This window comes from Bactrocera tryoni, chromosome 5 (assembly GCF_016617805.1).
Source record: "Bactrocera tryoni isolate S06 chromosome 5, CSIRO_BtryS06_freeze2, whole genome shotgun sequence".
Classification (NCBI taxonomy): Eukaryota; Metazoa; Arthropoda; class Insecta; order Diptera; family Tephritidae; genus Bactrocera; species Bactrocera tryoni.
In genome coordinates, this window is record NC_052503.1 from 71,698,878 (window position 1) to 71,770,966 (window position 72,089).

Genomic DNA, 72,089 nt, shown 5'->3' on the forward strand with positions numbered 1-72,089 from the left:
GGCGCGTACACAAAGGAGCAAACACACACCCACACATATGTATGTACATACAGCAAACATGTGTGAGCGGCATAAGAAGCATAAACATAATAAGCATGCGAGAGTGGGTACGTGTGTGTGTTGGTGAAGATTGTTGCAAATGCATGCGCGAAAAAAAAGGCAAACGCATAAAAAGCGCCGCTGTGTGGGTGCATCGTAAAATTGTCAAACTCAGTCGCGGGCAATGTTGTTGTTTTCCAACGCTGTTTTTGCTTTGCTACCTCGCCTTAAAAATACGACATGTGCAAATGGCGCATGCATGTGTGTGTGTGTGTGTGCTAAAACGTATGACATAAAGTAGTGCTTACGCTTTTTACACACACACACAAACATGTTTTTTTCTCTCTTTTTTCTTATGCGTTCACATGTTTTTTTTTATATGTTCAGATGTGTGTGTGAGTGTGTGAAAAGCTGCTCATCGTACTTACTTGAAATTTACGCAAATAAAAATAATATATTTTAAGCAGCAAAACAAAAACAAATGCGCTGCTACTGCGCTGCGCTGTCAAAAAGCATAACTTGCCACGAAATTATGCAAAGTTACGCGCCACAAAGTGGCACAGACATGATAAGCACTTCAGCAGCTACTTCGCACACTTATGGGTCACATACAAACAAACGCGCGTACATAAAAGCAATTGCTACTCACATGCTCACAACTATTGCTTACTCCTTTAACTTGCACGTTGTCACTTATCGCTTGAGAGCTGCTCACTCACACATACAATGGCAAATCTTACAAATAGACAAATGCGTATAACACTCACACACACAAATTCATACCACACTCGTACACATAAGCATTCCACGCACACATATGCAAAAAAACACACTCACATACATATTTTTCTTGTTTACTTGTTTGCTTACATTTATTTGCTCTGCTTGCTGCATTAACAATTTATTGCCTTTCACTTTATTCTCACTTCTCTTTTGGCATACTTTTGACTCATTTATTTATAATTTTCCCCCCATTTTCACATGAAATATTTGCCTTTATTGACCGGCGCGCAAATATGCTTATTTATTTTGAATTTAAAAAATTATCGATTACATTTAGTTAGAAACCGAAGCAATTTTTTTGATTTTTTGATGCTTATAAACGCAATTTATGAAGTATGTGGCTTGAAATTGCTAAGGAAGTCACTCTAAAGAATTTTGAGATAAATATCAGAGTGCTGAAGAACTTTTAATTTCGTAGCATATTCATATAATTTATTTAAGGGGGTATTCTAGTCTAGAATTTTGAAAAAAAATCGATTTTTTGTTTGCATATTCTTAAAGACTGGACCTTTAAGAATATATTCCCCAAAGGAATTGTTAAAATTCCTATTATTTACCGACTTATAGGTATTTTAGTGACGCAGCGTATAGACTGCCTGCAGTTAGACTCAAATCTTTAATCGCGTTTTTCTCGAAACTACTATTTTCAACACTTCTGACATGATTTCTCAAGTTCTAATGAACCGATTAACTTGAAATTTGGTGTGGACTTTCTTTATATACATATCTCTCTATGGATGGAACTAGGATTATTAAAAAATTTTGGTCTTTGCCAAAAAACGGGCAAAAAATTCCAACAGTCGCCATTTACTGAAAAAATTGGATTTCCAAAAAAAAAAATTAAAAATAGTAATTTTTATAAAATAAAGAGTATTAGAGTAGAAAGGGTAGAGAAATAAGATCAACGCGCTTAATGTATGCTTCTTAGTCTTCAGTTTCCTCATCTTATTATTTAATGTAACATACCTTATGGCGCGTTGCGATTTATGATTCGAATTTTATAAATTTTTAATGTGAAACATATTGAAAATGCAGATTGGATACATTTCATTCAGTTATCATTTCATTTCGACGCAGTTTACTATGTGACAATCCTCAGCTAGCACTTAAAAATATAAAAAGAGACTTACCAAGCAGTTTTTATGCAGAAAACATTTATAAATTATAAAATCTCCTTAGGAAGTTCAGAAAATCAAACAAAATAGCAAATCAGATCATTACGCCTGAAGGTATGCTTCTTAGCCTTCAGCTTAGTATTTACTGTTGCCTACTTTGTAGCGCGTTTTGATTAATATTTAGATTTATATGCGTTTCTAATGCAGAAATATTTGATATACTTGGAAAATGCAACCGTTTGCTACATTTCATTCAGCTAACACTAAAACTATATCAATCCGCATTCTGGCTCATTTCGGTACTATGAGTTCATTTATCTGTGGCACTTAAAGCTTTTATTGAAAGTTGTTTATAATATTTGCTTCATTTATAAAACTTAAACAAATTATAAAATTTTGTTAGTGAATTTAAAAAATTATCAAAATTATAAAAACAAAGATATTTGCGCCGAAATGTAAGCTTTCTAGAATCAAACTTGTTCGCCCTATTGCTAGCAGTTGCATCCGCGCTATTTCTAATCATAATTGGACTTGGACATGTACTTACTGACAAAATATTAACTAATATTATTAAATATTAACGGTAAATTTTGAAAATATTAATTTCGAATTATTTACCAACTAATCAAATGTGAACCGGACTGCAAAAAAATTTATATTTTTACCTATTTGAATACAAATATTTATAATCGCCTCCAAAATGCGAGCAAGGCGAGTATCCTTAATTGAATTATATTTTTAAAAATTTTTTATTTAGGTGGCAGCCGTATTTGATCAAAAAGCTTTGCAATGGCTTAATTTCTGACATTTTTGTGAAAAATGATTTCTAATTTCATTCTAAAATATATTATTTCTCAAAAATATTTCAATTGGATTATTATAAAAAATTTAGTAATGCTTTTTGGTTTTTCATAAAATTACATTTATTAAATATTTTTTAAATTTTAAATTTCAGTGGCAACCGTATTTGATACATTTTCAATAAAATGCAAGTTTAATTGAAAAATTTAAATGGGAACCCTAAAATGACTCAATTTTTGCAAATTTGTTAAAAATTACTTTAACTTCACACGAAAACGAGAAATATATTTTTATGAGGAAAATTTTTAAAAATTTACTTTTCATTGGAAAATTAATAAAACTTGATTTATGCTCTTTGACATTTCATAAATGAAATTTATTATTTCTTTTAAGCTTGCAAGCTGTCAACAGCTGATAAACGTCATTTTGTGGTTCATAACGTACATTTTGACTATACTTTATACGTATGATTTATATATATACTACTTTATATGTATATACTATATATGTATGTTATAAATATATTGCAAATCAAATATATTTCCTCTCTCACACATCACCTTCATATCTCAAACAAAAAAAACTGAACACCTGCCTTTGTTTACTCCATATCAAGCTGCAAAAATTTTGCATTTTGCTTTTAAGCAAACTTTGTTGCTGTACATTAGCCACATTATTTCGCAATTCATAAACTAAACGCCAAGCCAAACTAAGATTGCCAATTATGCACAAACGAAATAAGCCACAACAAACAACTTAAGCGAAATTGAATGCATGAAAGCAAAGACAAATACACAAATAGTATATTTCCACTGAAATTTCTTAATCCCATAAGACATACAACTCCGTAAGCAGCCAAAAACACCAATACATGCGTGCGTAATGAAATTGACATTGAGTTGTCAGCTGCTATGCAAAACTTTGATTGAAACAATTTGTCACTTTAAAGTCCACGCCGACGAGAAACGACGCATGCAAAAGCAAATACAAAGGAACGCATGCAATTATAAGCAGATATACACCACATACATATGTGTATGTACACACATGTGTGTGTGTGTGTCTATTTTTTATGACTGTGTGTGTGCGCGCAAAAACTTATTTCATTTTATTTCAACGCACCGCTCAGCCCCGGCCAGTTAACCGCCGTTGGTTTGTGTTTGTGGGGGGGTCGCACGTGGCGTATGCGCAACCTTTTCTGCAACGCGTATTTACACTAGCGCGCGCTGCACACACGCGTATTGTACATATTTGCGTGTGGCAAGCAAAATTTAAATCACACGGTGAGTGTATTATTTTCGCATATTTTTAAAGCACTGCGTGAAGGCAGTGGCGTGGTGTTGTTGTTGTCGGTGTGGCAACTAAAGTGTTGTGACGTGTATAAAAGCATAGCGGAACGCTGGCTTTGAAGCAGTTTTCGCCGTTTTACGCGCAAATAATAATAAAACTGCAAAACCACTCAATTTCGTGCGTTTCAAGCTGAAAATGTCAACAACGCGGCGCATACATGCTGGCAAATAAAGCAATAAATACATATAAGTGGTTGATTGTGGCAAGTAAATGAGGCAACAAAATGTGGCATAAACTAATATAAATATTTAAAAAATAAAAAGTAGTAGAAAATCTCACTTTTTTATTATTATTTTGTTTTATTGCTTATATTTTTGATTTTCTAAGCAACTTCTAAAGTCTTTGTCTTTTGCTTTGTATGGAAAACTTTTTTAGTTGAGGAGATATTTTCATGAAACTTGGCTTGGATTACGAGTATCATCTAAGACTCTAATGTAATATTCGAAGAAATTATTCAGATCAGATCACTATAGCATATAGCAGCCACACAAACTCAGTGATCGCAATCAAACGATTGTATGGAAAACTTTTTAGTTGACGAGATATCTTTACGAAATTTGACATAAATTATTATCAAGCGCATTAATGAATTTTCCGAAGAAATTATTCAGATCAGATCAATATAGCATATAGCTGTCATACAAACATAACGATCATACTCAAGTCCTTTTATGGAAAACTTTTCTCTTGACCAAGTACCTTCAAGAAATTTTTGTAAAAATCATTATCAAAAGCACCGTTACAATGTCTAAGAAAAATGTTTCAGATCGAATCACTATAGCAAATACCTGCCATACAAACTGACATCAGAATAAAGCTCTTTTTATACCCTTTTATGCTATAAAAATGCAACTGTGTTGTTGTATTTCTTGTTTTTCATTTATTTATTTTTTTTATTTTCGATTATTTTAAACAACATTAAACTAGCATCTGCCAACTTGCGCTTTAAGAAAATCGATATAGTATATATGCTGCCACACAATTCCCCTTATTCAGCCAGCTGGCTTTCCATCAACATTTTCGTCTCCTTTTCACCTTATTTCAGTCAGCTTGCACACACAAAAAGCCTCAAATAAAGCTACTAAACTTTCAGCAAACACCAGTCAAGGCGGCCGGGCGCGCCGCCTGCCGTGCTGCACATGTTCTTGCGGCTTTTCACAACTACATTTGCGAGTAACGAGCACACTCGCCGCCGCGTCTCGCCCACACAACGACGCCTTTATGCTGCTCACTCCAAATCATGCTACGACAAGGCAGGCAACAGCCTAACTACTTGAATGTTGCCGAACCATAATTTTGTTGTCATCATTTGAATATTGACCTCACCCACTGCTGTGTTTTTGTTGGCGACCGGCATCCAGCTAAGCGGCCTGGCTGACGTTCGTTTTGCTGAAGATGCATACCAAGGCATAAGAGGTACATTCTTATATATGTTTTTATGTAATGTGCATGTACATATGTGTTTGTGTAGGTACAGCACAGCCTATATACCGAGTTGCTTTACTTTTAATTCAACCAGCTCTTTCAGGCACCGCTAGGCTCGCTATACCCCTAGCTATCTCTTACTATTACTTTGCGCCTTCTTTTCATGCAGTTTTAGTAAAATATTTGTTTTTGTTGTTGTTTTGGTTTTTGTTTTTATTTTGTAGCTATTTTTATTTTTGTTTTTGTTTTGTTTTTGTTTATTTTTTTCTGTCCTTTTATTTTTAGTCCCAACTTACTCACTTGTGAATACGTTGTTTCGCTCCTACATTTCATTTATTCATGTGGGCATGCCCTTATGCGCCCATTTAGTCATTCATTCGCTTGATAAATAAATACACAGACAACAGCAGCAACAAGCACAACAACATCAATGCTGCGAGAGTCATCGCTAAATTGTAGGCGGGTTGAAAAGTAAATATAAATAAATAAAATAAACGAGCGAGGTTTTTTCTCTGTGTCTTCTGTTTAGTTTTGAGAAAGTTGTGACCGTTCAACGGAGTGAACGCGGGTGAGCGCCACTTGTGTGCGCAAATTAATGAATTTCAGTACAAATAGCTTCTAAATAAGAGTAAATAACGGGAATAGTGATTTAAGAAAAGTAAAATACAGAATTTTGACCAATAAATATATTAAAAAAAGGTCAAAAGATCCGCAACGAAATATTCTAAAATGCAATTTTTTTAGTTCCTTAATTTTTGGTACTAATGTTGTAATTATTATTATTAACGAAAGCATTTGATGCTGCCATTTGTCTCTAATAAATCCTTGGATTTATACCAAACCAAACCGGCATCGTCTTTTATTTAAAAAAAAAATCTGTTGCGAAATGGTCTACAAAAAGGGTATTCAAAAATGATATTATTCAAAGCACATAAGTTAGACCTACATTCGTACCAGCGTTTTAAACTACAGAATCCCTTTGATATATTGCCGCATTTTCAGGTTCCTCACTGCCTCTAAAACGGTGATGCACAAACCAAACACTGTGTGGTCCAAATTCTCAAAAGAATATGAGACTAGTGCCGACAGTTTCTGAGACGAAATCCAGAGACAATCAACCATAACGCTATCGAATGGAGATTTAGCGACGAAAAGACGGACCCACTGTAACCTTCTTCTCTTTCTTTACTGGAACCGATCTAACCAGGAGTAGAAATTTGGGCATATAAATAGGCTAGCTCCAAAAAAGTTGGAGTCAAATCAAAGGAGAAAGAGAACGCAAGATTTAAAGAAATGGAAGAGCGCTTTGCTTCCCCATTGCCACTGCATACCATAAGTATATAAAAATAAACCACTGAAACATCAGTTTTGAATTATAGAAGTTGAAATTTGAAATATCGAAAAAATTTATAGTTATATAGCTAATAATGTTAAGGGCCTAGAGGTCATGATCATGACAGATAACAGTTATTCATTCCACCACACTTAATTAGATGAAGAAACAAAGTACCAGTAAAATAGTGATTCAAAATTCTTGCGATAAAGATACATTGTCTATTCACAGGTGACGGGATACTGTGGATCCTCTCAATATTGTTGGTAAAAGAGAATTAGTTACGAACTAAAATTTCTTGACAGCAAAAATTTGTTTTAGGAAACGGGTACCTGACATTACGAATACCCGTAAATAATAATCCAAAGCTGCAGAGCGTTTACGTGTTGGAAAGCTAAAGAGAAACATGTTTTGCGTCTCGTTCTAAAAAAATATACAAAAAGTTGTTTGAGGGTATCTACAAATTATGACATATTATTACAAGATTGAAATAAACTTATATATTTCATACATCTTTGGTGCCCTATTCATATATAACAGTGAGTTTTTATACCCAAACTGAATATAACCTCACTTTATTAGATCAAGAAATATAGAAACAGTAAGATAATGGTTTAGACGCCTTGTGATACCTGTAGACCGCCTTTTCAGTGGCTACTGGATAATGTGGATTCTTGCAATATGGTTCGTTACGAACGAAAATTTCTTAAGAGTGGAAAAGGGTTTCGCAAATCAATCTGATACTTGTAGATAAATAAAACGGGGCCTGATCCCGACTTTACAGACACCAGTAATTAAGTATTGAAAGAGAAATCTCGTTCCATACAAAAATAGTGGGCAACCCTTTACAAAAATTTGAAGAAAATACCGGTTCACTAAAGCATGTAGAAAGCATGTATACAAACAGAATAAGCGGATTCAGTTGCCTGAACGGAAACCTTTCTGATTTGACGAGATATCTTCAAGAAATTTGGCATGGTCCGCATAAATTGTTAAGATTGGATCACTATTGCATATAGCTACCATACAAACTTAAAGATCAAAATTAAGTTCTTGTATGGAAAACTTTTGTGTTTGAAAAAATATAAACGTAATTTGTCTCGAATTGTTAAACAAAGCAACAGAACATACTCCGCAGAAATTGTTCTGATCGAACCACTATAGCATATAGCTGGCATACAAACAAGAATGATCGAAATCAAGCGCTTGTAAGGAATATTTAGTATTTGTAAAGGATATTAAAGCTGTGTAACCACAGATAACAGGAAAAACGATTGTTCAGATCGGATCGGATTACTATAGCATATAGCTACCATACAAACTGAACACATAGTTACTAAAAGAAATGCATCTGTGAAGGATATATTAGCTTCGGTGCAGCCTAAGTTAACGTTTTTTCTTGTTTTTGCTTAAGAAAAGTACATGAATTATAGTTTTACATTAAACAGATTATTTTTGATGCCAGTACTGTTACTAGTATGTATATATATTGTAAGGCTTCTACACTCTACATAAATGATTTTCAAATGCTCCTATTAGATTTTATAAGCGAATTTTTATTTATACAAAAAAAAATTATAAAATTTTAAAACAAAACAAATTATAATGCGCCAACAACAATAATAGCAACGGCAATCAGCTGGGAAATATCAAGTCGCCAACTGAGAGCTGACATGCTCTCGACTAACCGTCTATAAAAGCAGCAGTGCGAGGAACAAAATAGGCACAGCAAATAAATAAATATATATGTAAAAATATACACAAATATATAAATATATGCAGCAGAAATATAAATAAGTAAAATAATAGAAAACGCTTGTAAATAAGCCACTTACACACACACCCACGGAACGCTATATAAAGCGTGGCATGGGGGGTAATGAACTGCCACACATGAAAACAACTGCTTGCGAGGCACTTACCAGTCAGACACACATACACAATAAAACTTTAAATATAATACAAATATATATGCATAAACACAGTACCGTTGCATACACACACAAGCGCTTGCCGACAAGCCTAGACACAGCGTTAGGCGTCTACATGCCGTCAACTAACCTACATATACTTCAGTATATAGGTACGAGCAGACAATTGCATTGCGCCGCACAACAATAGATAAGAGCGAAATTCTAATGGCAATAGCAAAAGGAACTCTGTGACAACGTAGGCAACAAGCGCACAACAGAACAGGCATTGTTGTTGTTAAATCGTGTGCGCGCATATAAAATGTCAACACGCGCTTTCGCAGTCTAAGTATTTTCCTGTCGTCTGGGCCGATGGCAAGCCACGCAAAGTAGGCGTGCAGGCTGACAGTCAGCCTGCCACATTGTCGCGTATACGCCGTGTTGGTTACTTTTTAAATTTCTACAAGTACGAATTTGCTGTAAATTCTGAACTTGACTCATGTCAGCGACGAAAGTGAGTCAATTTATAACAGCATTTTTTTTTTTTGTTTTTTTGCTTTGCTGCTTATATATTTAATTGTAAGAGAACATTTACTAAGGATGTGAAATCAAATTAGTTTGGAATATCTAGACGAGAGTATTTCAGTGAGATAACTTTACGTAATTTGGTATGGATTACTTCCCAAGGCAGCACTATGATATACTAAGAAATTGTAGTGATCGGGCTACTATAGCGTATAGCTGCCATACGAACTGAACGATTGGAATCAAGTCCGTGTATGGAAAACTTTTTCTTTGATGAGGTATCTTCACCAAATTCGGCTCAGACTATTGTCTAAGGCATTGCTATTATCTCCGTAGAAATTATTCTAATCGAGCAACTCTTTCATATAGCTGCCACACAAACTGAACGATTGAAATCAAGTCCTTGTATGACAAACTCTCTCAGTTGGCGAAGTATCTTCAAGAAATTTCGCTCAGACTATTATCTAAGACATTGCTATAATATCCGAAGAAATTGTGGAGGTCAGTCTAATATAACATATGGCTGCCCAACAGACTGAACGATCGGAATCAAGTTCTTGCATTAAAAAGTCTCTCATTTCACAAGCTATCTTTATCAAAGTTGACACAGATTATTATCCAAAGCATTGCTATAATTACTGAATATATTGGCGAAATCGGACAATAAATACTTATATATATTATGAATAAGTATAATACTTATAGCTGTCATGCAAATTGACCGATCAAAATCAGGTTCTTGTATGGAAAACTCTTTCATTTCAGGAGATATCTTCACGAATAATGACATGAATTATCAGCAAAGACATTGCTATAATTTTCCCACTAATTTTCGATATTGACCCATTATATCATATAGCCTTCATATGTATAAGCTGATAGTTCAAACTCATGTGCTTGTATGGAAAATTATTTCATTTTACTTCCTAAACCAACTCTATGACATCTGATGTCATCTGTTGTGAGTCCTGAAACTAAAGCTTTGTGCAATATATGATAGCAAGTCAAATTTAGTAAGGAATGCCCGCGATTTTAAGCAACGATTTCAAATATAAATAATCTTACAACCATATATCGTTGAGTTTAATTATGCTATATGATAATTTTCCCAAAGTTTATTTGAAAAATTTTCTAGGAATTTAATTAATGAAACCCAGCAACCCTTAAACCGCTGCTAACACCGGAAAAGTATGTCAACACATAAGGAAATTCATAAATTCAAACATTACCTATACATATTTATATATAATATGCATATATGTAAGTCAAATACTCATATGTAAGCGTTATGTGTGCGCCACACTTGGATGCCAACGACATCAAATTGCCTTTGCGTTGGCTAACTCCTTAACGCTACGCCTCCCCCAACCCTCTCTCATCACCGCCATGCTTCACACCCACTAAATGCAATTTTCGCATGCTACTCGCGGTGATTTTCGCACGTCTGTATGGCATCCGTTCCGCGCGTCGTCATCAACGTGGCAGCCAGCAGCGTCGTTGCCCTCGCTGCACACGCCAACAACAACAACAACACTGCCTGCTTCATTCACGTGTTTTTCAAAGATTTATTTTGCATTTGTTTTTTTTTCAGCTTCTTCTGCTGCTTGCTTTTATGTACTAAATTCACATACATACATATATATAAAATTATATAGAATTATATATGTATATGCTTCATATGTGTGCGTGTGCTTTTTATATGCATTTTTACATCACTTTAGTTCATTTCTCTATTTTGTTGCTAGTAAATCGATAATCATGACGCGTTGCAAGTCAGCTAAACTCAGTGCAACGGCGTTGCAACGCGCCGCTGGCAGGCGCGCATTGAAAAAGTTGCCGTAGCGTAGCGAAATTTTATGGATTTTCTTTTCGGGGACAACAGCTGTAAGTTTCAAATGCAGTTAACTCGCTTGGCATTTTTGCACTTGTTGTGACTGTAGTTTGTGCTATTATTGTTGTTGTTGTACTATCTTTTTGTCTAAGTTTTTTGTTTTTTTTTTGTTTTTTTTTTTTGCTGTCGCGTCAATGCCTTGCCAAAGGCTTAGTTCGCTTAGTGACAACAGGTTTTAGTTTCGGTCCAAAATTGATGCTGCAACGCGACGCGGCGGATTAGTTGCCTTAACTTTCGCCTAACACTGTGTTGGGAAATTGAGAACACGCTATTTTTAATATAATTTCGCCTTCTATTTTTAGTTTTGCCATTTATTTTGGAGGACTGAATGTAGACGTATCCGAATGTGGTGTTGTTGTAGGCCAACAGCGTTTGCTTTTGGTAGTTTAAGGTTTAGTTATTCGTTAACGGGTGATCCTGGAACCGAGGTACTTTTTTCAATAGCCTTTTCTTGACAGCTCGCAAGTGAGTCGTGTCAAGCTATAATGTTATATTGGTTCAGCAATGTTTGGCATTTTGTCAGGGAAAGACTTACGTCTGAACAACTCCTATAAATAGTTCGACTTTATTACGAAAATTCACGTTCTGTATAGAATGTGTTTCGCGCACTTTGTTCAACTTATGTTCAACATAATCGGCCAACTGAGCGTACTATTCACAACACCATTACCCATCTTGAGACCCAGCATACATTATAGGAATAATATTCGACCAAGTACACCACGTCCAGCATGCAGTGAAAAAATTATATCAGTCGTAGCTGAGCGTGTACACATAGACCGGGGAGAGTTAACTCGAACTTAAATTGAAAGCGTATAAAAGACAGCTCATGCAAGAACTAAAGCCTATCGACCCCCATCGCTTTGCTCTATGGGCTCTTGAAAAGTTCCAAGAAAATCCGACGTTTTAGAACCAAATTTTGTTCAGCGATGAGGCCTATTTCTGACTCAATAGGTATGTTAGCAAGCAAAATTTCCGCTTTTGGCACGAAGAACAACATGAAGAAATTCAAGAGTTGCAATTTCATACAGAAAAATAACGGTTTGTTGTGATTTGTGGGCCGGAGGAATCATTCATCCATATTTCTTCAAAAATGATGCCGGTGATAACGAAACTGTCAATGACGGCCGTTGGCACACCATGACAAACGACTGTTTGATGCCTGAAATTAAAGCTCGTGATCTCGGCGACATTTAGTTTCAACCAGACGGCGTTATTGAGAGAACACTTCGGTAAGCAGATAATTTCAGGTTTTTCGCCGATCGATTCGCCAACAACCCTGTGATATCACAACGTTCGACTTTTTTCTGTCAGGATGTATAAAGTCTTAAGTCTATGCGAATAATCTCGCTTCGATTCAGGCTTTGAAGCAAAACCAGTTACCAGTTGAAATGTTGGTACGATTCATCGAAAATTGTACTCAACGGATGAACCATCTGAGATGTAGCTGCGACCAACATTTAAAAGAGATAATCTTCAAAAAATAAATGCCAAAAAATGTTCTTTTGAAATAAGATAAAGATTTCCCATTTGATTTGAAGTTTCTGTGCTTTTTTTTAAGTAGACAAACTCAAAATGGAGCACCATCTATATATATTGATGGCTTTCTCAAGCTATCCTGATACAACAACTCATTTTTAATTTTCCGATTTCCATTAAATGTTCGGAAATCTCAACAAATTAACCAAAAATCTCAAAAAACTAACCGAAATGTTAAAGAAATCACATTTCAACTTATTTTAATTAAATTCAACAATCACAAATTAATTGGTTCGAATTAATTAGCAATCAAATAATATTGCACATGAATTTTTTGATTTTTTTTAGTTAAGCGCTTATCACATAATTGCAGAAAATTTATTATTTAATAAAGAGTAATGTACAGCAATCAATTTCACTGCCCTCCCCACGCTTTGAAACGATAAACAAGTACTAAATGTAATAATTTCTATTACTTGTGTTTATTATATTCGCAAAGAAATTATGTTAATTTCTTTAATGATATTCCAAATGCCTAATATCATAAACGTTGGCATTCGTTGTAGTGTTTGTGGTAGGCCCAAGGGTTATTTTCGGAAATTAACCACAAATCATGTGCGGCACGAGAGTCTCATTAACAGCTGTCGGCACTTACAAGTTATTAGTTGATTATAATAACCAGGAAATGTGGTTAGTTTTGTGGAGAAAAAAAGTTGGAGTTTTCGTAATGAAAACAAATTACAATATTTAATAAAAGTTTTAAAAGTTTTAACAGTGCTTTTGAAAATCTGGAACCAGGTACCAAATTGAATAGGAAAATTAACATTGAAGAACGAAAAAACAAAGCTATAAGAATACAGGAATTATGAGGTTGGAACTGGAAGGATTATCAAACTAGCGCCATCCTGAACCAGCCAAATTCATATAAATCAAACTACATCATCCTCAGGTTTGATTTCATTAGCCACTTTGGGGAAGTGATACCCTCTAGACGTGAATGAAGAACAGGTTTAGTACGGAAGGACAATGCAATCTCAATCTACTACCTATACCAACGACTCCAAAATGAACTGCGTAGTAAGAGTAAATATACATTCCAAAATCTTTCATCTCGAAATCTCTCTCTCTCTATACGTCTACCAAACTCAGGCAGCATCTTCCATGCGAAAGTACTAGGTAAAAAGCAGGCCTATGGTGATCAACTGAATACCTACGGTAGGTACGGAGAGCAACCTTTTATACTGCTTTGTGTTTTAACTAGAGCTTAGTTATTTTTTCTATAATGTTTCTTTTGTTCCGATGACTCTAGAACTTTTACATGCAGGATTTTAAAAATATTGTACACATTACATTAGAGAACAAGTTGCCAGATTTGCTAGCGATCTAAATAACACTCCAGAAATCAAAAAAACATTCCAGGAATAATAATATAATAATAACTTAAATTATTCGGAGAACAGTTTGAGCAAATAATGACAAAACCGACGAAGGAGTAGTTCAGTTTTTTTACAGATAATGATGTGTAATACAAAAAATGAATGCGAGGACTCCATACTTAAAGAGCATGTTCGTAGGAGCTCAATGCAGTGGTATATAGACAGCTCTAAAATAGCAGATAGAATTGGAGCTGGCATATGGGGACCGCTTGCCAAACTATCAGTTCCAATGGGCACGTTTCCAAGCATATTTCAGCTGAGGTCTATGCCATCAGCAGATGCGCAGGGATTATTCTAGAGAGGAACTACATGAGGAACGAATTATTATTCTTAGCAGATGAGCAGGGATTATTCTAGAGAGGAACTACATGGGGAACGAATTATCATTCTCAGTGATAGTCAAGCGACACTTCAGGCAATCTCGTCTAATGAAATCAGATCAAAAATGATACTAATACTGCTCAAAAGGGTTACCACTGAAAACAATAGCCTACTTGCATGGATCCCTGGGCATTATCAGTATCAATGGAAATAAGCTAACCTATTTTCTGACAAATGAAGCTGCGGCAATCAGTCCGATAGGACTGGAACCGTTCTTCGCGGTGATCCCTCTAACTTAACGAGAAGAGCAGGAAAGCACCAGTAGCTAGTGCCACTGACAACAAATGTCTGGCCTTCGACAGGCGAGCCTGTTTCTAGTTCATGAAGGTAATCGCTCTTCGCAGAAATAAATTATGGCGGCTTGCGGGATGAGTAGAGACAGCGGCTACACTAGCTAGGTCATGTCGTCCGAGTGGATGAAAACACTACGGCTCTGAGCGTATTCGACACAGTACCCGCCGGGGAAAGCAGAGAAAGGAAAGACCAGTCCAGGTGGAGAAGGACCAGAATTCAATTAGAATCTCCAATTGACGTCGAACAGCGAAAAGGAAGAACAACTAGTGCGCTATTAAAGCTTGGCTATACCTGCATAAGTGATGTAAACGCCAAAAAAGAAGAAGACTTAAAAGGCAGTACATAACAGTTTAACTGTGATCCCACGCTAACTAACTTAACCTCTTTACGAACCCTTAGCATGATATATTTGCAATAAAGCGTGCATTTTTCTCGAAAATAAATTGAAAAGCCAAATTGTGACGCTTATCTATATAATAACACATGCATACATACTCATATGACTTCCGGACATTGCATATTTTGCTAAATCACTTCGATATTGCTTTTCCAATTCTAAATTTCTTACACTATTTTCCAAATTTGCTCTTGCACTTTTCACCGCTTTCGCATTTCTTTCGCACACATCCTTTCGTTGTTTGTGATTTATATTTCAGCATTCATTTTAGCTACATTTTTGCGTTTTTTCCTTGCTGAGCGCAAAATACGATTCGCAACACTTGTCCTTTTGCCCGAGAAAACTGTGACAAATCGCATTCAATAATTCACTTTAAAAATCTGCTGGAAGCGAGCGAGCACATGGCGAACGCACAGAACGTGCAAAATGCCAAACAAATGATGAAAATAATGAAGGAAATAATGGCAATAATGATAATGAAGCAAGTAACGCTTAATGAAAGGCAGGAGGAAGAACATAAAATGCGAAAAGCGACGCACGAAAGATAGAGGTGATTTTAATGTGCAAAAATTGTGCGGACGGAAGTGGTATAGTGTGCATTTGTATATGTACGTACATTTGTGTGTTTTTTTTTGTGGCGTTGACATCTACAAAAGGATTGCACGTAATGATTGTCAGCTGTGCACTGCTATTTCGATTTTTTTTTATTGCACACTTGGCTTTGTTGTTTTAGTATTGCTGCTTTGTAGCAAATGATACCACTTTAGCGGATTAATGGCACTTTACACGTTGCGCAAGGTCGTGGGTGGGTTAAAAAATATTTTTGTTTTTCGTTTCGTACGCTGGAAAAAAGATTCTCAAACCCCTCTACGAAAATCTCGCCAAGTATGAACTCTTAATTATATGGTAAAAATTAATTTAATAAAATGGTGGAAGATTCTTATTATTATGTGTTAGAAAAATGCATAGCTCGCTGCAAACTACTTGAAAAAATATCTCCTTTAATGTATTTTGTATGAAATTGAATGCTCTACAAAATTGTTTTCTAGAATTTTTCGCTAACAGAATCGTTTTAGAGATATTAAAAGATGAATTTTGATTACTTTTTTCCATATGAATTTTATGTTGAAAAAAAAATTTTAAATTGAGAAACTCATGGTTTTGTAGCAAATTTACTGCTCTAGAAAAATCGTTTCTTATTTTATTATATTTTTGCAATTATTTTATAATTATTAATATTTCTTTCATTGATTTTTGACTTTTAACGATGGGTATCTCGAAAACGCTTAAAAATTCGAAATTTTATATAATATGTTATATTACATATCATGTCTTATATACCGAAAAAAGTCAGGGGGAGGAAAAATCGAACGATATTTGCCATAAGAGAGTATGTAGTAAACACAAACCAATTTTGAGCATTTTTGGCTACAAAAAGTAGACGCTACTTCGACACCAACTTTTACTAAGATATCTCACATGCCGTTTAGTGGAAACCAAACCCAGTCGTTCTGAGATTTTATATCCATACTTTTCTCGTCAAGAAATTGCTCATTTGTCGGCACGGCCGATTTTACAGCAGACATACTGAAGATTCGGAATAAAGTGCTTGTATGGAAAACTTCTTCATTTGAAAAGATACCTTTACAAAATTTGGTAACACATATTGCCTAAAGCAGCACTGCAATCTCAGAGAAATTGTTCAGATCAAGTCACTATAACATATAGCTGTCATACAAACTGAACGAACGGAATTAAATGCTTGCATGAAAACTTTTTCATCTGACGAAAAATTTTCACCAAATTAGGCATGGTTTATTGCCCAAGGTAACGGTTTAAGCTCCGAAGAAATTGTTAAGATCGACTAACTGTAGCTGTATAACTACCATACAAACTGACCGAACACAGTTCTTGTAAGAAGGTTTGTATTTCTGATGAGTATTATATTTTTTTGTTTTTTTTAATAAACTTTTGTAAGAAGCGATTATTGTTAGTGACATGTCATATATTACAAAAGTATATATAAATTATTTTAAATATTTTTTATTACTCATTAATACTATTTGACAGGTTCACAAATATTTCTAAACAACACAATCGGTAAGTTGTTTTTATTATTATTTATTTTTTTTAATTTTAGGGTTAAGTTTTGGTTTTTTGTACTTTATTTTTTTAATTTTAAGTTTAATTCATTTTTTGTTAATTTTTTAAATTTTAAGTATGATTTTCGGTTTTTAATTTTTTTTATATTTGATAGTATTATTTTCTTTAGAAATACATTTTTTGAAAATCGTATATAAAGCAACAGAGTAAATTTACTTAGCAGCAACTAGTCAATGGTTTATTAGTTGTTCAAAAATATTTTTGCTTAATTAAAAGTTAAATTTTTTTTGTTTTAATTTGCTATTTTTTAAGAGAATTGGAAAAAAATTTAGCAATATTACTTTGTTTAAAAATAAACTGTTTTTAAAAACCATATATAAATCATCTAAGAAAATACTTATATTTTGATGCAACTAGTGAGTGCTTTATTATAAGATTTTATTCAAAAAAAAATGTCTCCATTTTTTCGGGATAAAAATTATTTTTTTAGTCAACAATATACAAAAATGTATTTTTTTTTTGTTTTAATTTTGTATTTCTTAACATTTTTGTTAGAGAATAAATAAAAATTGTAATAATATTATTTGCTCTATTTTCAGTAAAAACATTTTTTTTATTTTTATAGAGGAATTTTTATGATATTTTTTTTATTTAAAAAAAATTACTTTAAAAACTTTTTATGAAAAAAATTTGGAAACTTCTTTGCTGGGAAAATAATGCAATAATAGAAATACTTTATCATTAAGGAATATATAGTACTTAAGCAGTTATTTTAATATAACACTGCAGATTTCCACAACTTTAAGTATATATTGAGATGCATGACAAAATTTTAAGCACGAAAGTGGCTTAAGTAAGTAAAATTTTTCCACTAATGTTGACTAATGTGTGTCTCGATGCACACAAAAAATTACACAAGTTGAAAGGTTGTTTACCAATTACACATTTTTGTAAAACAAAAAATATTTTTGTTAATTTTAGAAAAATTATTTTTGTTAATTTTAGAAAAATAAATGTTATCTTATTTTAAATTTTATTAATTTTAGAAAAAAAAAATTAATTTTTTCTCTTTTTTTGAAATTTTTTTTTTAATAATTTTTGTTGAATGTAGAAAAAAATGTAGGATAAAAATGATATAAAAATTAGTTTTCCATTTTTTTCTATTTTTTCTATATTTTTAAAAATTTTTTTAATATGTTTTGTTAATTTTCGGAACAATTTTTTACTGCTGAAAATTTATTTTCGTCCCTTTTTTAACATAAGTAACATTTTTAGAAATTTTTATAGGAAATTGTTTCGTGCACATTCCACCAGAAGCACAACCATTTCAATACACTTCATACAACTTTGTTATTTTTCAACCTTTAACACCAACTTTACACACCTTTTGTTAGTAGTACGTAGTAATGTGTTAATTTCGTTAAGCTTTAAAACCCACTTAAAGCAATCACTTACTGAAACACGTGTGAAAAATTACCGGCAAATTAAAGGATAACGCACGAGTAGCAGCGACGCGACGTCTACGTACCGTACGAGTTGCAAAGTGCATCGAAATAAACAAACTGTTCACAGCTTTAAGATTACTTTCGACAAATTTTCGACTCTAAATACTTCTCCATGCTTCGCTTTAATAAGTAACTAATTATATTTATGGCCACTAGCTACAGGCTAGTTGACGAATTTCATGAGCTAACGCAATTTCTTTAAATATTTGCGCACTTTAAATGCAAATGACACAAAGGACGAAACGACAACGACAACGACGAACGATAATAAGACACAATACGACACAATAGAAAAATTTCAACGAACAACGAACGTGTATCCGTCTTGCCAAGGGAATGCGTTTACAGCGGCTTCAGCCACACAACTGTCATCGCAAGCGGCCAGCGAAAGTGCGCTAAGTTGGCGCCTGCCTTTTGGGCCTCCACGACGGTGTGCGCCGCATGACCAACTACACTTGTGTATGTGTATATGTGTGAGTAAGCTTGTATGTGTGTCTGTGTGTGGGAGTTTGTATATGTCCTGTTTGCCATGCTGTGGGTATATGTGTGCCGCTATTTGTGTTGTGTTGCATCGCATTGTATTTCGCCAACAACACACGATACGACTGTGGCTTCGGCACGGCATCGTACTTTGCCGCACTGAGCTGTTGGCGGCAGCGCTGCCGACGTTTTCAACGCTGTCAATACTGCGTATTTTATTTAAAGCGTACTCAGCCTTCTCTAGCAAGCGCTATTCGATATTCGAAGTATACTAAAAATGCTGCTAACGCCGCTGCCTCGGTCGGCGTCGAAGCTTTTTGTGTGCTCCTGGCAGTAAGGTGTTGAAATATAATGCTAAAATGTGGTAACGAGTGTGCGAGTGATTGGTGAGCACATGGCTCTCATAGAAATTTTATGTCTGTTACTCATCATCTTGCTCTCTTTCGCTGTTTCTCTGAACTTCACGCGTTTGAAGTGACGTCACAGAAAAGCTCTTTATGCACATTTGCTTGAGCATGTTTTACAATCCTTTTCGTCTTGCTCAAGTGCCGTATAGTGTTTTTAGATTTGCTGTAGTCCTCCAAAGGAATTTCTAAGCAAGTTAAGGAAAAGTTTTCCCCAAAGCAGCATATAAATTGTAAAAGACAAACAAAATATCTAGTATTTATTTCGGTTTAAAAGTTCCATGAACCCAAAAACCCTTATAACTGGATAAAAAGCTAGCCCCATACAAGATAGTGAACGTAACACCTTTACGGTTACTCCGAAAGAATAGACTGCCAAGAGAGGAAAGTAACAGTCTGAATAACGCCAAAAACTCACTCTATAGAAGCCTTTAGGATCGAAGACAGGGAGCTTTTGAATATGGTTTACTTCTAATTATTACTTAGGTAATAGATGGTGCCCTGAGCGGGTAACGACTTCCGGTCTTAAACGAAGTATTCTCTGGATAGCCAAAAAACATCCGTTTGAAAGCGAGCTAAAGTCGAGTGAAGTCGGAACATCTCTCCCTAGAGCTGTGCGCTCGGTTTGGGACACGCCACACAAAAAAACACCCCCAATGAAAAGAACATGACTACCTCGGATGAGAGACCTCTCTTTGGATGATGAGCCCTGCGAAAGTGTTAAGGATTACGATTTAATGACATGCACCCGGAATGTCCGGACCCTTAATTGGGAAGGTGCCGCTGCGCAGCTGGTTGATGTTCTTGTAGGTCCTTGCAGCATTTACTACAGTGGCCGTATAAAAGAACGCCAATTCGGTTTGCGATTTATTTTGGGAGAGATACTCCTTGGCCAAGTCGTGACCGGTGGTTAAACGTTTAGCCACAATCCGCAACAAAGCGAAGTTCTTCAACATATCGCTGATTTACGCCCGTATCCAAGCGGAAGAGAAGAGCCAATATGTATGTAAGACGAATTCTAAATATTGCTTAACAAAAGCATGAGAGGTGTTCCAGTGTCCCTCATGCCTGCTTCCCTACACTTTCTGCTCGTATAGTCATTACTTATGGTCATTCGGCTCACATGTGATGCCAGAAGTAAAATCTAAACTATTAAAACTAAGGACCAAACAAATTTGCACCGGATTAGAATGGATGTGTTAGAGCGGGCATCTATGAACTGAAGTTCTTTATAATATGTTTTTATTTGATTCATGAACGAGATCCCTATGCGAAAAATACAATCCACATTTATCTGCAGTAATATAAAAAAGTCACTTTAATTTCTTACTTTAAATACCTTCACTTCGATCACATTGGCTTTATTGAGCCATCCTGTGGTGGAATTCTTACACACTTTAAACAAGAAACCGCAAATAAAAGCTCTGACAAAAAGCGCTTTCTCTCACTAATTTCTATACTATTACTCTAATAACACATACTCTCTCTCATACACAACCAAAACGAGACTGCCAACACAAACGTCAGTGCACTCCACTCACAACAACAAGGACATTCGGTTAGCAGCTGCGTCGACAACGCGCCACCCACACAAGCCGACGCTTGCTGCTCGGACAGGAGTTGCGAATTTTCGCTACAATCGCGCTGGCAGTGTAACGCACACCGTCAACGTAGAAACAGGCAGCACAAAGAACCGGATTGTGGAAATTCAAATCGTATAAGAATACAGATATTGGATATTAAAACAATAACAACGACAAAAATTAAACAAAGGCATAGCACTTGCACACAAAAAACAAGCTAAGCGACGGAGTTAACGAGTTAAACGACATAAATAGCGATGCATGCGGTGAATGGGAGAAAGCAAGGGAAATTCGCTGAAAAGCATAAAGGAAAACAGGATATGATGAATGGGCTGTGGAAACGGCATGTGTGTAGGTATGTGTTGGTGGGTGGATGATGAGCAGAGGAATATGAATAAAAGGAATGCAGCAACAACAAAGCGAACTATTGGCACAATAATAACAACACACAACAACTGGCAATTAGTATTAGTGTTAGTAGCACACACACATACAGATGCATGGTTATGTAGGAGTATGTGTAGCAAAAAGGAAACCTAAAAGTTGACTATGGCGAATGAATGTGCACAAGCAAACAACACAACATTCGCGGAAGGAAAGAAAGAGATGGAGAGTGAGAGCCGTACAAAAAAATATAGAGAGAGTGAGGAGTAAAGCAAAATAGGTGGATGCAATGATTTCTAGAAGCGCATACAACCAAAGGCGAAGAAGACGGCAAAGAAGGCGAAAACACACAAACGAAAACAACATAAAAACAACGCGAGAAGCACGAGATGCAGCGCAAGCACAAGCTTGCAGGTTGGAAATGGTGGCAGCAAGGCCTAACTGGCTGGCTGGCTGGCAATCGGTACATAGGCCTACGAATCAGCGACAAAGACAACAACAACAGCGCCACGACGGCGCAGCAGCAGTAAAATGCAACGACCGCAACACTAACAACAGAAACAACAAGTCCAATTAGAAAACATAAAAAACAAAAAAACGGAAAAATGAAAATATTACTGAAACTACAATATATGTATGTACGAGTATTGTAAGCGACCAAAGGCGACCGAGGCGAAATCCTAAACACGAAGTGTATTTGAAAGATTGCCAAAAACACGAAGCAAGATGAAAAGGCAAGCAAATAAAAAGCGCAAATGGTAGCAACGCAAATGCTGTTATAAGAAACAACAACAAACAGCAAATGCAAAAAGTTAGAAAAATTGCAACAACAACAACAACAATTTAAAAAGTTATGAAAATTGTAAAAACAACAAAAGTTAAGAAAAATTGCAACAACAACAACAACAAATACAAAGAGCTGTGAAAAATTACAAATACAACAAAAACTGCAAAAAGTTGTAAAAATTGCAAAAATAACAAAAAACAACAAAAAGAAAACTTAACTGTATATAATGCATGGCGCAAGCAAAACGAAGCTGTGTAACTACTGCTAAAGCAAGTAAATAGCAATGAAAACAAAAAGTAATAAATGGCAAGTTTATATACATAGCATGAATATATATGTATATGAAGCTTATGTAATGCGCAACAAGACAACAACAGCACGTGTCTTACATTAAACACTCCTGTTACGAAAATTACACATAGCATGTGACTGCAAGTATATAGTAAGTCTATAGCAATACATACATACATATATAAGATGAAAAATAAAAAACTGGCTGAGGAGATAATATTTTCTTACAAAATTTTTCTACAATATATCAAAATTGAACCGAATTTGGAAAATTTGAAATTTCTGAAAAAAACTAAAAAAAATTGGCTGTAGCATTTATTATAAAAAAGCTAAAACCTTGATAAAAAATCTAATATCTTAAGGCAACAAAAATCAGAAATTTTGCTTTTGTTGCAAATTATGTTAAATTTCATTAATTTTTTTTTTTATATTTTCAGGTTGGTGCTAATGCACAATTTCTATAAAAATTTTAGCAACTGGTGCAGCAATAGCCAAAGGCATGATTACCGCTTGCAACAGGCAGTGAAAGTTGTTTTCAGCCTACTCACAACTTTTTCACAATTTTTCGAGAAATTTTTCATAGTTTTATAACACAAAACTCATTTATTGCTTTGAGTTGTCCTAAACTGCCAAATTAAATTTATTTCGAACATTTTTTCGAATTTTGTTTTTTTTTTTGTCATCATGCTCTAGAACTCTCTTATCGCATTTCAATTAACACATTGTTTAAATATTTTCTAATATTAATTTAAATAATCATTCCGTAAACCGAAAAAACACAAAACGAAGTTTGCAAAAGCACGCAGAAAATGTTGAAGATCCTATATGAGGGCCACCAGTTTTGGAGATATGGATATGAATTTTTGCGCACGTACTTTTCTTATAAAGAAGCTGCTTATTTCTTAGCATTGCCGATTTCGGACCGCTTTGCGGTATAGCAGCCGTACAAATTGATCGCTCAAAGCGTAATTCTTGTATGGAAAACTTTTTGGTTTGATGAGATATGCTCATGGAATTTGGCATGGAGTATTTGCGGTGCAAGCTCTGAAGAAATTGTGCGTATCGGATCTCTATAACAAATAGATGCCATACAAACTGATCGCTCAAAATATAGTTGCTGTATGAAAAACTTTTTTATTTGACGAGATATCTTCCCGAAATTTGTCAACTGTTACCAAAAGCAGCGCCACAGTCATCGAATAAATTGTTCAGATCGAACAACTATAGCATATAGCTGGCATACAAAAACACCATAAAGAATCAAGATAAAACTCTTTTCACACCCCTTTATGCTATAAAAAATGTAACTTCACAAAAGCACAAAATTCATATTAAAGCTCTCCACTAGCATGAAAGTTATTATAGCAGACTAAACTGCTATATTTAATTAATATTTCCCCTTCAAAAGCAGCAACAGCACCACGCAGTCCAACACACACACAAACACCCAACAGCACAGAAATCATAAAATAATTACACAAACTGTCTGCGGCTTAATCAAAGCATGTAAACTTAATTATAACAGCACACGCGCATTGCCACATAAATATTACAACAATAAATACATACAAAAGGCCACTAATTCATAGCTGCGCCGAAAAAAGTTGTCTAACTACAGCGATTAAAATATAATTTCCTTTTAATTAACATTTCCGCTTTCGCAACTACCTCCAAGTAACGCGCACACCACCCACCTCCACCAAATTCCCGCAAGTGTCGTAATAATAACACTTTTATTTTGTGCGCCGAAAATCAGGCAACCCATGCACGCACGCGATTCGCCGCTCATTCAAATGCCTGTACACCTATACAAACACACGCGTGCAAGGGGCGCGCGAGAGATATACACACGTACGCTCAATTATGTGGAATTCTCAAAGGTGAACTGTCACGCGGCGCTTACATTAATGTCAGAAATTTCACGCAAAACAATTAACTGCAAATTGATTATTAAATTAAATAAACGAAATAAATGCAGTGGTGAGGGGCAAAGGTATAAGTGGTGCTCTATATATGTAGAAGTGGGATGAAATGATGCAAAATATGCATGCCAGCAGTATATTTATATTAATTTATTGAATCAAAAAAGAAATGTTATTTAAAAATATTTTAAAAAATCTTAGTTTTGGGAAGTTTTTTCAAACAAAAATTATAGGCACAATATTTCTAATTAAAATAGCATTTTCTCAACTAATTTTGAGATAATAAGTTTTAACAATTTTTTTTTTGTTTTTAGAAAAATTATGGACACAATAATTTTAGAATTCAACGAGTTTATACGAAAAATATTTTTTTATCGAATAAATTTCTAGTTTAAAAATCTTAGTTATGGAAAATTTTTTTACAAAAATAAGAGACACAAAATTTTCGCGAAATTTATGTAAAATAAAAATTTTTTATATATTTTTCAGATATGTATTTACTTTCTAAAATTTATTTAAAAAAAATTTGCACAATTTAAAAAAAAAAATAAAAAAGAAATATTATTTAAAAGTATTTTAAAAAATCTTAGTTACTAGTACTTTGAGAAGTTTTTTCAAACAAAAATTATAGGCACATAATTTTTAATTAAAACAGAATTTTCTCAAATAATTTTGAGATAATAAGTTTTAACAATTTTTTTGTTTTTAGAAAAATTATGGACACAATAATTTTAGAATTCAAAATTTAAAGATTTTATATAAAAAAAATTATGTATGTCTTTTATTGAATAAATTTCTGATTTTAAGATATTTTTTTTCAGAAAAATTTCATTTACGAAAAATATGAATGAAGTTTTTTCACGATTCAGAAGCCTAATATATAAAAAATATTTTTCTTATAGGATGCGATAGATTTTTTAGAATATATAATACTTATTTGATAAGAAAAAGTTATACAAAGGACTAAAAGTAAATTTTTGAAAAAAACTTCACCTAGTAAACATCATCTGCTATTGCTATACCTGACATCCAAATAAAGATGGCTTTGAGAGGCATTAGATTTCACAGCGAAATGTGTATGGTCCTAAGACCTTGTATAATAAAGTTTTTAACAAATAAAATTCTAATTTTCAGTTACTTAATTTCAGAAAAATTTCTTATACGAAAAGTGTAGACAACAATTTTTTCACGACCCAGAAGAATATAAAATATTTTTTTATAGGAAAAAGTTATACAAAGAGGTAGAAGTAAATTTTTTAAAGAAACTTTCTTAAAGAACCATATTCCTATACCCGAAATCCAAAAAAAATGGCTATCCTACGCTAAATCATTTTATGAAACTACGTGGAACTTTACCACAAACGACAGCGCTATGTAGCGTTTACATACATACATTAACAATATATTAAAATAATTATTCCAGAAAGCTTTTTTAAGCCAAAATTAAAAAAAAAACATACTCTACAAAAACAAACACTGTCAGAACACAGAAATGTAACAAACACATTCACTTGCATCAACCCAACAAATGAAGCAATTTCTTATAATCTACTTGCTGCTGCTATACAATTTTTCTACCTAAAAACCCACACAAACGCGCATTCATGGTAAACTGTGCGCCGAAAACGCTTTTGGTGGCGAAAGTGTTGCAAACACAAAATTAAGAAGCAATCATAAACTCGCACGCGAACCAAAATAGCCAAGATGGGGAGTAAATTATATAACAAACAGCGAATTTTGCACATCTTAACACACACAAATAAGCGTACTTACTTTGCACACAAAAACATTTATACTTAATAGAGCAGGATATCAGCATAAGAGCCTGGTTAAAAGGCATGTTTAACCCCTAAAAGCGGTAATCATAAAAAATAACAAGCCTAAATGGCATAATAAGCCAAATATAATGTCTTGAAGTTCTTAACAGGAGCACAATAATAATGTAAGAAAGTATAAAAAAGCTTAGAAAGTATGTAATTTAGGATTTAGTAGTTGCAAATGAAGTAATTTGAATACGCTTTTTAAATTGATGGCATAAATTTAAGAACGCAGTTGTAACCTACATACATAAGTATGTAAAAAGCATTTTTTTATAAAAAAATATTTACTGCTTAAAAAATTAAGATATGCTTTATTATAACTTTTTTACTCAATAAAAAAAACGTATCCTAATTTTTTATTAACTGTTTTAATATAAAATACATGTACATACATATATGTATATGTACGTGCTCACTCTTTCCTTTTATTGCCTGCAGTTACATATTTAACATCTTTCAATTAAACGTACGTCGGGTATTTTAAAAGCTATTATCGGGCATTAAAAACAATTTAATTTCACCAATATTGATAAATTTCTCAATAAACTTAAATTTACCACTGTACATATGTATGTATGTATGTATATTTTCTACGTTCATAACGCGCATTTTTCACACGAACGTGCTGAAACATGTTTGCCAAAGCAACACATTGTGCACTGCTTTGCCAAATTGCATTTGCACACTTTCACTTCAATTAATTCACACACACTTATCACTTTACATTCACAAATTCCAATATTTTTTAAATTAAACACAAAAAACTCCACTAAATTAATATTTTTTTTACTTTTTCACAAACTTTAATTGCGATCGCGTACCGACGCGCACTTACCGACACACGACTATCAAGCAGAGAATGTTAACGAAGACGAATGAAATAGCGTTAACATTCGGTCGTTCAGCTGCACTTATAATTTTCTGCAGTGCTGCTCCCCTACTTCGTGATGACGAGACAACAACTGCGTTTGCATGCGCAAATATGTAACATTCTTACACTGTTGTAGCGAAGTTACAGGCGATCACTCGGCGGGTTTGCAATAACATAAAACGAAAAAATTACATCGCTTTGTTGTTTGCCCAGGATTATAACAGCAATTCCACATAATTTGTTAACATCAATGCTAATAAAGAGGGACTGCTTTGTTTTAATACTCTCGCAACATGTTGCTACGGTGTATAATAGTTTTATTCACCTAAAACTGATCGAGATAGATATAGGGTTATGTATAAATAAATGATCAGGATGACGAGACAAGTTGAGGTCCGGGTGACTGTCTGTCTTTCCGTCCCATATCTCAAGACCCACCTTACCGATTTCAATAAAATTTGGTATGTGATATTCTTTTGACATTTTTAAGTTACAGTGTGAAAATGGACGAAATCGCACAACAACCTCGCCTACTTTCCATATAGCACAGTATACAAATCAAGAACGAATTATTATATCAGGATAAAACTTTCTTCATTAAAAGAGATCCATCTTATGACTATAAATGGTGTAAATTGAACCACAGTTTTGGTTTTGGTTTCAAGCCCTTAAGTACTGGATATGTGGATCCAGTGCTTATAGTTTAATTTTTACCGAAAATATGGGTGTGAGATATATCTATAATTGGAGAATCCTTTCTTTATAATAATACATCTGTGTGCTACAAATGGGTTGAATCGGAATTTCGAACTTACGGGTGACTTTATAGCGATTTAGAGAACGTGTTTTGGTTAATATTTAATAATGTTTGTGCTTCTAATGTATAAAATCGGGTAAAAACTCGCCCTAGACTCCATATAACTATCAAGTCTTATGTACCTAAAGGAGTCTTTAATCTTAACAAGTTGCAAGAGTAGCAAATGTTCGGTTGCACTTGAATATAGTCCTTTCTTACTTGTTTTTTATTATTCTAGTTTAATTACAATCAATTTTTTCTGGTGTTTTACCAAACTAGCAGATGTATCACCCTGTATAATCGAGATGCACTTGTTAGTTCATTAAACGAAATATGACATGCCTATCGCTGTTTTTACTTTTGCTGTTATCTCTCAATTTTTTTTTTTTTTAAATTGAGTATTTATAAGACACTTACGCTGCTACACAACAGTGAGGTAGAGAACGTTGTCGAAATAAGTCAGAATCTGTTAGAGACGCAGCTGAGTTAAAAGCATTAACGCTGAGATGGTAAATTTGTTACACATTATTTTTATATTTCTAAATATCTATGGCGTTTTCGCGGTTGGTTCTCCCCCTAATAATGACGGTAAGAGCTACGTTTTGTTATTGTTATTTATATTGCTTGAGAAAATCGTTTGCAATCGGGTAAAGTACTTTCAGAAAACGCGGAGAATATGTTTCCCTTTATAAAAATCGGCAGCAAGTACTACTTTATAAACGAGTCCTTAAAGGTAAATGTGCTCTATAGAGCAGTTATTATTTTTTTATTAAAAATATCTCTTCGAATAGATGAACTGGTTCTCGTCTTCTTACTACTGTCGCTCTTATGGTGGCGAGTTGGCAAATATTGAATCGGATGCAGAATTTCTGGCACTGCAAAATTACATTTTAGCTAGAAAAATAGAATCGCGACTTTGGTTTGACGGCAATGATTTAGCAAAGGAAGGCAAATTCGACTCACACACCACTGGCCGACCTTTGATCTTCACCAAATGGTCACCAGGCAATCCTAACAATTGGAACAATGAAGATTGCCTTGATCTTTATTTGTACAATAAAATACTTTTGATGAATGATAACAACTGTGACGCAGAGCTTCTCGCGGTTTGTCAGTATCGCGAACCCAACAGGCATTGCAGTGGAAAGAATTCGTTGATGCATCAAAATGATAACTGTATACTAAGTGGCTTAGTTGAGGCTTTTGCGCAAACTGCCCGAAGTTGTAAATCATGCTCACAACCCTTGCTGTGCCCCACATCATAGTGTATGAGCGGCGCTTATCATTTTGTTTCATCTTCAAAAGAATTAGAGAGCATGGCGCCAACTAAGAGCACAGAGAGCGAGGGAGATATGGCGCTCTGTCAAAGTGAACGACTTCACAAAACATAAGCTGTTGTAACACATTTATGCTTGTATATAATTTCATTTTAGGCTGCGATAAATAAACATTGATCACTTACAAACAGAATTAAATAAAACTGGAAAATATAAAGGCGTTGCCACATATTTATAATTAAGGAATTGTAAATAAAATGAAGAGTTTAATAATTTTAAATACAGTTGTTCAAAGAAATATATTTTTGCAGAATATATTGTTTGAAGTGTTGCCACTTATTTATAAATATACAGATGACAATTTAAAACATATTATAAACTGTAACTTTATATAAAGCTTTAGTATTATATATTGATCAACTGCAAACGGAATTACGGAAAATAGAACAAAATTGTAAAGTGTTGCCACTAAGTTTAATTAAGAAATTGTAAATAAATTGCAGATTTAATAAATTCGAATATAAGTGTTTAAAATATATATTTTTCCAAGAACAATTGTTTAAGGTGTTGCCACTTAAATGTAAATATATGTAAATTCAAAACAATTTGCAAATTATAATTTTATATTAGTCTTTAGATATCATCCACAAACAGAATAACAGAAAACTGGAGAATTTTTAGAAAGGGTTGCCACATACATATGTATGTACATACATATTTTTAATTAAGAAAATAAAAATAAATTAAAATTAATTTTGAATATAGTTGTTACGAAAATATGTTTTGCAAAAAAAATATGAAATTACATGTACATATACACATAGCTTAAGCATATGTATGTACATATGTATGTGTGTACATATAAAAATTCGAAATAAATTTTAATATGTTAGTTATCTTAATAAAATGCAGAGAACTTGTTTGTTTTAATAACGGTACATTTTTATGCTTTTAATTAATAAAATCGGGTGAAAACTCGCCGTGGATTCCATATAACTAATAAGCTTTATGTGCATACATATGTATGTATGTATGTATGTACCTAAAGGTTCTTCCCGCTCTTTGATCTTTACAAATTGCAAGAGTATAAAATTGTCGGTTGCACCCGAACATATCCCTTTCTTACTTGTTTTATATAAAATGCTATATATTTTTTAAGTTGTTTTATTTATTTTTTAATTTTTTTACTTTTTGGTATTTATTGTTACTATTTTTTTTTTGTGGTTTCCTAATATCATGGCCACTACTGTTTTGCCCTGCAAGCAAGTAGTCTCATTGAAAGAACTGTTAATGGACGATGCTAAGCACGATAGTCTAACAGCAAATGTTAAGCAACAGTTATAGTAGCAGCAATAATATGACTGCGCAGCTTTGAAAATGTGTTGTTATGAGAGATGATGCTGCGTACTCTGTTAATGCAATTTCTCTCTACGCGGACGCTTAGCTAAAAGGAACTAGAAACAATGGTGGCGGAAATAGGAGCAGGCAACTGATGATAATCGCGCTTGATAATACCGGCGACATCTATTGGCAACTAGAAGGATCTTACAGCGATCCAGTGATTGCACAACTATTAAACTTTTGCCAGCGCAAGAAGTTATATGCATACATATATGCATAGCTATGTAAATGCATACACATTCATACACAGGTACACACAATTGCGTTAGAGCAGCGCCTACGCTGCATTTTAATATAATTTTCCAATTTAAATATTTTTTAACTGGACTTACCTCACTTAATATATGTAGGTGCTCCTACCGACATCTGGAACACATTTAATATACACATTCTGGCAGTCCGTCGCTTGCTCCTACTGCACATATCACTATAGACACATTTAATGCACAACTAATTACGCCCGATCACACTTTTCACTGTTAAACGATTAAAAACCCGAACTGCCCTAACTATTACCTAATTTTACTAAAAAACACTATAAATTGCAGCTGTAATAACTAAAATAATTGCACTTTTCACGGAGCTGCTGCAAATTCCACCGACGCACGCGAACAACTAGGAAATGTATAATTGAAATGGCGGCGGATGTCAAGAACGACCAATCAAAATCGAGCTGTCAAAAAGGAAGCGGCATCTGAAGACACTAAACCGCTTCAGTAACTAACAGCGCTACTACAATTTTAACCAAAACAGTTTATATATTTAAAATTAGATTAGTTATTAGATAATTAAAAAAAAAATTGTCAGCACAACTTTCAATGTTTCCGCTCTTAATAAACAAATATAATAACATGGTGCATTATATAATTTCAAAGATTAATATGTGCGCCATCTGTTGGTCACGTTCATGATCATGACATCCAATAATGCTTCTAACCATTAGACAGAAAAGTAGCATATATTCTGTTAAAAACAATGTACTGAACACAAACTAATTAAAAAGGCAATATTATTTATAAGATTCAAAGTTCTGGTATGTAATTAGAATATTCCTATCTCTGACATATCTCTGTAGCACAGAAATATTTGTAATGCTGTACCTTTAGGCGATCTACTACAATATCTACCAGATACTTTTTTATACATATATTCAAAATTATTATCCTATAATTAAAAATCATTTTTGTGAAGCAAAAATTATGCAACTTTGAATGTTCTAGCTCTTAATAAACAAATATAATAACACCTGTGCAATAAATATTTTCAAAGAATAATATACGCGCCATCTGTTACTCATATTTGTGAGCTCGGTAGTTGCAGGCGATCTCCTACAGTATCTGCAGACGTCACTTCAATATAGAAGCTCGATTATCATTGGTCGTTCTTAATTTCCGCCGCCATTTCCAATAGTCGTTGCTTTATGTCGCGTTCGTGTAAGTAGTATTTGCAGCTGCTCCGTGAAAAGTGAAATTAGTTTAGGAATTTGAGCTGCGATTAAGGAGTTTTTAGTAGTATTAGGTTGAAGTTCGCGAATTTAATCGTCTTAAAGAAGCAAAAGCAATCGGGCGTTGTTATTTGTGTAGTAAAAGTGAAAGTGAAAATAAATGAGTGAAAAAGCTGTGCGCAGAGCGCTGTGCGTCGGCGCAAGCAGAGCTCTGCCAATAGTTGTGTATAAAATGTTATGTCAGTGTTAATAATGTGTGTGCGTCGGCGCAAGCAGAGCTCTGCCAATAGTTGTGTATAAAATGTTATGTCAGTGTTAATAATGTGTGTGCGTCGGCGCAAGCAGAGAGAAAATAGCTTAGATTAGGGAAGTGTTTCAATTTATTGCGAAAAACGCGAAATGAGGTAAAATAAAGTGCGGTAAGTGCTTATAAAATATTAACATAATTATTTTATGGTATATTTCAGCAAAAATGTCCCTTTTAATGGCAAGTTATTATACATTTATTATTAAATCATTTTTATCTTGAATATACATACATACATATGTACATATTTATATGTATATACATATGTACATATATAAACTTTCCAAAGGATGTATAAAATTTAAAGGATTTGGTGACCACTGTATTAATAAAGATCCTCCTAGCTGCCAACAGATGTCGTAGTTACTTTTAACAGTGATTTCTTTGAATGCCTCTTCCTATCTTCATTTCGTCTGGTTCCTCTGTACTTTTGTGCACAGCTGAGCGTAAATTCAAAAATCAGCTGCGCAGTCACATTACTTCTGTTGCGCTTTGCTGTTTAACAACATTCTCTGTATTCTGTAATTAACATGGAGTGTTTACATTCATTTACATATGTATGTACATAAGTATGTATATAGCGTTCTTTAGCAGAGAGAGAGAACTTGAATGCATTTCATTCTTGAGAAATAGAAATTCATTATGAGCTTTCACAGTCGCGTTCATAATAAATAGACTGTAAATGAAGACGAAAAAAATAATAATTTTAAAATAATTCTAAAAATATAAAAATACAATTTTTTGATATTGAGTAAATAAAGATAAAATAAATAACATTTTAATTATATAAAAATTTTAGAATAATAAGAAAATATTTATGAATTTTGTACCTTTATATACATAAGTATAAATTTGTAAGGTAGTTGAAGGGCAATCATGATGAAATTACAAAAATGAAAATGAACATAATTTACGTTGCGATCTGAGAACGGAATTTGGAAAGGGAGAGCTGTGCTTTGAAAAGTTAAAAACGGTTTTTGCCATGGGAAGAATTATATGGCAAAGTTGTAGATAATGAAAAGATCTAGAACATTTGTATACAGACTTTTTTCACGTAACCTCAAAATTTATGTGGAAAAAAAAAGCCGAAACCAAATAAATAAATAAATTTTAACTTCAAATCAGTTATATTAAGCAAAATCTCAGAAATATATATATATATTTATAAACAATTTCATCGAAAACAAATATGGTGCTTCCACACCAAAAACTTTTAAGCCTCATCTTCTAACACGCTTTCTTTAATGCAATAATAATTTAATCCTCCCAGCTCTTGCTGCTCTACAGGCACAAATGCTCCACTACCAACACACAGCAAAGCACAACATTAATGCATGTTATCTTCAACGCGCTTACCACATCACTCACCGCGTAGTTGGCAGCTTCATCAACGTCGCATACGCCGTTGCAAGTGACAACGGCAAAAACAGAGCGGCCAGTCTTCATTTTGTGCTTTTCGCTTTAAGCTAACAAATTTAGCAGTTCACTTCATTTTTTGCGAAAGCATTGCTACAACAACAACAAAATCGTTATTTTATATACATATTGCCCAACATTTTCTACAACAACTGTGGCATGCTTTCATTGCTTTTATTTCCACGGTGTGCATTTTGTTTCTTATTTGTATTGTTGTTGCATATATTTACTGTTGTTGCTTTAGTAAGCTTTGTAATTTGTATTATGATTGTCGGACATGAACCACGAATATCCATTGTTAGCATACTTTTACGCAGCCAGCGGTGCTTTTTGTTGTTTTTGTATACGCTTGTTTAGCGGTAAAATGTTAGCCTGGTCGCATGTCCTTGAGCTGCGTATAATTTGTTCTATATTCTCGGCACGTTGTGCGTTTCGTCACCAACACAGCGACACTGTGATAAATGCTTGCCAAGGGCAGTATGTGCTGCTATGTGTATACACTTTACAGTTATACAAAATTTCTATCTCTGTGTGCGTTAGCTTACCTTTTTATGCCGTTGGCGGTCTGCTTGTCTGTTTCTTATCAGCACATGCTTATCACAAATGTCTTCTTCTCCGACGTCAGTCATCTGATGACTGTTTTTTCATGCTTCTTCTTCTCACTTACGCTCACACACACAAACACGATAAACCATATTCTTTCGTGCTCTTGGCGCACTTGTCAGTCATATTTTCCCATGTGTGTGTGTGTCATGTTGTTGTCCCTCATCTCTATCGCTTTTCTCTTCGCTCACCTTGTGTTGTTGTCAGCATTATATGTTGTCATAACACACGCGACATGTGTCCCGACTCGCTTGGATCCATGTATCACTCTCGCATGTGTTTAGAAAACTGTCGCTTGTATTATAACTTAATTTGTTTGCTTTGCTTACTTTTTTCGTGTCCTTTTTTCCTTACTCGCTTTTGCCTTTTGTTATTTGTTTTTGTTTAGTTGTCCTATATCTGCTACTCTCACTTGTGCTTCGTCATGATTTTTGTTGTTGCTAAATATGTGACGCAACAATTTTTTTAGCTCTGTTTATTTTACTTCCTTTTTTGGGGTAAATTTTGATTGTTGAAAGAGCTCACTACTCACGATATCGAAGTTCAAGTTGAAATTTATGCCAAATATTTGTTAATATATATACATATATATAATATATAGAAGTAAATACTTATTTTTAGAGAACACTAGCCTATATTTATTAGGTTCAAGGAGGCTAGGACCATTGCACCATTGTCTTAAACAATAAGCCGTGTCACATTTCGTGCAGATAACTCGTCAAATAAAAAGATATTCTACACAAGCATTCCATTCCAAACATTCAGTTTGTATGGCCGCTATATGCTATAGTGGTCCAATGTGAATGTGTCCGTGCCAAATTTCGTCAGTATATCTCATCTAATAAAAAAGTTTTCCATACAAGAACTTACTTCCGACCGTTCAGTTTGTAAGACAGTGGTCCCATCTACATAATTATTTCGGAGGTAACACATTTGCCTTTTCATATAATCACTACATAGACTCCGATCCTTCAGTTTATATGGCAGCTATATGCTATAGTGGTCCGACAACGACAGTTCCGACAAATGAGCAGCTTCTTTGGTAGAAAAGGACGTGTGCAAAATTTCAGAACGAAATCTTCAATACTGAGAGATTAGTTCACTTATATACGGACAGACGGATGGGCGGACAGACAAAGGAATCGACTCAGCTCGTCATGCTGATCATATACATATATATATATGTACATATATATTTATATACATTTTATAAAGTCCTTCTTTTTACTAAGACATTCCCAAAGTCAAAACTGAAGCACGCGACCGACACAGGATCCGAAAGACGGAACTTCGAAAGGGTGAATATGAAGTTGAATAGAAAAAATAGGTTAGAAAACTAAATAAATTCTATGAAAATAATACATCTTCACAAATGCTCAACTGCTATTTACTTACAATATAAAGAATATAAATAACTACCACATGAAAAACATACAAACACACATTTCCTGTAACTGAAAGTATCACTCCACTAAACAACTTTTTGACTTTTGTTTCGAGTAGTTGCTTTAAGCTTTTGCAGCAAGTAAGCTCATTTGAATATTCATGAATTTCAATCGAGTTTGAACTAGACAGAAAGTTTTAAAAATATTCCACTTCCAATCATTGCTGGTTGCAATCCATTTTACGACACTTCGATTACGTGACAGACACAGCCATAAATCAGTATGCTTGCAAAGTGGCGAATACTTGATGTTGGCCATTTGAAATGCAAGCAACTAATACTACTTAAGACCGAGCGCATAAAATGGTTGTTGGCATAGCAAAGAGCTATGAAAATATAAAAACGGTCAACAGCAAGAAGAAGTCACCACTAAAGGTGGCACTCTGCACAATTGCCAGCATATAAAACAGCTAATGGCGCAACTCAGGAGCTTCTAGCTCGAACTAGCGATGCTTAGAGTATACCTCGGTTCTTCGCCAAAGTCAAAAGTACGAGTTGTTAATTTTTAATATTTTCCGTATATAAATTTTATTTTCTCGCTTTCGTAACAAATCTTAAAATTAGGCATAGAATGCATTTCTTAAATCAAAGTGAGTTTGTTCAGCGCTTAAGTGAATTTTCCAGACAGTAAACGTGGTAACGGTTGCAAGCGTACATCAATTTTATCACCAATCTGATAGTCAGTAGTCTCTGCGCAAGGGCTGCAGCCACAGCTGGATGGTACGTCCACCTTTAAGAAAGAAAGTAAAAGTTTTGTTTGTTAGCTGAAAAAATTGAGTGTTAGAGCAGAAATAAATCTGTGTATCTGAGTCTGTGTCATAACCTTACTTATCATTATCGGCCTAAGACACAAACTCATCGGTCTCATTCGAATTCATAGTCTTCCCGCAAGTCTGAGTGGCATGTCCATCACGGAGTTTTAAGTATTTGCCTGAAGCACAAACTTAGTCTCAATAGAGGACTTTTCAGAGCTCAACCTGAGTCTCCATTCTAAATTCTAATCTCCCCCCCAACCTCGAACTCAGTATTCCCAATGTCCTAAAGCCGACCACAGTTCAGTCTCTGCCGATTTTCGCAACTTTAGGATAATCCTAACCTTGGTTGCACCCTTTATCCAAAGTATGGCCTCATTATTAAGCTTAGTCCAAGTCAATCCGTCCCAATCTGAGGTTCAGTCTCAATATGAGTTACCTATGCCCCAACCTTAAATACCATATCCCTAATGTCCAAAATCCGACCACAGTGTCAATATTATCCAAAGCATGACCTCATTATTAAGCTTTGTCCAAGTCAGTCCGTCCCAATCTAAAACTCAGTCTCAGTATGCGTAATTTCTAGGGTCAACCTCAGGCTCCGACCCAAATTTTAACCTCTAACCTAATCTCAAACTCAATATTCCCAATGTCCAAAACCCAGTCTCAGTATTAATATAAGTGCCACCCTCTGCCAGTTCTTTCCCTATCTAACAGTTTTAATAATATCAGCACATACCTTCTTCACGATCTTGCCTCCATTCTCACAAAACAGCGGCACCGCTACTGACTTCCAGCCCGTTATGCTGCAACAATGACAATGTTTCTCGTGTGTGCCTGAAACTATAGTTATCCCGAATTACAATAAATATTACCTCTTTAACTTTGAAGACACGCATGCTAACCTTTGTTATATTTCGAACCCGAGTTGCAAGCACCGTCGCAATCTGTGAAGCCTTGTATGGCCTCCTTATTTATGCATTTACCCATACCTGGCTGTACGACTTCAATAAGTTCCAGAGTCAGTGGTTCAGCCAATGAAACCGGCAAGCAATTCTCTGCAAACAAGACGAATAGCGATAGAAATCGTTTTAAAGGCCGTGACAAGTAGAAATCACTTCAAACAACTCACTTTGGTTATCCACAATCAGCTCCGGCTTGCATACCTCACAGCAACCACTTTCAGAGGGCACCAGCAAATGCTCTGGACACGCGGTCACATCTGGGCAAGTCTCCTGTGATGATGAAACTATCAAGACCTCGCCTTTACGCAGACAACTGTAGGTTGTGCAATTGTCAGCGCTCGTCCAAGTAGCGCCCTCTTCGTACAGTTCGTTACCCAGCACACATTTCTCTTGCACGCACTCACCACAACACTTCAGTTCAGGCAGCTTATTCTCATATTTAAAGCCGGGAGGACAGTAAGTGTCACAAGTCTCTGTCGTTGTTACGACTAATGTGCTGCCGTTCGGACCATAAGCGCACGTCTCCTGCTTACAAGGATTTGTGGGATGCGGCCATTTTGCATTTAGCGGCTTAATGAAGTTCTCTCCCAACCCATTTTGTACTATACACATGTCCTTCGGTGGTTCTGTTTGTGGCACATATGATATGTTAGCCAAGAAATTTCGACTCAAACGTATTACGCATGTACTTACCACAAACGTAGTGCGGACAGCAGTCAACCAGTTCTTGCTTTCTAACAACTTCGTAGAAGCGCTCGGCGCATTCCTTCAATGCAGCTGGACAGGTGCTGACGTCACAGACGATCTCTTGGGTCGGACAACAGCCGAGTTCTTCCGTCACAACTTTCTCACCAGGTTTGAGTGCGCGTGGCAATTCCAAGGGCTCGCATTCCTCCTTCGGCTTGCACTCTTTATTTGATATACAAATAGTTAAGCCACTTACAAAATTTTCTTCACCTTAGTACTTACCACAAATGAACTGCGGACAACCATCTGGTCCGGTTTTCTGCTTCTTAAACTGTCCAGGACCACATATAGGCATTAAGGGTTCGAGACATGCAATTGGTGGCGGTAACTTTTGTTCCGGCACACATCTGTAACGTGGGCAACACATGTCGGCGGATTCGATCTTCTTCGGTATGAAGCCTTCCGCACAGATATTCTCTTCTATCAGGCACTTCTGTTCCACGCACTCGACCTTTCCGTCCATATTACAACTACAATCTGTACACTTGTCCTTCTTCCACTTATCACCTGGCGCATGCACCAAATCGTCGCATTTTACGCACGACTCTTCCGGCACACATTCGCCATATTCCATAACCTTACCGGGTGGACAGAAACAGCCTTCAAAACGTTCCTCTGTCAGGCACATATCATTTGATTCCACGGTCTTGACAAACGTATTGGTCTTCATATTGACCGCATCGAATGTGTGCTGCGCCTTGATCGTATCGCAGGTCTTAGCGCAACCACATGATTCATAGACCATATCGCTAGGGCAATCGAATGGACACATGTCGGGATGACGCCAATACAAGCAGATACCCTTCTGTGCACACTGGCGCGCGTAAGCGGCCATCAAGTTACAAGTACTTTGCTGATGATTGCCGGGCTTACATAATTCCTTTTGGCACAATGCAACAAACTTGCCAGGATCAATGATCATGTTGCACTGTCCGAAGAGCTCCTGATTATAGAACATCAGGCAAACATCTTTCTCCGGTGGTGGTGGCATACATTCATCCTCAGTTATAGTTTCACTGGCGCAAATTTGTAGCTCATTGCCCAGCTTCGGTTCGTCGGCCTTCCAGCTTTGCAGCACCACCGCCAATTCCTTGCTGGGTGTGCGTCCCTTCTTTTTGGCGGGATTCTCTAGTAGATCGTTTTTCGGATTACGATCGCAATCGCCGCATAGACCCTCCATCTTGCCGCTATACTTGATACTGGGCACCGAAAGCTGCAGAGATTATTGAAAAAATTGAAAGAGTGTTAGTGTATAGAGCAAATAAACATTTAATTCAAAGCTTACTGTATAGACCATATCATCGTAGGAGACACGTAGATCCACATGACTTTCCAGTAGCGACAGGAAAAGTTCTTTACCATTGACTTCACGTATGTTGACCCACGAATTTTTAAAAGGTACATTTTTCTCAGCACCATCGACCAGTATGTGCGGCACCTTACCGACACGCGGGCGTTCAATATGTATGAGATGATCACCATTGAAAACATGGAAGGATTTAATGCATGACTCCTCCGTGGAATTCGAAGCATAACCCAGACGCTTGCAATAATCCATTGTTACGTAAAGCTTTATGGCAGAGTTATTAAGTTAATTAGAGCATATATGTATGTAGTGCAGAAACTTACCTGGAAGCTGTATTGACCCGGCAAAACTATATCGCGTGAGAGCAGATATGTACAGTTGCCGTTAAAGTGGAAGTCGCGCTTATCAAAAGTGAAGAACTGTGATTTGCCGAAGGAGTTGCACACGCAATCTTTGCATTCCGCAACCGTTATGCACTTTTTACCCTGGCGCACTGTGCCCTCGGGACAGTAACAGCCGGGGAAACAGGCATCTGGTATAATCGGACAATCGTCGGTGTTTAGCGAGTCGCAGGATGGTTCACAGCGGCGCTTATAGCAATCGGAGTGTATAAGTGGCGCAGGGCACTCAAGTTCTATTGAAAAAATATGTACCATATATATTTATTTGGCTTGCAACTAAATTATTTCAAACACCTCAATCGGGTAAAACTACTACTCACCACATTGCTGCACCGCACGCCACAAATTCAATTGTATGTTGGGATTGATTGTCAAACACTTGGTAACAAAGTCCTGTAATGCATTGCATTTGCAAGTGTTGTCCTCACCCGGATGTGCCCGCAGGCACTCACAAGTGCTCTCCATGCATTTGCTGACGAACTGTTTGTAGTTGACCGCCTTGTTGCACTTAACGAACACCGGATGCCTGGCGGAGTTGAAACAAAATTTCATGTCATTACACAAAATGCGAACTTTGGCGCACACAAAACCCAACTGCACAATCACTTCGGGCATACATACATACATAACTACAAATAATATGCTCGGAGCCACCACCACAAACACACTACGAGCTTAGACACCCCTAATAACCACACACAAATACACCGGCACTTACTTAATCGCATTGCACAATGCCAACGCCTTCTTTTGCAATTCGAGTGGACACGTTTGTGGGTAGCACATCTCCTTCGGTATCTTCTTGTCGAACCAGCTGTCGCCGAACTTGCCCGTGTTCTGTATCAAAGTGCCATCCGGCGTGCGTTTATCATTGCCCGCAATGCCGTCGTAATAGCCGCAGAGGCCATCCACGGTGCGTAAATACTTTGAGGATATGCCGATCTTAACGTAACCGATGTCATCATAAAGCACCCAATAGCCATGTTTGCGCGACACGACCAATACTGTTTGGCCCGGCTGCGAGATGACGAAGGCCGCCTTGCAGATAGGTGAGTTCATTAGCTGCGGCACGGTGTACTCGAAACCATTGAAATTTAGCTTCATATTCGGCATGATCGTCAGTATGGCCGCCGATTCGATGTCTTTGATGGTGATTGATTTGTGACAAACCCGACGCGTCTCATCTTCGCAGAGTAGTTGCACTGGAAATGGAATTTAAGTCGTTAGTTTCGGCGCTAATTGAAGCGAAGTGGATATTCACGGGGGGAACATAGCGCGGTAAAGAAATATTTATTTCTTAAGAACTAGAAACTAGGATTCATGAAAAAGTTTGCTTTAAGCTCTCTTTTCATGTAAATAGAAGGAGTAAAAGACGGACTAGTAGTTAATCGATTAAAACAGGAACACAGAATACTGTTTTCGGGCGTTCCCACAACAGTCATGTCTAAGTAACCGGAACTTACCCGGATCATTACTGCAGGAATGTACATAGATCTAGAAAGTAGGGTTCATGAAAAAGCGTGCTTTAGTCTCTCTTTTGGTGCAGATAGAAGGAGTAAAAGACGGATTAGAAGTAAATCGAATCAAGCAAGAACTCAGACACTACTGCCGGGTCTAAGTAATCGGAACAGACCCCGATTTATCTGATTAAGGATTGTCAACTGCGCACCATTCCTCGAAATTATTTCAGCAATGTTTTGATTTCCTCAATTTATAGTAAAAGGCTACATTGTCTAAAATCAGTTCGCGGATCTCCAAATATCACCGTTCTAACCTAACACGCGGCTGTTGAAAATTATGAACATCGTTTGCAACCACTTACCAGTTATCACCCAGTTTGAGTTTTTGATATCACGCGCCAATATATGACTGCAAGTGTCGTACTTGAACTCAGTGCCATCGAATGTAGTGAAAAATTTACCACTAATCTCGCACGTATCATCCTTGGTCGGCTTGAGTACACACGCATACTTGCGGCATTGTCCCGGCTTGGCATTAGACATATCCAATTCGATTTCATAGTTCTCTGGACATTTAGGTTCAATACAAGTGACAGTCTCATTCTTCAATACCTCTTTTTTGGGTATCGGTACACAAGTGAATTCCGCACAGTCTTCTTCCTCGACACCAGCCACTTCTTCCGACGGCAACATAAGGAATTCTTCACTTTCGCTCACCAACACTTTAGTCTTAGTAATTTTGATCATATTGCCGAATTCTTCCATATCGGTGTAACTGGGTATTGGAGGAAGGGTAAGATTTATGAAATATAATGCAACATACGTAAAACAGAGTTGTACTTACGCTCTGGCGAACATCTGCGACATTTTACGTTGCTTTTTCTCCGTAAGCTTAATCTTCATGTCAGGTGGACATTCCGGCTCGGGACATTTGATGATAGTGGCTGTAGGAATTAAAGGTAAACATATGAATTATACTGTTCTTTAAAAAAATATTTTTTATGATAAGAACCGCTTTGGGTTTGCGAGCTTCGTCATATAAAAACTAATCCCACTCCAATAAAATTCATACTCACTTTCATTCGCGGTTATAATTGGTTGAGGCGTCACCACTATTGTCTTCTTGCATGACTCGTCTTCATCATCAGCACAATCTTGCACGCCGTTACACCACAATAATTCCGGTATGCAGTCGCCACTTGAGGGACAAATACGTTGATATTTCGGACAGGGCTCACATTTGCAGAAGCAATCCGGTGTCACTAAGGAACGTAGATTGGTCTCCACGCATGGTGGACACTTTTTAGGCTTACAATTGGAATGACCGCCCAAGACGCAAACACATTCTTCGCATTGCTTATTCTCAAACTTGGAACCGATGGGATAACTGTAACCGGAAATGATGGTATATGAAAAAATCTTAAACCTTACAGCGATATTCAAAGTCCTAGCTACACCTACGTGCTATATTCATCGACACATGGGCACAGATTACTCTGCACACAGTTTTGTCCGTCCCAGAATAAACCGTTTGCGCATTTACACTCTCCACTATTAGCAGTCGTATCTAGAATGCCATCACAGACTTGACATTTCGGTGGCGGCTTATCGACCTCGGGCTGCTCTTCTTTAACTTCCACTGTGAATGAGAGATATAATTTGTACCATATTTTGTTTTGTGACGACCGAGCATTTCACTTACAATAGGTTTCGAAGCAGCCTACTGGTTCTATACGCATATTTATATTCTCTTCCCACTTCGATGGCACAATCTTGAAGTATTGCGTCAAGATGGGTGAACGGAACGTGTTTAGTACCTCACTATTTTCATCATAGTTGCCACGGAACTGTTCAGGTTGGCCATCAAAGAATAGCAGCTTATTCCAAATCAATTTATTCTTCGAGAACATAACCTTGAAGCTAGTAACCCAGCCAGCTGGACCGCCTTTGGTGATAAAACCGGAGATATTGCGTGGTGCCAAGAAGTCAAATTGAACGTATTCATTCGGTGTATTGGCCACGGGACGCCAACCAATCGGTGAGGAGAGCTTCAGTAGATCTATAAGACGTGGCTTCTTAGCCGGTTGTGGCAACGACCAAATGCTGCTAGCCTTCACTTGTGAGGAATGCATTTTACCATTGTCCACACCCATGCGATCCACACACTTTCCTTCATCTTGCCAATTAATCGGTCTCGTCGTCGTCGATTGTATGAGTTTCTCAAACTTCGGCTCTGGCGTGGTAGTTGGTGTCATTGTTGTGAGCGGTTCACCGCAACCCAAGAGCTCCACACGCATAGCAATATGGCGATACCATTTCATTGGATAAATACGTACAGATTTCGCTTCGACAGGTGTGTGGAAGAGTGTTTTATGCGGCTTACGTGAATCAAGTGGACCGTTAAACTTTTGTGGTATGTCATTCTCTTCCACCAAAAAGTGATAGGATTCACCATCGGGACTATAGAGTATCTGTGAATGAGTGGGGATTGCAAACTGCTGAGTCGAGAGAAAAATGATTTGGATTTACCTTAAAAAGCGTAACATATTTATCAAAATCTGGACTGCCAGCCATAACCACACCAAAGATGGGTTCCGGTTCCGGAAAGCTTATCTGTAGATATTGCATCTGATCATCGATGCCGGGCGACCAACTGCCAACGCTGTTCTGGGGGTTTGCAGGAAGACGGGCCATGAAAGGCGCATTATAGGCATTGAGTGTAGAGCTCGCATTGAAGATGCTATCCGGCAATGGCGCATCGCCCTGTATCAGCGGTATCAAGCTAAAAATGTAGAAATTGCTTTTAGAATGAGCTCTTTCATTATATCTGCGCTTGATACTAACCGTTCTGGCTCGCACTTCAGATGTGGTACGATTGTGGATGGCAAGGCGTCTGGCTCATGCTCGTCTTCGGCGGGAGTTGTGACCAAAATATATGCTATTTTTTAAAGAAGAGTAAAACAGAATATAATTGCATTAACGATAAGTAAAGTAATTACTAAGCAAAGGGTCCACCAGTGAACACTTACGTAATTCCGGCACTTCATTCGGCACACAAGTGTATGCATTATCAATACACTGACACACTTCGGTCTCACCGGTCACTGGCATATGCGGCTGTACGTATTTCTCCGATTTGTCCATGCAAGGACATTCATCCATTTCTACGCAAGTATTCTCATCACGCCAGTACTTACCCACAGCAAAGCAATCGGGTCGGTTCTTATCAACACAGCCACGTTTGCAGTGTTCGCCGTTCTGGCAGAGACCACGTTTGCGTAGTATCTAGGAGGATAATCACAAAACGTTTGCAAATTAGATCTTACATTTGAGTAAGTCTAGGTGTAGAAGAGACGCGCGCGACCACTTACCGAACCATAATAATCGCAAGTCAATTCACATTGATTTGCGCACTCAACCATCACTTGACCTTCATCGCATTCATTCGGTGTTATGGGCTCCGTAGGCACCTTGCCACAGCTTGGTTTGATCTCCTGCACAGTTGCTATGTGATCGCACACGTTCAATGTCGGATTGAACATCATGTATTCACCGCAGGTCTTCTCCACATAAGTCCAACCGTTGCCGTTGGTCGTCGGCTGACAGTGCAAGAATTTATGACAATCGCCAGGATATTCTTTATACTCGGCTATGACAGAGTCGCATGGCAAACCGACTTGCGGCTTTTCAGTTGCCGGCGTTGTCGTGACCGCTGCTTCCTCGCACTCACAGAACACGCGCAACTCATAATCGTGACATTGTCCCTTACAAACGAGTCCCTCAGCCAAGCTGCAGCGCACATTCTCATCCATATAGTCGGGTGATTCGTGTGTATCCACCACGCGACACTCAATCTTCTTCATATATTTCTTCTGACATGTGCCATAAATGCTCTCCATGCGATCGTAACGTGGCAGCTTCTCCTCATCATTCAAGCGCACCATCTTGCCCGTCGCATCGCCGTCGTTATCGAACCAACGTGTCCAACCGCGTACACACTTCGGTTGCGTATCGGTGCCATAGGCATGTGGTGTCGTGCTTTCAAGCAAACTATTACTTGGACGCTCTGTAGTTGTTAGCGGTTCCTTGCATTTAACGCCACTGCAAACTTCTTTCTTCTTCGAGCAACGGCAGGTGGCACAATCGTCGGTATACGTTACATCACCTTCGTAGTAAGTTTTGCCATCGCGTATCATACAAACCGGCTTGCAGTCAGACTTCGGTACACATTCTTTGTAGGTGTCGTTTAGATAGATCATGCCTTCATCGCAGGGCTTTATGAAACAACCCTCAATACAGTTCTCTTGATTGCACATGCGCTCTGTCATGCCTTGGTCGAGGAAGTTGTCACAAGTTTCGACAGCACACGCAGGTGTACACGCTTTGTACTCGGCACAGTGGGGATCACATTGCATAGCTGAAAATAGTACAGATGTATTTTTATTACACTGTTATATGGAGAAAATCCGAAATTATATTATATTATAGGATCGTTTAAGAAACTGGTTTGATCCCTCTTGCTGGCGACTAGATTGCTATTTGACTTTAGCTAGTAAAGTCTAGATGGGAACACAACTTTCTATGTTACTTTGTGTATGGTAGATAGGTATATGCAGTCACGTCTGGTTGTCCTAGTCCAAACTTGCTACAACAACAACAACAACATCGGATGGTTGAGTTTTCGATCCCGTCTCTCCAAAGTTTTGGATCTACTATGGAAAAGAGCTTTCTATGGAAAATAGCTTACGCTTCACCAGCGCTCTTTCAAGCTATTTGTTATATGCCTGAGTCTACCATAGGTTTTCCAACTAGCATCCCATCATTGCAGAAACTTGTACTGGAAAATCGTCTAGGAAATTAAGGTTATTCAAACCACAGTTGGGTCTAAGTAATCGGAATGGACTCAGATTTTTATCAAGTCAAGGACTGTCAACTTCAAAATTACTTCAGTAATATTTTCTGTTGCTATGACAACAAACCAAAAACCACCATGGTAGATAATAATAACCCCAAATGATTTCTCGATTTCGCCATGAATTGAACAATGCTTCATTGACGCGCTCCATTGAATGCTTAGATCTACTGTAAGATCAAAAGATTCTTCAAGTGCACGTATAACAAATGAAAAGTCCACGGCCTACCATTTTCTGGTGGAATTTATTTTTTTTTTTTATTCAACATAGTTTTTCTTAAGGGTGATTTACTGATTATAGCGACAAGTTCAACTCTTCCATACTATTTTAGTAGTGCGTTTTGTCCTTGCTTTAAAATTGGCCTCCGTTTCAGCAATAACCTCATCATTCAATGATAATTTCTTTCCAGCGAGAATTTTTTTGAGATTTGAGGACAGGAAATAGTCGCTAGCGGCCAGATTTGGAGAATACGGTAGATGTGAAGGTAATTCGAAGCCGAATTCAGGAATTTTTTCAATCGTTTTCACTGGCTTGTGCTGTTCCTAGTGAAACAGCACTTCCTTTTTCTTCAACTGCGACCATTTTTTGGCGATTTCGTCTTTCGCACAGTCCAATAATGCTATGTAATAGTCACGGTTGTTGGTCTTTCTTTTCTCAAGGTAGTCATTAAAAATTATTCCATTCCATTCTATCCCAAAATATAAACGCACGCCATAATCTTGCCAGCCGACTGTTGCGTTTTTCCACGCTTTGGTGCGGGTTCATCGTGTGCAGTCCGCTCGGATGACTGTTGATTGGATTTCGGAGTTAAATCGTTGAACCATGTTTCATTCATTGTCACACATTGACTCAAAATTCGACAGATTTTTGAACCACTTTTAACATTAGCGAGTCATACAAAGAGTTAGTATTCTATTTTGACCACATAACCACTTTGCTTTTTAACATTTACTCATGCTTAAGGCTTATAATCCTTTCGAAAATGTAATCAATTTTAATCTGCTTAAAACTTCTGTCAAGTGTGAATAATTGCTTGCGGCCCTGAACATGGATTTGCCGCACAATCACTACCTGGTAAAATATATTCGCGGCTTTCAACCAAATCTCGTTGTAAGAAGAGTTTAAGAGTGTGTTAAGAGTGTGTGCCAATGTGAAAATCACAATGAATAATTTTCAAGTATCAATTACGGCTAATCGACAAGTCTACTTGTGCCAAAGTATAATGTAACAAAAGAACATCGAACATATAAATGAGTATATATGCCTATACATAGATATTGAAGCATACCAGGAGTATATAAATACATATATGTAAATGTGTGGCTCTCGAAGCGTAGTTATGCCACTTTACCGCGGCAATCGAAGCTTAAAGCGCTTGTTCTTACTTATTTTGCTGCATATGTAAGACTGTACAAGCACTTGCTTGCCACTTGCATTGTCGTCGGCGTTGCATGTGACGATTTGCACTAATGAATAATTGAAAAGACAATGATTTTCAGCTACTGCATTCACACCGAGCGCCACACACACACTTGTAACTATTAGAGCTTACAGTGACCCTACAACAAGCAACTTACTTACATGCACACGCATATGTCGTACACACGGTTTATATATGTATTTGTAGTACTTACGACAGAAGTGCGGCGTACGCCAACGTATATTGATGCCGTGCTGGGAGCAGGCATGTGCATAGGCAGCCACCGCTGTGCACAGACACTCGCAATCGCCGCCCTGATCGCAGGCGCACGTATCGAATATGCAACGTTTCAGGTATTTCTCGACAGACACTTCAGCGTGACAATCCTGTGGAACAGAAGAGACAAAGAGGGAGAGTGAGTGTGGAAGTGAGTGAGCTGAATGCGATTGCGGCAGGTGGAAAGTTAAGTGGAGAACAGCGCACTTAAGTATTAGGATGGCAATGCGTATTGGAATTTTAATTATCTGCCGTCTACACTATACTCACCTACATTACATACTTACACACTTACATATGTACAATGGTCGGCATTCTTACCTTAAATATTTCCGATTTGAGCACGCCGCACTTGAGCTGCGCCCACGTCTCACGTTCCGGATGCTCTTTGCACGCATCTATGGGTGTCGTTGGCTTGGCGCAGAACTGTTGCACCTTCCATGCGTGTCCGAAGATGAGCGGACTGGTTTCAATGCCTTGCGATGGCGTTTGCATGTCATCCACGGCATTGTCATTGTAATTGCCGCACAATCCTTTCACCTTGTTCTTCCATTCGTTGCCGAGTTTCACGTAAACGCGTGTACCTTCATCCCATTTCACTTGCAATTTGAGCGGTATTACTTCGACCACAATGAATACGCCGGCCTTATAGATGTGGAAGGCGCCATGACCCTTGGTGTTGCTTGCATCGCGTATTTCTGTAAGTTGTTGAAATGTTAGTTAAAAAGATTTAAAGCTTGCCAGGTTTTCTTTAAGTAACTGTGTTTTGCTATTATCTTTCCCAATCGAAAAGCAGACTGCCGGTTTCAATTTCAATCAAGTCTGCTTTTCTGAATAACATATCGTACCGGGTTTTAGGACGAGCTCAAGCTCTTTCAGAGAAAAGCTTCTTATCCCTCTATCTATAAAGTAGATCCAGCAAATCTTAAATCTAAAGCCACTGTGTTCTCAGACGAGCTGCAGCATAAGATTTTTTTGTCGGAGTCTTCTAATCTTTCTATCCATAAAGTAGATCCAATAAATTTTAAATATACAACTACCTAGTTCTAAGTAAGCTCAAGCAAAAGCTCTTTAAGTCGGAGCCGACGTATCACTCCATCTATAAAGTAGATCCAGTGAATCTTAAATTTAAAGATGCAAAGTTTAAGATAAGCTCCAGTACAAGACTGTTTAGTCGGAGTCTTCTAATATACCTTTCTATAAAATAGATCCAGTAAATTTAAGTCTACAGGTACCGAGCTTTAGGTAAGCGCAGGCCGAAACGACCTTTAAGCCAGAATCTTTTACCCTTTCTATCTATAAAGTAGATCCCACAAATTCAAATTTTAGAGTTTCAGACCTTCGAAAACAGTTCAATCAGCTCTAATTAACACTTATATAATTACTCATCGAAAAAAATTGTAAATATATTGCTACTCACTCTTAATTTGCGACTTGTTCGGATCGTTTATGTAAGACGCGTCTGAGGTCAGTGTTATCGAATCCTGTACGCTGCCCGATAGTGCGATCTCCACCGACTTCGAGCAAGTAACGCCCATGGTGCCACATAAGACATTTTGAATGGTTATCGTGAAACCATCGCCATTCTCCGCGACACCCTTGGAAAGTATATAATCGCAGGCACCTTGGAAGTCGAAGTCATGATTATCATATGTCGTGAAGTGTGAGTCACCCCAGACGGAGCAGGTTGAGCCACAACCATTCGCAGAGCAAGTCCAGTTGCCGCTCTTACAAACACTGAAAAATACAAAAACTGTGAAGACAACAAAAAAAAACAACTTTCTCCAATTTACCATTGATTGCAATCCTCTTTGAACTTATCACCATCCGCGTAACTCTTACCACCATGATGGCAGGAGCAAAGCTCCGGCAGCACACATTCTTTGCGGGAAGTATCATAGACATAACCCGACATGCAGACACAGCCTGGCACACAATCCTCAGTGTTCTCCACATACTCATGCATATTCTTGCAAGTCTTCGGTTCAGTGGGCGCACACTTTGAGAATTCGGCGAATGGCCGATTCACGCATTCGGCACGCAATTGTGATGAAGGTGGATATTTCTTCTCATCATCAGGACCAGCGTCCTCACACTCCCAAAGGCCATTAGTGCATGTGCTAGGGAAATCACAGAATCTGCGTTAGTTAGCAAGAAAAGAGAAAAGTACTTAAAATTTACCATAAATCAGGGAACTTTGCACCCGGACGCACTTCCTTGTAACCCGATTTGAAGGTCATGCCATCGTAAGTGCATGGACACTTGTGTTGCGGCACGCATTCGTTATTTTCGTTCAAGTATTCACCATGCGGACAACGGCAGCCTTCGACACATTCGGTCTTGCAAGAGTTTTTATTCGCCAGATCACCGCAGGTACGCGCACATGAATCGCCACACTCATCATATACTTGACCCATCGGGCATTTCACCGCTGTAATATATCACAAAACTCGTCACGTCAATTTGAAGCACAGCTAACGCAGCTAATTACTTACCGCATTCCTTCACCGCCATGCGCCAGCCAGTCTTGATACCTTGACGTGTACATTCGTTGCCATAGGCAGCCAAAATGGGACAGAAACATTTGTCTGGTTCATCCTTACACGCACACACATCGTACAAGCAATCCTCATAATATTGCTCCGGTTCGACGGTCCAGTGGCAGTCTTGGAATATATCATCCATAATCCAGTTGCAGTACTTTTCGGCATTTGCGCGCTTTTCCGGATTAGCGCTGCACGGGTGTGGACCAGGTACTGTTTCAGTTGGAAAATCGCAAGTATCCTTGGTACGCCACTTGTCAGCGAATGGCTCCACAGCCGTTTCAATGTCACCTTCTGGCGTTAAGAAATCATCTTGGGTATTCGAATTGAATGTACCGCAAAGACCGGCGGTCTTATTGCGATAACTGGGTGGCGCATCGATGTAGACACGTGAGATGCCATCCCACCAAACACGTATGCCGTCCGGGAACTCAACAGTCATAAAACTTGAACTGGCCAGTCGCATGAGCACCTCACCGGCACCGAGAATTTTCGGGAATTTCGTTATTTCCTTCTCGTTTACGTGCACAGCCATGCCCTGATTCAAGCGCACAGTATGCTGTACGCCATTCTTAAGCGTAAAACGTAGCGTTACCGACTTGGTGCAAGATGGATTATCCGCAGCGGCTACCAAATTGAGATTCTCGGAAATGGCACCAGAACAAGCCACGTTCTCCGCCTCTATGGACAATTTTTCGGTCTTCAACAGATAGTATGAGCACTGACCCATGAAGTCGAAACGTTTGCCATCGAAAGTCTGGTAATGCGGGTCACCTATTGCGCCACAGCGCGCGCCACATTGCTCGTCCGTACATTTCCACTTGCCGCTCTTGCAGGTGCTGTCACATAAAATTGTTTATAGTAGAGACAGACAAAGGGCACACAATTTTTATAGATAGCTTACCATGTGTTACATTTCTTCTTTATGACGGCTTCCGGTTTGAACTCCTTACCGCGCATGATGCATGGACACAGCTCCTGTGTGATGCAAGCATCTTGGTACTGCACCGTACCAGCGGGGCAGAAGCAACCTTCATTGCATTTGCCTGGGTTCGGTGTCACCGCCATATCGCAAGTGGGCTCTACATCGGGGCCGCAAGGCAAATAGACACGTCCGTAGCTGCAACTCACAGCTGAAATGCATTTTTTGAAATATTAAGTAGGCCGTGTTGTGTATATATCGGACACTTACGACAAATCTCCAAATTCCGCCATCCATGCTCCAGCTTTATACCCTTGAAGATGCACTCCTTAGCCAACATGGAGACGGCATCGCAGTTGCAAGTCTCCGGATGTTCACGATTCGGACAATTGCAATAATCATCAACGCATGCGCGCAACAAAGCCTCAAAATTTATGCCTTTTATACAGTCCTCTAGTTTGTCATTGGACAAAAGACGTGTGCAGACATTAACAGCCTTCGCACGCTTCGTCGCTTCACAAGTCTCTGAACCGAAATCCAATTCGCGACTATTCTCCATTATGCACAAGTCCGAGCTATCTTCAACGCGCCATGAGTCGGTGAAAGATTTAACCGTCTCCACGACCACACCACCTTTCGACATCAAGTCGTTCTTGTAGTCACCATCTAATGTGCCGCAAAGACCGCCAACCTTAGACCACAACAACGGGCCTGCATGTATGCCGAGATACTGATGACGATCCCAGTCGATTTGTAGCCCAACGGACTCCAGTTGTATCTGTAAATGCTCTGCCACCGGTATTATTTTCATGCCCATCACCTGTACAGGTATGGGAAATTTCTTCGTTGGTGTGGATAGATGTACAGTGCCATCTGCGTGAAAAATGTTCGACGTTGTATTAGTTTGGTCCTATGAATAATCAACGCAAAACTTACTAATATTATCTAGCGTGTATGGTATGGACTGCCAGTAGATCGTCAGCGCATGCGCACAGCCATAACCGGAACCATATGGGCAAGCCTTGAGTGTTATATCAAATGTGGCATCAACTTTATCGTTAATTAGTGTATGTGAACACGAAAGTGGAGCTCTGAAAAAATTTCGTAGTTATTATAAGAGGCCACCAAGCGCTAACTTGTTTTTGAGGTTAGTATTCAACACTATACATTAAATGTTAGTGACAGGCGCTTAAGATTTCTACTACTTACTTGAAAACCAAACCATCAAATGTCTTCATATTAATGCCACCCCAAGTGGTGCACAATGCCGGCTTGGGCGTGCGATCGATCATCACATCGACATCGCCTTCAGTGTAAAGTGTGTAGCGCGACGCTGAAACTTGTGTCTCTTCAGAGGACCACCACTCCTGCATTGCGAAAAGAGTTACAAATTACAATCTTGGAAAGTATGAAATATTTTCGAAATGACATTACGCTGTGAACATTCGAAAACTTATCGATTATGGCTTGTATACGCTCACGATCGGTAGCCCATTGCTCGCCGTGGCCATATATCAGCTTACCGCCGCTAGCGCCGGTATCAGCAGTTTTATAGCTTGTAGAAGTCTTACGGACTGTGTAACCAGGAGCTGCGTTATAAAAATGAGCAATTAAAAAAATGTCGACAACAAGTGACGTCTTCGTTTTTTTTCGTAAAAAAATATTGATAATCCACTCACCATATATACACTTGGGCAATGGTTTCGGATAAAAATCACCCACACTATATTTGCATGTATACTCAATATTGAGGTTGCCCTGCACCGTTATACCCTGTGATGACGCGCAAGAAAATTTACACTTAGCCTCCAAGCCATCGTATTTACATTTGTAATTGCCATTGAAGCCAGTATTGGTTACGTTACAAGCCCGCACGCCTTGAGACGGTAGCGAAACAAAAACGGTTAAAAAAGGTTAGCAGAGTATAAATTAATAAGAGAATTACTAAAAGTCAATTGGCAACTCTTTAAAATAATATGTTTTGTGGTATAATTTCCTAAAATATCTTTTAATTGTATATGCAGGCAAGTGGCACTCCAAAAAATATATTTTTGAAAGCAAGTTTGTGGACCGCATATGCTTTTTATACAAGTTTCATAAAATTTTAATATAAGAATTTGAATTTAATTAAATAAAAAATTTTTCCTGTGGCAACCCTTAAAAATTTTAGTACAGCTTATTTGTCGGTTTGTTATCAATTCTGTAGCAGAAAAACATGTTTTAAAGAGACTGCGTCGTTCTATATTTTTTTTAATCAAATCCATATTTCAACCCTTTAAATATAATTTTAAATACTGTTCTTTTGAGTAAAAAATATGGGCTGAAAGATAATATTCATTTTACACAAAAATCAATCTGATCAGGTGGCAACACTATTTTTAGAAAATCTTATTTGATTTTTGTTGATTTGTTGCTGATTCTCATTACAAAGAAAAATATGTTTTAAAAAGTGTGATGTTCTTACAATTTCTTAATCAAAAACATGTGGCAACCCTCTAATTAAATTTGGTCCATTTTCTTTTGAAGCTTTGCAGCAAAAATATAGAACCTCACTGCTCATGTTGGTGGGATATCAACGAAAAATATTTATTTAAATAAATATTGTAGATCTGATCACGTGGCAACCCTAAGATTTTTTTTTAATCTTATATGGTTTTTGTTGACAATTTTCGTTACAAAAAAAACATGTTTTAAAATATGTGTACATTCTTAAAATTTCTTAATCAAATACATGTGGCAACTCTCCAAATAAAATTTTAAACATATTTTTTAAAGCTTTGCAACAAAAATATACGACCTAACCACTAATATTGGTGGCATATCTATGCAAAATATTTATTAAAATATGTATATATTGTATAACAGTACTTTTAGATAGGGTTACCTACGTCATTAAAAGTGAAATACTCACTGTATTGACAGTAGTCGCCGCGATATTGCGATGTACACTGACACATATTAAATGATATGCATTTGCCACCATTCTGACAAGCTGGCTCACAAATCGCTGCGTGAGAGAGAGAGAAAGAGGGTGTAATAAAAGAGAGAATATTTTTCGGTTCCAGAAATATATGATCTTGCTTGTAAAACTACTCACGCGCACAATCCGGCGGCTTCACTGAGTTTGTCTGCTTATGAAACCAAACACCATCCACACATTCGAGATTCGTTATGGAACTGCCATCGGGATATTGAAAGCCACTCATGCACTCAGCATTGCAGACGCTAACAAAAAAAGAGCAGTTTACTTAGCACAATAAAGATTTAATGTGACACTACGGTACTCACTTGTTCCTACATTGTACACGCGAATTTTTCGGTATCGGCGGCTTGCCGCTGCAGAAGGTTTTCTTATTCTGACACCAAGGACCATAGAAATTTTCAGCACACTTGCAAACGCCAGCTTCAACACAAATACCGTTATTCTCACAAGGTGGCGTGCACGTAGCTAAGGAGGCAAAGGTGGAGAGATGAGTAGAATGCTATTATTGCATGTGTCGAGCTCAATTTCTGACTAACTTTGCTTACCTTGACAGGGAGGCACACTGGTAAGCGCTGAGTCGCGTATTATCCAATCGCCATTTATGCAGGCCAACTTCAGCGAGCTCGCGCCATCAGGGAACCTATATTCAGCCGTACAACTGACCTCACACTGATTTCCACGACACTTCAGCGACATTTTCGATGGCAAGTGATATGCCGGGCAGCCGCCGTAGGGAGGTATTTGAGGGTTTTCATGTGTTAAAAAATCATAGCTGGACTGTGCGCCGTAACTATTAGAACATTGAAAACAAGTATTTAAAAGAGATTTAAGTGAGAGTTATTTAAAATAGAGAGTAAGGAATAGTTCTGATGAAACCAACTAGTCACATCCAACCCAGATGGTAGAAACTTAGAAATTGCCGCGCTAAAAGCTCGACTTTTTTTTATCATACTGCTATCTTAGTGCGTTCCTCTTGTCCTTGAAAGCGTACAAACTAGTTTATGCACCGAATTTCCTTATTGTTTGGTACAGCTCCAACTCGTACTCATAAGAAACCCCACTTATGTTATCGAAAGTCAAATGCACCTACCTGCTGGGTCCATAACCGCCTTTATAGGGTTTTCCATTACTGCCATAAGCACTGTATCCAGCACCATAGCCACCGTAACCACCACCACCACCATAACCGCCACTGCCTCTACCATGATTATGGCCATAACCAGCGAAACTCGTCTTGACACCATAAGCGCTGTGGAGAATTATTTAATATGTGAAGAAAATATAAAAATATATATAATACCGATAAGCAATATGAAATAAAAAGCAAAATCATAACAAAAAAATAACTACGGCAAAGACTTACCCGCCACCGCCGTAAGCAGGACCGACGCCTAAGTTCAGGCTGCAATTAGAAGGTTGCAAATAAAATTAGTCGTGCTTATCAGCGTTCAATTTTTCAAGACTTTCCGTTTTAACTTGATAACAGAATTACAAACATATTTATACACATTAAAAGTATGCCCCATTGGGTTTATAATTTTATGAGCTCATGTTATATAACGAAAATATTATTTTTGCTTTAACTACAATGTTTTTGTAATTTCTTAAAATATTTACGTTATTATAATTTTCAACTTAACTTACCTAATCGGTGCCACCGGCTGAGCCGCTGGTGCTTTCTTAAAAAATGAAAACAAGTCGCGTTCCTCACGTTCATTATCTTCAGCTAAATTTTCGTTCTCGGCGCTGATGGGACTACAGAAAGGGAAGAAAATTAAGGACTCAGATAAATAGTAGGTTCATTTTAATGAGAAATATAATATAAATATATAATAAAATATAAAAAATAGAAAATATCTTGCATAAAATACCATTAGTCAGTCCCAGAATCAAATTACTTTCATTAATGGAGATAATGGTGTGATTCAAAATATATGTAACCATACTAAGTGAACTAAAGTTCAGAAAAGTTATACCGATAGGTGGCGCAAGAGTCGTGTTAGCACAAAAAATTGTCATTAAAAGTGGTTAAATTTTTCAGGTTGATGGTTTTAAAATTTACATTTATCAAAGGAAAGTTAGAATAGTGGTTGATGAACATTTCAACAATGGATCGTTGTTCGATTTGATATGGTTGCAGCACATAAGGTCCATTTATTATATTTCCAATTTTATACAACCTTTCCATTTGTGACATTTCCAAATTTATACGTCGGAAAAGGATACTAGAATGTCTCATACTTTTAGAATCCCCGCAACGCTGAGAGATCATAACCTAAGCTAACCTAACCAAATCTACACATCTCAACTCAAGTTTAGTTTGGCTCAGAGGGATAGAATGTGAAGTAAAGACGAAGTACTCAAATCCTTGTATGAAAAACTTTTTTATTTGACTTGATATTCTCTCAAAATTTAGCGCAGATTATGGAGTAAGTCAATGCTACTATTTTCAAATATATTGATTAGATCGGCTCACTATAGCATATAGCTGCCAAGCAAACTGATCAATCCAACTCATCTCCTTATAAGGAAAACTTTTTCATTTAACGAGATATCTTAACGAAATTTGGCAGAGATCATTATCTAAAGCATTAATGCAATCTCCTAAGAAATTGTTCAGTTTGGATTACTATAGCATATAGCTGCCATACAAACTGAACGATCTGAATCAAGTGCTTGCATAGAAAACTTTTTCATTTAACGAGTTATCTTAACGAAATTTGGTATGAATAATTCACTAAAGCAGCAATCTTATGTCCAAAGAAATTTTTGAGATCAGACTACTATACTATATGGAAAACTATATACTATATGGAAAATTTTTGAGATCAGACTACTATACTATATGGAAAACTTTTTCATTTAACGAGATATCTTAACGAAATTTGGTAAAGATTATTATCTAAAGCATTAATGTAATCTCCTACGAAATTGTTTAGATCGAAGTACTATAACATATAGCTGCCATACAAACTTCCAGATCCAACTCAAGTCCTTGTATGAAAAACTTTTTTATTTGAATTGATATTCTCACAAAACGCTAAAATATTCGAATATATTGATCAGATCAGACCACTAAAGCATATAGCTGCCATACAAATTTTAAAAATATCACTTCTTCATTGCACTTCCCACTTCCACAGTGTTAAATTCACCCACTCACCTTTGTACATCAGCTTCCGCGGCTATTTGTTGGCTACATTGCTGCAGCAACAACAACAGCAAAACAAAAATCAAGCTTTCCTTCATAATTATTTAGTTCCAAAACACTTTTTATAACTTTTCAACTTACAAAGTACAGTTTGTGCAAAATTCACCACACAACGGCAATCATATGCGACCACTTCCGATATATAAATGCAAAAAAATCATGAGATCATTCACAAAACTCTTTTTAACAAGTGTGTTAACTATTATCCTTTATTATCCTTAAAGGATCTAGTGATCCGGCCTATGGCCTACAAGACATATATTTTTGCCTTTTAGCGCAGGCATATGCTTTTTCCACAGTTTGCACTACTTTTCACAATTTTTAGTTCTTTTTCACAATTTTGAGTGCTTTTTCTCAATTTTGAGTCCTTTTTCTCAATTTTGAGTATTTTTTCACAATTTTGAATCTTTTTTACAATTTTTAGTCTTTTTTCACAATTGTGAGTCCTTTTGCATAATTTTGAGTCCTTTTTCACAATTTTGTCTCCGTTTTTTATATGTAATTTTCACTATTTTTAACACTTTTTCACTTCAACTGCACTCGCGGGTCTTAACGACGAATCGAAACCGAGCGCTGGGCGCAAGAAAACTGACCAATTCCAGCGCAAGCGGGCACTTTTATAGGTGCACAGAGGATATGCAAAAATATATTTTTTTTTTTTAATTTTTACTCTAAATTATATAAATATTTACGTTCTCACAGCGGAACAACTCAATGGAACTCAGCATTCAGCCACTTGCATTTATCGCTGAAGCGCGTAAAAAATGCTCGGAATGTCAGAGCGGAAGTGTGCGATAGCGTTGCCATATTTTCAAGTGCTGCTTCACACTGCGAGCCGATCGTGTGCTTCACACACATAAACTAAAGCTCACGCGACTTGCGCTCGCAATTGCTTATCACTTGCAAGCTGATGGCATGCTATATTAACAGTATACACTTGCTTGCTTGTGGGTGTGTGCCTGGATAAAACTTCTTTTTTATAAAAAATGCGTTTCAGTCTTATATAATCCATTAATATTATATAAGCACGTATGTTTCCTTTCTGCGATATTGCGAATGTGTGTGAAAAAATCGCGTTGGCTTGCGCTTGACATACTTTCTGCGGCCGATAAGCGTTTCTTCAGCGCGTTAGCTCTGCAAGCTTGAGCGCAGCATGCAGGTTGTTTATTTGATAAGATTTTTACAGTTACATTTTTTATGTTGCAAAAATGTTTAACTGTGCAATTTGAAATTTAAAAAATCGCGGAATTTGCACAAAAAATTATAGCATTTTATTTTGCAAAAATTAAGGAGATATGCAGCCATTTACGACCTTGAGCTGATTTGCTCAGGAAATTTAGGTTATTTCTTTTTTGAAACTGCTATAGAACCGCAAAGTTTTATTTTTAAAAATATTTTGATATGAAAAAAAGAAAAGCACATAATGCGTATAAATTTATTTTTATTTTAGCAGTTTGGTTTTTAGGTGTTTTTGTAATACATATATATATGAAATTTTAATGCCATATTAATCTTAAACAAACGTTTAAATCGTTGTTTTTTTCAGTTTGAAATTTTGAACTCTCTTTGCGAATTCCTCTTATGACCTTCATGAGTTGTTGACCGTTATTGAACCTAAAAGAAGTTTAATCAATTTCAATGAAATATTACCAAATCGAGTGGTTTTGAAGGCAAAATCCCATACTCGTTCGGTCTTTTTATCATTGCTCTTCTTTTTCTCGATTACCTTCTTCTTTATTATTGGCGTAGACATCGCTTACGCGGTTACAGCCGTGTTTGCAACAACAATGCTATTTTGTCCTTTTCATTTTGGATGTTGTTTTTACGTGGCGGGTTCCAAACCAAACGCACAACCCTGGAGAGGGGCGTTTCGCCTTCAAGCGAATGTTTTTTGGCTACCTGGAGAATACTTGGAAGGAAGTGGTGAGCTGCTTGAGCCATACAATACATAAACAAAATCGTTTCTGGGTGCTCTCAAGTGATTAGCGCTCACAGAACTTTCCTCAGTTGTGTGAACTTTTACACATGACTCCATCCATTCTTCTATAACCTTAGCCTGGTTTTAATTTATTATTATTATTTTATTATCAGGTACCTTTACAAAAAGATATCTAGTTTAATATTCAAAAACTAATGATATTGTAAAAAAATTATTAAAAATGAAATAATTTCTAATGGTGAATGCTTAACCAAAAGAATTATTCTAAGAAAGCCATGCCATTAATTTAATTCAAGGATATTTATGCAACGTCAATCCAAATAAAACTGAACTGGTTTTATTTACCGTGAGGTATAAAACTCCGCATGTGCCCTCCCTTCATTAAGGGGCACTCGGCTTCACCCAATCGGAAGAGTGAATTACTTGGGCGACATTCTTGAAAAAAAGCTATTATAGACGCATACTGTTGAGGAAAGCGAACAAGTGTTCCCCAGTAGTCGTACACTCGTGCACTGCAACCAGCACTTGTGGGGTTACGTCTAGACACTTTCTCCTTCACTGTTCAGCCTTAGCCAGATTGAAGCATCTTAATTGCAATACTTTCTACAAAACCGGCGTATTGTCTGGCTATTGAATGGATCCGACTTAAGCAATTCAAAAATTCGTTTAAACCTAATCTTCAGTAGACGCATATAGTGAAGATTGCTGGCGGACCTATGGTCAGTGGCATTCCGAACATACCTTAGAGGCATCGTCGAAATAATAATAATAATAATAATAATAATAATAATAATGATAATAGTAATAATCAATAAACCCATCGGTGGTTCGGATGAGGTTATTTCAGACAAACACATCAAAAATACAAAATATTTTTATTTGAAAGATCGAAAAATTAGGTTGCTTCAGTTAACGTAGCTAGCACTTTAAAGATATAAACAAATAAGTTGCACATATTGTTCATAAGAAACTTGGTATGCGAAAGCTCCGTTCAAAATATGTAGCCAGAATGGCTTAGTTCAAGCATGGATTCAGCTTCGTATTGCTTACAGATACGCTGTCTTAGATAAATAGTCAGTCAAAAGCAATCTCCTAGTTTGAAGTTAAAAAGTATTCGCAAGAAAAATCCTCCTCAGATGCAATTTTGTTCAAAAATAAAGTCGAATATGTACAAAAAATAATTTCCTATAATACGAAGGTCTTATTTCACTAATTCACCACTTTTTATGAATAAAGCTGGCTTTCTAAAATATAAGTATCAGACATTATACTCTATCATGCTTAAAGTAAAATTTTTATTTTTTTTTTATTTTTAATACATTTGCTTAATATCTATAATGGAACCATTGGTTAGTTCAGTTATCATATCACTATCTTAATGGCATTTCCTACAAATCCATTATAAAAAATCATAACTGAAACCCCAAATAACTAAGAAAAAATGTCAGTGATTAACAAACAATATACCAGGACATTCCAAACTACATTTTTCTATTATATTTAACGAAACTTCCCAACATTTTTTTTTATGGTTTTCCAAGAATTTAAAAAAAAATCCCATAAAACTCCCACACTGAACCTAAATAACATTTAGAATGTTTACAAACATTTTTTTAATAAGCAGATAAAGTAAGAGAAATTCCAAGAATACGATTTAGGAATTTCATTAATGGAAATTCCGTTTTGCGGCGTCAAATTTGTTTAAAAATTTATCAAACTAGTAGAAAATAAAAAAACATACACATATGCAGAACGAATCGCTACTAGGTGTTTGTATGTTTATATATATTGTAATGCCGATAAGCTATTAAAAACAAAACAACAAAAGCAAAATCCAGTGATTACTAGGCCTTGTGACATATAAACAGCAATTAAATTGCGTTTAAGATTTGTAGTATTATCAAAAAAATTTATATAAATATGCAATTGTTTAGTTTTGTAGTTGTTTTTCATGCAAGTTGTATATCAGCGCCTTGAACTTGAAAACAAGAGTTGTGTATTGTAATTTTAATGACTAAACTGGCTGTTATGTAATTATATTGTTGTGGGAGGCAGAGAATTGAGGCGCTTTGACACGTGCACGTTATTTGTCGATATTTCGTTGTAATTACGTATGACTCGGTATTATAAACGCAATATTATTACAAGTACTGAATAAAACATGCCTATGAATGTTTAAAAAAAAAAAATTTAAGAACTTTATATATTCTTCTGCACTATTTTCGTTGTAACTTTTTTTTACAGATATCAAATTTTAAAAATTTGGAACAATGATACTTAGAAAAATTCAATATTAATATTATTACATATTTTTTTACGAAATAATTTATATTTTTTTACACATTTCTTGAATATGGCAGTGAGTTGTCTAACCGCTATCTATCACTCTTCTCAAACCAGTTTAAATCTAAAAAAAATTAACCTCGCGCCAATATGTAGGCCTCAATTTACCACTAAAGTATAAAAAATACGTTGCCTACCTTAGGCTTCCAGTCCAAACACATTTATATATAATAAATATATATTTGCAAATTGCTCTGTAAGCGTTTTTTAAACCAGTTCGAATCTAAGAAAAAAGGCCTTAGTTCGCGCCTAAATGTAGGCATTAATTTACCACTAAAGCATCAAAAATACGTTGCTCACATTTAGGCTCGCACCAAAAGTATATTTTATTAGAAATAAAAAATTTCACTCTGCTTTATAAGCACAATATCTACTAATAGATATTCACTACTCCACCTAATGCCCGCCACAAGCTTTGAAAATCAAATCTTCCTTCTGTCTTCTGTCCATCAGTTAATCAGTGAGACATGCAAAACTAACCTCGCTTTTGAAAAATAAACTAAACCATCAACATCGTTACACTTTATGGCCCATGAACTGCTACTCCAACAGCTAAGAGGCTGCAAAATATATAGCATTCAAGACAGTTGTATATTCAACATTAACTGCCAACAAACAATGGTGGTGTCAGCAAAATGGCGAGTGGCAAGTGGCAAGTGGTGACTGTTGAACGACGCTTGACATCAAAGCGCCAACAACAATAGTAAATCAGTTGCACTTTTACATGGCAGACTGACAGATAGACTGATTTGCAGACGCAGATAGATAATGTTTAAATCTCAGCCTGCACTGTTGCTCAGTTGAAGTTGTTGCTTTACTCTCATTGCATGGGTTGGTGAATGTAGTGGAAGTTATATTTTGTATTGTGCTTTGAAGCGGAGACTTGATTTGACTATGAGAAATTCGCTTTTGAAAATATTGGCATAAAACATGTATTTACTTACTTAATTAAGATCAGTAGTTGGATAGGTTTACTTTCGAAACTCTAACTTTAAAATTAGTATTGAAATTTCAAGTTAAAGCCAAGGGTTTCTTAGGGTTGCCGTTATCAAAAAAAGAATATTAAATATATTTTTTGTAAAATAAGAGAAATCAGCAAATGTTATAATAATCATAAAAATATCTAAAAAAAAGGGTTACCACATATTTTTTTATACTACATATAAATTGCCGCTTATCCAATAAAAAAATAAAGAAAACGTGTTTTTTTACGAAATCATACAAATTCAGTAAAATGCTTAATAATCGCAAAAATATAGAATAGGGTTGCCACATATTTTTTTATATTACATATAATACTTTATAAAAATATTATGTTTATAAAATACATAATACAAAATCAGTAAAGTTTTTAATAATGACAAAAAATATATAAAAGGGTTGCCACAATTTTTCTTATATTCAGCTGCAGCACAAGTTTTGAGTCAAATATGTAAATTGACTGCAGGAAATAGAAAGAGAACAACAATTTTTTAATGGATTTAACAATATGAATTTATCCGAACAGGGTTACCAACAAATAAAATATAAAAAATGTTGTCTGTATAAAATAGTTTATTACCCAAAGAAGCTGAAGAGTGTTTAAATATAATAAAATGAACGAAATAACACCAGCTATACATAAATTTGTTTGCCATAAAATGTAAATAGGGTTGCCAGCGGACTTCAAGCTACGGAATTTTTAATAAAAATACTAATTTCCAATATTTTTTGAAGAAATTGTTAGAAGTGGCGTTGCCATATTTTTCAAAATAATACTATACATAAATTTGTTTGTCATAAAATGCAAGAAGGGTTGCCAATGAGTTCTAAATTTAAGAATTTTAAATAAAAATAATATTTTCCAGTATCTTTTAGGAGAAATTATTGCAAATAGCGTTACCATATTTTTAAAAGTAACACTAAATATACTTACATGTGTATATATAATAAAATGCGAATAAAGTTGCCAAAGAGTGCCTAGATTAGAATTTTTTAATAAAAATAATATTCTTTAGTTTTTTTTTTGGAAAATTAAATAATGCTGCCATACAGAAGCTAAAATACAATATTTCCTTATATCTCACTTAAATATTAATTTCTGCATTAAAAATGTAAAATTAAACCAATTCACACATAGGGTTGCCACAGAGGAAACTTAAAATTTTTACAAATAATAACTAAAATTAAATCAACCCAAAAACAGCAAAAATACTAGGCCGAATCGCACCAAAATTTATGAAGTAACACACAGCAATGCATTTCCGATAGCTTTTTCAACTTTTTGTTCCATCGCAAGACTTCTTGCATAGCACTAGCGCGCGCACATCAATCATACAACACTTAAAACGCATTTAACTGCTTGCGAATCGTAGACAAGCAGCTAAAAAGCGATAATACTAAATTTCCGGAAGCAACAACAATGCTTAGGCAGACTTAGCAAATTGGTGCTAAGAAAATTCAGCAGAGCAACTTTAGACCATGAATTTTATATACATATATGCAAAAGTTGAAGCGCCACTTTGGCACTGCAATTACGACCGCCAATATAGAAAGCGCACTAATCAGCATATCAAATTTTGGCAAATGAGAGGTAGAATTTTGAGAGAGAAGATGTTGGAAATGGAAGGAAAAGTGGTAAAAGGAAGTGAGGAGACTTTGTAAAAAGTGCATTAAGAGCAAAAGCGCTTGAAGGCATGAGAGACGCACACACGCAGGGTTAAAGCTACTGAAATTTTAAAAGAGGGCATACATATACTCCAATACACATATACACACATACATATATATACATGTGTGTGCGCGGAAAAGCGAAACCATGAGATACGATTTGCTGTCGGATAATTTTCAAGCGCCAACACCAACACCACCACAGTTGCCGCTAATGAAGTCGCGGCTAATGATATTTACACTGATGAAAGCCATTATGTTGATGAGCTAAAGATGCTGACAGAAATTCAGAAATTTCGTAAACATGCGCGCACCGCAGCCCGCTTACGCTGACAACTAGCAACTTGGCTTGTGCAGCAAGCAAGTGACAATGCTGCTTTCACTTTGGTGCAACATTTGTAAGTCTGGCGCAAAAATAAGGACACCCGCAGGCATTGCCAACAGTTGTGGGGGGAATACACGCGCACATTGCACAATTAGCATATACACACATATAAATATGTAATATAAGTGCATACAACTGTGCGAAAATCTGCTACAAAACTGTAAAGTTTCTGCGAAAGCCGCAAATGACAAAAATAACAACAATAAAGAAATAACTGCACTAACAAGTGACAGTAAGTAATGAGAAAAAATAAAAAAATATATATAAAAAAAAATTAAAGAAAACACTAAAAACAGAAAAATGTTAAACTTAGCTGCACCAAAGCTTATACCCATCACATATGCTTTTCTTATACCATAAAGAGGTATAAAAAGATATTTTTCTTGGTTTTTATCGTTCAGTTTGTAGGGCAGCTATTTGCTATAGTGATTCGATCCAAACAATTTCTTTCGAAATCATACCGTTGTTTTCGGCAATAATCTAAGCAAAATTTCGTGAAGATATCTCGACAAATAAAGCAGTTTTCCATACAAGGGGTTGAGCTAGATCAATCAGTTTGTATGGCAGCTATATGCAATAGTGATCCGATCCAAACAATTTCTTTGAAGATTGCATCACCGATTTAGGCAATAATCCATGCCAAATTTCGTGAAGATATCTCATCAAATGAAATAGTTTTCCGTACAAGGACTTAAGCTAGATCGGTCAGTTTATATGGTAGCTATATGCTGTAGTGTTCCGACATCGATAGTTCCGACAAATAAGCAGCTTCTTGGAGAGCGAAGAAAGTGTGCAAGATTACAGGTCGATATCTTAAAAACTGAGGGACTAGTTCGCTTGTATACGGACGGACAGACGTACGACGGTCGGAAGGACATGATTAAATTCACTTAGCTAATCACGCTGATCATTTGCAAATATAATTTATAGGACCTCCAACGTTTGCTTATTTGTGTTACAAACTTCGGGGCAAATCTAATATACCCTGTAGAGGGTATAAAAAAATAAAAATAAAATAAAATACAAGAAAAGGCATTAAACAAGTGTTGAATTATCTGGCAGCATGCAATGAAGTGTAGGCGCGCACAATTACGCTGCCACAGCGAAACCGCTAGTAATACAGCTGCTGCAAGAGCTGCCACATCGCTTGCTGCAACTGCTAAAGTTGGACTGTTTGTCACACCATATACATATACAACAATATATATATGTATGAGTGGGTGCATTTGAGATTGTTGTGCGGCGTTGGTGGCGCTTGAAGAGTTAGAGGTAGCTGCCAAATTATTATTCATGCCGGCAGTGTCATTTCTAGTGCGCGGCATATCCGCGCAAACTTTTGCGTTTACGCGGAACAAGTTGAAGATTGATAGGCTAAGTGTTGGGCGCGGAAATGGAGGCGTGGCGGACGGCGATGTGGCTGCTGGAAAGCGTGTGCAGCGGATGCAGTAGCCGCGCGATGCGTGAAATGAACTTTGCACCGCAAATGAAGCAAAGCGAAATGTGTTACTGTGCAACAACAACTAGAGCATTAGCTTGCAAATGACTTTACCCAATGAACAATTGCTGATCAAGCGTTTGAAACGAAAGTTAAACCTTTTTATTTTTTGGGAGAATGCATAAAATCTATAATGTACCATAAAAATTAAGATTTTAAGTTTGAAACCCGTTTGGGATGGTCTTACTTGCGCAGTGCATCCTGGGTAACGCCAAAGGAACTGCGGCCTTCATGACCTGTGAAAATGTCTAACGGACCTGTCGTCGGTTTCGAATCGGACTATGATTTCAAGACTGAAACTTTTTATTTTGGTTGAACCCTGAGCTTGTGGGAGGGGGGTTACTGTCGAGGCTGTCTCCATCAGATGTCAGTAGAAATAAGTCGGAATAGCACTTAAAATCAGACAGTGTGCCATATAAGTCACTGCCCGGAATCAAATCAACCTTCACGAAAGGCAGCTACGGTGACAGCAGACTGCTGAGGAATCTAGCAACATGCCATAAAACTTGAGTAGTCTAAAAGCGTGATTAGTAGTGTAGAGATTGACATATCAGTTGGCTTCGGAAGGGTCCTAACCAAAGGATACGCGACAGAGTTCGCCTGAGGATGAATTCTCCCTCGATAAAAAGCCTCGCAAGGGCTGCATTCAGCGAAATAGCTAAACGGATTCGGGAAAATAGGGCCATCTCCCTCGAGCAGTGGAACCGATTTACGGCACCTAAATCCTCGCTTTTCATGTAGTAGGTAAAAGAAAAGTCCGGGCCACCTTTAAGGTGTGACAGTGGAAGTTGTCACCACGGTATACACAAGCTGGTTAGATGTACCGGTGAACGATCGACCTCTCTAATCTAAGATTGCAACGGTCTGGATGAGAACTAAACTTCAGGATGGTAACTAGACTTCAGGATGAGAACTAGGCTTTGGCCAAGATGTATCTTCCACTGTGTCCAAGCGCTCACACCTGGCTTCTCTCAGAACTCTGGACCTCTCAAGAGATAGATAATCTCACATTACGTCAGAGAATGTTCTTAGAAGCAGGGTGGCAGTAGATCTGCCGAAAAACGGCTACCGGCTGGGTTCCCGGCGAGAAAGAATTCCGGGAAACGGAATTGCTGATGAGATTAACAAAAGCGCCATCCACAATATAAATAAAATACTGAAGAAAATTCCAAAAAGACTGACAGACGAATCAGAGTAAGATGGAATGGCTTAGCTCGCAAAAGATGCAGGGAAGTAGGCACGAGGGAGAAGCTGCAACGCCTCCTATGCTTCTATTCAGCATTTCCGAAAATCTTCTCAGATATCTAGGAGCTACGCAATTCAGGGGACTAGAAGAAGTATCAATATGAGATATCATCGCTCTTAAAGTTCGCGAAAGGCGTGCACATTCTCTATGAAGAATATTTCAGTTCAAATTGAACTGTATCCCATCTGACATTACTAAGGATCAGTAGGCCTATATAACGTTGCAGCCGTCCAGTATATAACTTAACCTTTTTTAAAGGCTGGGTGAAAATTTTCAGATAGACTCTCCGTCATATTTTTCTTCTTGCGTGTCGTTTGTGCTCACACCACCGCGTCGCCGCTGACGTCCGGACGGCATGTAAATCCTTAATTATGACATTACTTTGCATATTAGCGGGCACGTGCATATGCACACACGCTTGCTTACATACTTTCGCACACACACACGCACGCTATTGCTAGAGCGCGCAGCAATTTACACCCGTTAACAAAGTTACGCTACTCACTTGCCGAACGAAATGCGCGTTTTTTATTCGTTCACGCTTGCGGCTCACTAACCAGCAACTTGAAGTTATTATGATAAATAGCATTGGCTATGCGTATACGTGTGTGTGTGTATATGAGTAGTTAAGACTTGGTGGTGCATGAGTAGATTTCAACTAACAGCCGCGTCGGCATGACACTTCCGTTTTTGCTGTCACACACTTCCTTCCTTCCTGCACAGACTGCTGCCGCTTGACTGCCTGCCAGTCTTCTTGCACACTACGTGGCACCACTATCAGTAATTCTTTGAAATATATGTGTCTTTGCCTGCACTTTTTTCACATAACTGTTAAACTTTTCTATGCACTTAATATGCGTTGTCGGTTATTATCGAAAGTAAGTCTAACAAACTTGGCAAAATTGCGCTTGCGCATTCGCTTCGCCAGCAGTTGCGTTGGCTGCTTTGTCGCTGGCGAAACAAAAAGTGCGTGATATGAAAATGAAATGACATTTTTATTAAAAGAAAGAAGTATGTTTTAATACAAACTTGCTTTGAGTTGGCTGAGCTGCGCTGAGCCGCGTCGCAACGTGAGTTGTTAAGCGTTGCAATCGCTTTGACTGACACTGACACTAACGCCTGACTTTGTAAGCAAGCAGATGGCAGATGAAGATATTTCTTTGTTAAAAGTCATAAAGTATTTTTGGGTGCACATGCGAAAGGATTAATTTAGCGACTATAAGTTACAGCGAATGTTTACGAAATAATGTACGAAAATACTTGCAGAGCAGCAAATTATTGTGCGGAAAGATTCATGAACTTTTCGCTCGTAACAGTTTCAAAAGTATTATTGCTTAAATTTTTTTATTAAAAAAATAATAATTATAAATTGGAAGCCTTTCTGAATCTCTTCACAATGCTAAGATCAAAGAAATATTTTTTATGCCCCGAGCAGGGTTTATTGGGTTTGTCACAGTGTTTGTTGTGGCAATAAAAATTGAGCTATAGCTTAAAAGTATGCCTTACATAGTATTAAAAAATATAGAAGCCTATAAACATGAAATTTGCAAACATAAAAATTGGAAAAAAAATTATGAATCTGAAGCCTAAAGGAAGCAGCCACTTTCACGCAATTTCGATCACTTTTGCTTGTAACTATCTTCTTACTACTTTAATAAAATAACAGCCTCAGTACTTCCAAAGAAAATATACAACTTCATACAATATTCGCATCACATTTACTACTAAAATCTGAAATAGTCAGTTTACGCCTCAGCAAGTGCAACTCTTTAACCATTTTACCACGTTGCATTGACTCTAAATGCCATAGTCTAAAGTATTGTTTACCCTTCTCTACATAAATCGCCTGAATACTCACTAGAAGGTAGCCAATTGTGACAAAATCATTGAAATCTGCTGAGTGTAAAAATGCAAAGCAACAAATCTCAGGCGGCTAAGACAATTATTCAAGCTACTTTTGCACATTGCTTTACAAATATTACCTCTACAACTACTCCAACAACAAATAGATTGCAACAATTGCAGTTTTGTACTTGAATATTGCTTTTGGGTGGTGTTGGCCACCACTGCGTATGCGTAACTATAGTTTTTACTCCTTTGCCGCAATATTTATGTAAGGTTTGAGTATGAGGTGTTCTATTTAGAGTATGAAATTTTGTGTTGTAAAAAACTGTTGTTTCAAATATTTTAATGCGGCGCATGCGTGTGTGTATTGGTTGTGGCATGTCACATACGGGTAGATTGGTTGTTACTTATAAGTACATATATTGGGCACAATTTTATATGAATTTTGTAAAAATAAATAAAAAGAATGTGTGAAATGTTTTTTATATAGTGTGCTTCAAGACTAAGCTTATTTTTTAATATATTAAATTAATTTTTCATACAAAATACTTTGAGTTCTCGGTCTGTAAGGGATAGCTTGGCATAACTCTTGTGAATTTAAGAGAGCTACTATTCTTGTCTAGATATCTAAATTTTAGACTTTTTTTAACTAAGCTAAAATATTGTAAAACATTTTTACTATTCACTTTTTTCATGATTTTTATTGACATTTAATGAATATAAAAACAAAATTTAAAATCTTCAAATTACAGGCCAAGCTGTTGGATTTCTAGTTTACATGATTCGAACTCTAGTAGTGATCTGAAAGAAAAACGCTAAAAGAAAAAAGTCCTCATTGGTTAAGCAGTCGCTACCTTTTCCAGTGAAAAAAATTTCTTAAAATGGCGTCAACTTGACAGGTAAGTTTTGTATTCCCTTTCTTGACTTTTTCGAATTTTATAAATACCTGAAATTTAAATTTTCCAAAATCCGAGGCAGGCGCGATGGAGATTAGTCTGAAATTAGTATTACAGTACTTGTCCAATAAATTACGAACGAAGAAAAAAATATGCAAAGTTCTAGCAGAGACAAAATATTGAATATTATTCAATACAAAAATATAATATTTAAGTTTAATGTATATAGCACATAAAAAATATTAATGTATATAGCACATAAAAAATATTTTTTTTCTAAAATACGCCAAATATTTATGCTTTTATTAATGATTAAAGTTAGAACTCTGCATATTTTTTCTTCGTTCGTAATTTATTGGACAAGTACTCTATATTATTGAATTTCGGAAAATCCTTTTAAGCAAATATTTTTGAATATCTAAGTTAACTAATTATGAAAAAAAACTTGATATTTTAAAATTTCTAGACTAGAAAACACCCTTAAGGGTTTACACGAGTTCACGGGTTTGAAAAAATCGAATTTTTTATTGTCTTATTAAATTCCAGAATATTGTCTTATTATTTATTATCAGATGGTTTCAGGTAATTATCGAGGGAATAAGAATTTTGACAACACAGGTTCACAAAACAAACGTTGAGGGGTTCCTTTCACCAAACCTGGTGTGCTATAGATTTTCGGCTACGCTGAGCTGGAATCCGTAGTCCATTTAGCCTTTTCACGTCATGTTTTGTCTTCTCAGCTTAAAATCACCTCAACCTCATTACAATCATTTCGATCTTTTGAGCCATAGAAGTTGGAGAGAAATTAATTGAGGTTTTGCACGGCGACCTATGATCTATTGTGCCCTCTCCCATATCACATATGGCCACAAACGTCCATCACTCTGAATTTGAAGTGAATTTTTTTAATAACAAATTACTGTAACTTGTGAAGCTATCATTTTGCTACAAATCAAAATTTCAACAAGCAAATGTTTGCAATTTATTCCAAGAAAATTTCCTTTAAAAAATAATTCTTAAGTCAAAATTAAACACTATTTTTCTACTATGCTATTTGGTACATGGTAAGATTTGCTACAAAAAATCATATTTTTCTAGCAAATTATAAACAAATAGCCGTAATATATTTCCAAAAACTTTTCTTCACAACTTCATTGCTCAGCGCGCACAAAAATAAAACTTATTTTCAAAACAATACTGAAAAGGCTATTTTTTTCTGCCGGCAACACAATTCAATTACCAAGTATAATGGAAAATTGAATGAAGGAATTAAAACAATTGCAATTTTGCAAATTTTCTTCAACATTTCCGACATTTCGTAAGCCACTTCGCAAATGCCAAATCACTCTAAACCCGAAACGACATTCAGACAAGTTGCTCATACCACGCGTGCGA

General features: G+C 36.5%; 2 protein-coding genes and 1 long non-coding RNA gene across 6 annotated transcripts; 2 read left to right on the plus strand and 1 right to left on the minus strand.

Moving 5' to 3' along the window:
• Window positions 1-22,545: 22,545 nt before the first annotated feature.
• On the plus strand, window positions 22,546-23,920 carry LOC120777336. Its single transcript, XR_005705507.1, has 2 exons — window positions 22,546-22,847; window positions 23,134-23,920. It is a non-coding gene; the product is annotated as an uncharacterized LOC120777336 (long non-coding RNA).
• Window positions 23,921-26,855: 2,935 nt separating this feature from the next.
• LOC120778736 (C-type lectin 37Db-like) lies at window positions 26,856-29,901 on the plus strand. Of its 3 annotated transcripts, none has more exons than XM_040110701.1 (3): window positions 26,856-28,693; window positions 28,759-28,838; window positions 28,897-29,901. In XM_040110701.1, the coding sequence occupies exons 1-3, from the start codon at window positions 28,612-28,614 to the stop codon at window positions 29,368-29,370; spliced, it is 636 nt and encodes a 211-aa protein (XP_039966635.1). In that variant the 5' UTR covers window positions 26,856-28,611; the 3' UTR covers window positions 29,371-29,901. The 3 variants fall into 3 exon arrangements, with proteins under 3 accessions (XP_039966635.1, XP_039966636.1, XP_039966637.1); XM_040110702.1 differs by having other exon boundaries at window positions 26,857-28,693; window positions 28,768-28,838; XM_040110703.1 differs by having other exon boundaries at window positions 26,857-28,614; window positions 28,768-28,838.
• Window positions 29,902-36,495: 6,594 nt separating this feature from the next.
• LOC120776405 (hemocytin) lies at window positions 36,496-58,223 on the minus strand. 2 transcript variants are annotated; one of them, XM_040107027.1, is made up of 39 exons: window positions 57,849-58,223; window positions 56,330-56,440; window positions 56,049-56,087; window positions 55,776-55,934; window positions 55,231-55,475; window positions 54,991-55,150; window positions 54,800-54,927; window positions 54,614-54,709; window positions 53,382-53,579; window positions 53,137-53,291; window positions 52,912-53,069; window positions 52,639-52,793; window positions 51,973-52,575; window positions 51,685-51,913; window positions 50,733-51,619; window positions 50,419-50,668; window positions 50,031-50,357; window positions 49,658-49,974; window positions 48,559-48,935; window positions 48,176-48,347; window positions 45,000-46,045; window positions 44,658-44,913; window positions 44,473-44,566; window positions 44,158-44,410; window positions 43,331-44,099; window positions 43,090-43,267; window positions 42,705-43,015; window positions 42,473-42,572; window positions 41,991-42,403; window positions 40,887-41,370; window positions 40,489-40,694; window positions 40,091-40,401; window positions 39,747-40,031; window positions 38,684-39,674; window positions 38,408-38,623; window positions 37,882-38,340; window positions 37,655-37,807; window positions 37,489-37,592; window positions 36,496-36,727 (listed from the first exon to the last, which is right to left on the minus strand). In XM_040107027.1, exons 1-39 carry the CDS (start codon window positions 57,932-57,934, stop codon window positions 36,605-36,607), a joined length of 11,604 nt encoding a protein of 3,867 aa, XP_039962961.1. In that variant the 5' UTR covers window positions 57,935-58,223; the 3' UTR covers window positions 36,496-36,604. The 2 variants fall into 2 exon arrangements, with proteins under 2 accessions (XP_039962961.1, XP_039962960.1); XM_040107026.1 differs by having other exon boundaries at window positions 55,222-55,475.
• Between the last annotated feature and the right edge of the window lie 13,866 nt (window positions 58,224-72,089).

Bases quoted from the DNA above. Each gene is read 5' to 3' on its own strand.
- LOC120778736 (XM_040110701.1), top strand. From the start codon at position 28,612: ATGGTAAATTTGTTACACATTATTTTTATATTTCTAAATATCTATGGC. The intron at 28,694-28,758 runs GTAAGAGCTACG...AATCGGGTAAAG, and splicing joins TTCTCCCCCTAATAATGACG to TACTTTCAGAAAACGCGGAG. The intron at 28,839-28,896 runs GTAAATGTGCTC...CTCTTCGAATAG, and splicing joins TTATAAACGAGTCCTTAAAG to ATGAACTGGTTCTCGTCTTC.
- LOC120776405 (XM_040107026.1), bottom strand. From the start codon at position 57,934: ATGAAGGAAAGCTTGATTTTTGTTTTGCTGTTGTTGTTGCTGCAGCAA. The intron at 48,936-49,657 runs GTGAGTAGCAAT...AACAACTTACAG, and splicing joins GAACAAGTCGCAAATTAAGA to AAATACGCGATGCAAGCAAC. The intron at 43,016-43,089 runs GTAGGTGTAGCT...TTCCGGTTACAG, and splicing joins TGTGTCGATGAATATAGCAC to TTATCCCATCGGTTCCAAGT.